The sequence below is a fragment of the Trachypithecus francoisi genome, unplaced genomic scaffold, assembly GCF_009764315.1.
Source record: "Trachypithecus francoisi isolate TF-2019V2 unplaced genomic scaffold, Tfra_2.0 Contig00506, whole genome shotgun sequence".
In the NCBI taxonomy this organism is placed as follows: domain Eukaryota; kingdom Metazoa; phylum Chordata; class Mammalia; order Primates; family Cercopithecidae; genus Trachypithecus; species Trachypithecus francoisi.
Window position 1 is genome coordinate 122 of NW_022680686.1, and position 70,893 is coordinate 71,014.

At 49.7% G+C, this 70,893-nt stretch overlaps 1 protein-coding gene, 1 long non-coding RNA gene and 1 pseudogene across 2 annotated transcripts; 2 read left to right on the top strand and 1 right to left on the bottom strand.

Moving 5' to 3' along the window:
- Window positions 1-2,889: 2,889 nt before the first annotated feature.
- Window positions 2,890-19,229, top strand: LOC117084773. The gene is made up of 2 exons (XR_004437664.1): window positions 2,890-3,181; window positions 19,031-19,229. It is a non-coding gene; the product is annotated as an uncharacterized LOC117084773 (long non-coding RNA).
- A 9,074-nt stretch (window positions 19,230-28,303) lies between these two features.
- LOC117084757 lies at window positions 28,304-33,795 on the bottom strand (annotated as a pseudogene).
- A 17,983-nt stretch (window positions 33,796-51,778) lies between these two features.
- LOC117084784 (putative uncharacterized protein FLJ35723) lies at window positions 51,779-54,924 on the top strand. Its single transcript, XM_033213293.1, has 3 exons — window positions 51,779-53,271; window positions 53,774-53,834; window positions 54,062-54,924. The coding sequence occupies exons 1-3, from the start codon at window positions 53,025-53,027 to the stop codon at window positions 54,780-54,782; spliced, it is 1,029 nt and encodes a 342-aa protein (XP_033069184.1). The 5' UTR covers window positions 51,779-53,024; the 3' UTR covers window positions 54,783-54,924.
- The last annotated feature ends 15,969 nt before the right edge of the window (window positions 54,925-70,893 follow it).

Sequence of the window (70,893 nt, forward strand, 5' to 3'; positions counted from 1 at the left end):
AGAAGAAGGGAGGCTGAGGCAGGAGAATGGCGTGAACCCAGGAGGCGGAGCTTGCAGTGAGCCGAGATCGCGCCACTGCACTCCAGCCTGGTGGACAGAGTGAGACTCTGTCTCAAAAAAAAAAAAAAAGAAGAAGAAGAAGAGATGGGGGGTCTCACTACGTTATGTTGCCCCGGCTGGTCTCAAACTCCTGGGCTCAAGTGATCCTCTCACCTTGGCCTTCTAAAGTACTGGGATTACAGGCATGAGCCACTGCACCTGGTCTACCTTGAACTTCAGATTTCTCACATCCCTCTCTCCCCAGCCTGCCCTTGTCAAGGATGCTGTTCCCTCCATGTGGTTAAGGCTTCTGCCTGGTTTTCTATCCTCATCGCAGTGCATCAGCAGCATCTCAGGAGTTGACCCCTCCTTGAAACCCTGGCTTCACTTGCTTTCTAGGGCACCATGCTCTTCTGATTTCCCTCACAGGTGTGCCTTCCCATTGGCTGGCCAGTTTCATTCACTCTCATTTCTTTGAGGTATCTGCACAATGTATCCTCCCTTCCACTTCATGTTTTCTTTTTCTTTTTTTTTTTTTTGAGATGGAGTCTAACTCTGTCGCCCAGGCTGGAGTGCAGTGGTGCAATCTCGGCTCACTGCAAGCCCCACCTACAGGTTCACGCCATTCTCCTGCCTCAGCCTCCTGAGTAGCTGGGACTACAGGCACCTGCCACCATGCCCGGCTAATTTTTTTTTGTATTTTTAGTAGAGACGGGTTTCGCCGTGTTAGCCAGGATGGTCTCCATCTCCTGATCTCATGATCCGCCCACCTCAGCCTCCCAAAGTGTTGGGATTACAGGCGTGAGCCACTGCGTCCAGCCCTTTTTTTTTTTTTTTTTTTTGAGACGCAGTCTCACTCTGTCGCCCAGGCTGGAATGCAGTGGCATGATCTCAGCCCACTGCAACCTCTGCCTTCTGGGTTGCAGCAATTCTCCTGCCACAGCCTCCCGAGTAGCTGTGATTACAGGTGCCTGCCACCATGCCCAGCTGATTTTTGTATTTTAGGTAGAGATGGAGTTTCACCATGTAGGCCAGGCTGATCTTGAACCCCTTATCTCAGGTGATCCACCCACCTTGACCTCCCAGAGTACTGGGATTACAGGCGTGAGCCACGGCTCCTGGCCCCCATTTCTGGTTTTCTAGCACCTATTAATACTTGACCTACTACATATATTATTTATTCTTAGTCTCCCCCAACTAAAACCTAAGCTCTATGGGGTTTGTTTTCTGTTCCTTCCTGTATCTCAGTGTGAAGTGCTCCCCACTTATTTGGCCCTCTCCAAATAGTTCTATTTTTATTTATTTATTTATTTTGAGATGGAGTCTTGCTTTGTCGTCCAGCCTGGAGTGTAGTGCTGCGATTTCAGCTCACTGCAACCTTTGCCTCCCAGGTTCAAGCTATTCTTTTGCCTCAGTCTCCTGAGTAGCTGGGACTACAGGCACACACTACCACGCTGGGCTAATTTTTGTATTTTTAGTAGAGACGGGGTTTCACCATATTGGTCAGGATGGTCTCGAACTTCTGACCTTGTAATCCGTCCGTCTCGGCCTCCCAAAGTGCTGGGATTATAGGCGTGAGCCACTGCGCCCAGCCTATTTTTTTTTGTTGAGTCGTAGTCTCACTCTGTCGCCCAAGCTGGAGTGCGGTGGCGCGATCTCAGCTCACTGCAACCTCTGCCTCTCGAGTTCAAGCAATTCTCCTACCTCAGCCTCCCAAGTAGCTGGGATTACAGGTCTGCATGACCACGGCTGGCTAACTTTTGTGTTTTTAGCAGAGATGGGGTTTTGCCATTTTGACCAGGCTGGTCTCAAACTCCTGACCTCAACTGATCTGCCCACCTTGGCCCCCAAAGTGCTGGGATTACAGGCACGAGGCACGATGCTCGGACCTCCCCAAATCCTTCTAGAATGAACAAAGCTCCACAAGAGATAGGCACCTGAATCCAGAGGAGCAGACACTACTTAGCCGTTGTCACAGATTTCTGCTCCCTTAGGAGCAGGAGAGGTGTCCAGGATGCTGTTGGGGCTTCTGGTCATATCTGGTCAGCCCTGCTCTGACTGAAGCTGCAGCTGGGGCTCATGGTTCTGTACCCTGGGTCACTCTTCCCAACCTCTCTCACCATGTTGTCCAGGCTGGTCTCAAACTCCTGACCTCAACTGATTCGCCCACCTTGGCCCCCAAAGTGCTGGGATTATAGGCATGGAATTACATGGATTACAGTTTCCTGGAATGTACCAAGTTAACTACGCCTAAGTTCCAGGTTCAAGCTCTGTTTTTGTGAGGATTCAAGCTAAGGCAGTGAGTACTGGAGGTAGCACTAGAAGACAGACCTAGGGATAGGAATCTAAAAGTGGGTCACTTACCATTCAGAAGGCAACAAAGAGACACACACACACACACACACACACACAGAGTTGGTGATAACCTCCCTGTGTCCCGAAGCATAAGGCTCTTACCTGTGCTTGATAGATAGGAGTTGAAGAGAAAGCTTGGTTTATGCAGTAGCTTTGGCACTTGAAAGACGTGGAAGCAGCTGCTGTTGCAAGGATTATGGAGGTGGCTAGCTTTTCTAAATCACCTTAGAAGCTTTGAAGCAAGAGAATGAAAGATGCAGTTCAGCCTGCTATCTACTCAGAGGATGCTGTGAAAGCCAGGAACTCTCCCAAGACAACGTGTAAAGAAAACGTGGCTTCCGTGGCCAGTAGGCAGAGCATGCTGAAAATGAGAACCAAGATTTCATCACAAGGGCGGCAGAGCTGCAAAAGACACTTGTACATCCTCAGCAGTTTTCCTGTACTAAAGTGGGGGCTTTTATTGTTTTTATTTTTGTAGAGACGGGGGATCTTGCTGTGTTCCTCAGGCTGGTTTCGAACTCCTGGCCTCAATTGATCCTCCTGCCATGGCCTCTCAAACTTCTGGGATTACGGGCGTGAGCCACAGTACTCGACCCTTTGGGGGCTTTTAAAGGGAAGAAATGGACCCTGAAGCCTGACATGGGATGTTTGAGTGGATGTACCAAAGAACCTTGAGTCCCCAGAGTCCCCTGAAGTATCCTGGCCAGCAGAAGCTGCCTTCTTCCCATTGATAGAGGAGGACAGCTTCAGCCACCCTGGAGACAGTGCCGAGATTTCCCCGTTATAGGTGAGTGCCCTGTAAGATAACACTAATCCTCCTCAAGATCCACCTCCTGTCTGCCTCCAGACCAATAAGCAGGATCACATCTCAGCATATCCCAAGCAGTGAAATATTTCCTACCCTAGGAGGAAATCACTCAGTTGCCCAAAAAGGTGCAGGACGGCCGGGCGCGGTGGCTCAAGCCTGTAATCCCAGCACTTTGGGAGGCCGAGACGGGCGGATCACGAGGTCAGAAGATCGAGACCATCCTGGCTAACATGGTGAAACCCCGTCTCTACTAAAAATACAAAAAAAAAAACTAGCCGGGCGACGTGGCGGGCGCCTGTAGTCCCAGCTACTCGGGAGGCTGAGGCAGGAGAATGGCGTGAACCCGGGAGGCGGAGCTTGCAGTGAGCTGAGATCCGGCCACTGCACTCCAGCCTGGGCGGCAGAGCGAGACTCCGTCTCAAAAAAAAAAAAAAGGTGCAGGACCTGAGAGAACACTTGTGGGAGCGGTTGTGAGGGTACCAGATCTAGAGGCGGTACCAGATCCAGGCCAGGGACGGGGGGAGCAATAGAAGACCGATAGGGCATTGATTGACAAGGGTGCATCCCCTAAGACTCAGGATTTAAAGTCCTGTCAAAGGACACCTGGAGCTTGTCTTCATGCCAGATGGCTCCCAGAAGCTTGGACACCATAGTGGCCTACTGTTAATGAGGTAGAGATGAAGGCTAGGCCGGGCGCAGTGGCTCTCACCTGTAATCCCAGCACTTTGGGAGGCCGAGGCGGGCAGATCACGAGGTCAGGAGATCGAGACCATCCTGGCTAACACGGTGAAACACCATCTCTACTAAAGAATACAAAAAATTAGCCGGGCGTGGTGACAGGCGCCTGTAGTCCCAGCTACCTGGGAGGCTGAGGCAGGAGAATGACCTGAACCCGGGAGGCGGAGGTTGCAGTAAGCCGAGATCGCGCCACTGCACTCCAGCCTGGGCAACAGAGCCAGACTCTGTCTCAAAAAAAAAAAAAAAGAGATGAAGGCTCAGGGAAGTGGGAATATTAGAATGGATTTATTACATGAGACCAGAAGGTGTTGCATGGAGCTGCCCTTCACTAAGGCAATGCAGAATGTGGACGTGAGGGGGCACTGGTGTCAGAAAGCTGGTGCTGGCTGTGCTTTGTGGCTAGGAGATGCTGCCATGGAACTTGGCTTCTTAGTGTCTTGGGGATGACACAATTCTGGAATGGCATTTAACCGTTCTGGATGGCAACATTTAACCCTCAGAAGCCAAGAGGGCATTCTTATCATACTGTGCAGCAAGACTGGAATGGCAACTGTGGGAGGGGGAGTGCTGCTCAGGGGTCTATGGCAATGACAATAACAGGTCATTGATGGGTAGCTAACCAAAGAAAGGGAGGCAGACGGTGACTGACAGAAAAGTTTGGAAACAAGGACGAGGGTCATGCTGGAGAGATCTGACAGTCTTCCTCTGACAGTGCCACACCCCTTTGGGAAAGACAGGAAAACCTTTATATTAACTGAAATTCAGTTTCTACCACTACAGTAGAGTGGCAGGTTTGACCTACAGATTGAATTATACAAAGATATTTTAGGCCAGGTGCAGTGGGTCACGCCTGTAATCCCAACCCTTTGGGAGGTTAAGGCAGGAAGATTGCTTGAAGCAAGAAGTTCAAGACCAGCTTGGGCAGTATAATGAGACCCCCATCTCTAAAAAAAGAAAATCAGAGAAAAAGACATTTGTTTTGTTTTGTTTTGTTTTGTTTTGTTTTGTTTTGTTTTTGAGAGAGTCTCGCTCTGTCGCCCAGGCTGGAGTGCAATGGTATGATCTCAGCTCACTGCAACCTCTGCCTCCCAGATTCAAGCGATTCTCCTGCCTCAGCCTCCCAAATAGCTGGGATTACAGGTGCCCGCCACCATGCCTGGCTAATTTTTTGTACTTTTAGTAGCATTTCACTGTGTTGGCCAGGATGATCTCGATCTCCTGATCTCATGATCCACCTGCCTCAGCCTCCCCAAGTGCTGGGATTACAGGCATCAGCCACCGCGTCCAGCTGAAAGAAAAACATTTTAAAACCATTTGAGAATGTGGAGTGAGAGCTGTGCCAGCCACATGGACTAAGGAGGAGGCCAGGCAGTAGGAGATGCTAAGGAATGGCCTGCGGGGAAGTAAATGTGATGTGTGCGTCGGAAGCAGGCTCAGCGAGCCCAGTGATGAGACCAGGACCTCAACCTGCAGCTAAGCACTCTGAAGCCCCTAATACAGGTGGCAGGTGGCATCTGGGACTATAACAAATGGCAGTAAAAACTGTCAGTGGCGGCTGGGGTGGCAGCTCAAGCCTGTAATCCCAGCACTTTGGGAGACGGAGGCGGACGGATCACTTGAGGTCAGGAGTTCAAGACCAGCCTGGGCAACTTGGTGAAGCCCCATCTCTACTAAAAATACAAAAAACTAGCCGAGCGTGGTGGCACACACCTGTAGTCCCAGCAACTCTTTTAGGCTGAGGCAGGAGAATCGCTTGAACCCGGGAGGCGGAGGTTGCAGTAAGACGAGATCACACCACTGCACCCCAGCCTGGGCAACAGAATGAGACTCGGTCTCCAAAAAAAAAAAATTGTCAGTGGCAATTGTACAGGGATGGTTGTCCAGAATGGAATATTAGCCAGAAAAGCACAAGAAGTACAACTCTTAAGAGGAAAAACTGACCTTGCAAAGCCCAGGACAGAAGTCCTTGAGGCTGGGTGCAGTGGCTCACGCGTGTAATCCCAGCACTTTGGGAGGCTGAGGCGGGCAGATCACCTGAGGTCAGGAGTTCAAGACCAGCCTGGCCAACATGATGAAACCCCGTCTCTACTAAAAATACAAAAGTTAGCCAGGTGTTGTGGCATCCAGCTGTAGTCCCAGCTACTTGGGAGGCTGAGGTAGGAGAATCGCTTGAACCTGGGAGGTGGAGGTTGCAGTAAGCCAAGACTGTGCCACTGCACTCCAGCCTGGGTGACAGTGTGAGACTCTACCTCAAAAAAAAAAAAAAAAAACAACAACAACAAAGAAAAACAGCCTGAGCAACATGGCCAGACTCCATCTTTAAAAAAAAATTTTTTTTTAATTAGCCAGATATAGTGGCATGCACCTGTGGTCCCAGCTACTCTGGAGGCTGAGGCTTGAACCTGGGAGGTTGAGGCTGCAGTGAGCTATGATCACACCACTGCACTCCAGCCTGGGCAAAAGAGCAGGACCCTGTCTCAAAAAAGTAAAAAGTAACTATAAAAGGTGCTTGAGAGAGCATGGGCAGGGTAAAAAGGATGAAAAACATATGCGACTGTGCCACAGCCACAGGTCCCATGGAGGACCCACGCATTGGCCTTGTGTTGGCCAGGATGGGGCTGTGCCCTCCTCCACAGGGGTCCCAGGGTGTCTGATTACAGCTAGCAGGGTGTTCTCCAGAAAACCACCTGCCTGCCCCGTGTCTGGCCAGGATCACAGTGTTCACAACCACAGTCCCCACTTCTCTTTTTTTTTTTGAGATGGAGTCTCCCTCTGTGGCCTAGGCTGGAGTACAGTGGCACAATCTCGGCTCACTGCAAGCTCCGCCTCCCGGGTTCACGCCATTCTCCTGCCTCAGCCTCCCAAGTAGCTGGGACTATAGGCACCCGCCACCATGCCCGGCTAATTTTTTGTATTTTTTTAGTAGAGACAGTGTTTCACTGTGTTAGCCAGGATGGTCTCGATCTCCTGACCTTGTGATCCGCCCGCCTTGGCCTCCCAAAGTGCTGGGATTACAGGCGTGAGCCACCGCGCCCGGCCCACAGTCCCCACTTGTCTATTTTTCCTGCCTGCGTCTTGCTCAGCTCTGAATGGCTTCCCACTGTGCACTTTAATCTTGCTCCTGCCAGACATGGTGGCACATAGCTGTGGTCCCAGCTACTTGGGAGCCTCAGATGGGAGGATGGTTTGAGCCCAGGAGTTTGAGGCTGCAGTGAGTCATGATTGTGCCCCTGCACTCCAGCCTGGGCAACTAAGGGAGACCCTATCTCTAATTAAAAAAAAAAAAAAAAAAAGACCTAGCAGTGTCCACACATCTACCCAGTTCATCTTGTGACTTGTGACTGCAGGGGTATTTCCCAGCAGGGGAGTGCCATGCTTTTCCTCTCTGCCTGGTGGATGGGGACAGTCAGGCTGGTCCCACTTTGGGGCCCTTCCATCACCCAGGCTCTGGTTCAAGGCATAGTGTAGCCCTGTCTCCTGGAGTTCCAGCTGGAGCAGCCACTGCTTCGCTGGGCAGGAGGATAAGGGACATGAGAAGGTGGCCCCACATCAGGGCTGACAATGGAGGTTGCTCTGGCAGGTCTCTGCTCTGGCCTGGGGGCCTCATGTCTGCTCCTCAGCCCAGGTGGTGGCTAGATGGGCAGCATCACCACAGGTCTGGGGCCTGGATCTCAGCCTGTCAGAAGTATGAAAGTCACACAAGGAACTCCTTGACCCTGCCACGGCTGTTGCCACAGTAATGCCTCCCTGGTCCCGTTTGCAGCTATACAGAGAGATGGGGACATCAGTACCCTGCAGACAGAGGGGAAATGGCCTATGCAAACCCAGTACAAAGCATATTTTAAAACCTATGGTAATAATTAACCCTAGCCCAGCGCAGTGGGGCCCACCTGTAGTCCTTGTAGTCCTAGTCACTCCGAAGGCTGAGTTGGGAGGACCACTTGAGCCCAGCAGTTCAAGGCTGCAGTAAGCTATGATTGCTATGGGCTACAAGCAAGACCCCATCTTAAAAACCCCAAAAAACCTTGCTCCTGCCTCAACCATCAATTCCGACACTTGCGTGTTGGTCTCAACTCTCCTATGACACTCCTGAGACATTCCCACCCTTAATGATGCCCCTGGCCTGGTCTGGAAGCACCCCTTCTCTGCATGGCCTTGCTTGCTGCCTATGCTCACACATGTCAAAAAGAGACTCCAGGCCAGGCACGGTGGCTCACGCCTGTAACCTGAACACTTTGGGAGGTTGAGGTGGGCGGATCACTTGAGGTCAGGAGTTTGAGACCAGCCTGGCCAACATGGTGAAAGCCCGTCTTTATTAAAAATACAAAAATTAGGCTGGGCGTGGTGGCTCATGCCTGTAATCCCAGCTACTCGGGAGGCTGAGGCAGGAGAATGGCGTGAACCCGGGAGGCGGAGGTTGGAGTGAGCCGAGATCGCACCACTGCACTCCAGCCTGGGTGACAGCGAGACTCCGTCTCAAAAAAAAAAAAAAAAAAAATTAGCTGGGCATGTTGGTGTGCACCTGTAATCCCAGCTTCTTGGAAGGCTGAGGCAGAGAATCACTTAAACCCAGGAGGCAGAGGTTGCAGTGAGCCAAGATCGTACCACCTGCACTCCAGCCTGTGTGACAGAGTGAGACTGTGTCTTAAAAAAAAAAAAAAGAAAGAAAAAGAAAAGAAGGTCTAGATAACTTAGAAGCCTGGCCGAGTTCTCTCCCATATGCACATGGGAAATAATGGCCACAGAAGCCTGGTGGCCACCAGAGTGGACTGTGCAGGGACCAAAGGCCCATGACAGCCTGCTGGGTCTCCAGGAACGGTGGAAAGAAGGAAGCCTATGCTGAGACGGGATTGGCGGCGAGTGGGGCCGGGGAGCATGAGTGGCCCAGGCTGGGCCTCCACAGGCTGCCCCTGGAGCCACAGAGCAAGGGCTTTGGCCCCTGCCACACTGGGAACCATGGTCAGTGGTGTGTCTGCTGCTTTCTGTTCCCTCCTAAGATACCGCACATATAAAAACCTAACAATACTGTAATATCAAACGCTTAGTTCGTTTTCTCCCAGTCCTGTGTATGTGCTGAGAAGGGAAAGGCAGGTGGCAGGGGCAGTGGGAGCTGGGACTCGCAAACCTCAAGCAGACCTGGCGGGGAGACAGAGAGATCAACCAGTCACAATGCGAGGTCTTCATTTGCCTCTTGATTCAAACAAACCTAACAAAACAGAACAACATATACCACCAACAACGGCAACACATAAGACAACTGGAGAAGAGTGAAAATGGACCAAATATTTTCTTTTTTTTTTTTTTGAGACAGACTCTCGTTCTGTCACCCAGGCTTGGGTGCAGTGGCGCAATCTCGGTTCACTGCAACTTCTGCCTCCTGGGCTCAAGCTATTCTCCTGCCTCAGCCTCCCAAGTAGCCAGGACTACAGGCACCGCCACCACGCCCGGCTAATTTTTGTATTTTTTAGTAGAGATAGGGTTTCACCATATTGGCCAGGCTGGTCTCCAACTCCTGATCTCATGATCAGCTCGCCTCAGCCTCCAAAAGTGCTGGGATTACAGGCATGAGCCACCGTACCTGGCCAGACCAAATATTTTCTATTGCAGTATTCTTAGATTCTATTGCAGTATTGTTAGATGCATGCGTGACATGTACAGATCAGGATTATGGGATTTTAAAAATTCTTATCTTTTGGAGATATTACTAGAGTATTTACAGATAAAGGGATATGACGTCTACCATTTGTTTCCAAGTAGTCTAGGATGTCAGTAGAGAAAGTGGGTGGGCCTATATATGAAAAAAGTTTGGTAATCAATTATTCTAGAAACTGGATGATGAGTGCCTGTAATTCCAGCACTTTGGGAGGCTGAGGTGGGCGGATCACAAGGTCAGGAGATGGAGACCATCCTGGCCAACATGGTGAATGAAGCCCCATCTCTACTAAAAATACAAAAAAATTAGCTGGGCATGGTGGCAGGTGCCTGTAGTCCCAGGTACTCGGGAGGTTGAGGCAGGAGAATCACTTGAATCCGGGAGGTGGAGGTTGCAGTGAGCCAAGATAGCACCACTACACTCTGGCAACAGAGGGAGACTCCATCTCAAAAAAAACCAAAAAGGAACTGGGTGATGAGTACATGAGGGTTTATAATACTGTTCTCACTAATTTTGTTTATGGTTGGGTATTTTCCATAATAACATTTTTTTCAGGCCGGGGGCAGTGGCTCATGCCTGTAATCCCAAAACCTTGGGAGGCCGAGGCAGGCAGATCACCTGAAGTCGGGAGTTTGAGACCAGCCTGACCAACATAGAGAAACGCTGTCTCTACTAAAACTACAAAATTAGCCAGGCATGGTGGCGCATACCTGTAATCCCAGCTACTTGGGAGGCTGAGGTAGGAGAATCACTTAAACCCGGGAGGTGGAGGTTGTGGTGAGCCGAGATCGTGCCATTGTACTCCAGCCTGGGCAACAAGAGCGAAACTCCATCTCAAAAAAAAAAAAAATTTTTTTTCATTGGCTGGGTGTGGTGGCTCATGCCTATAATCCAAGCACTTTGGGAGGCTGAGGCAGGCAGATCACCTGAGGTCAGGAGTTCAAGACTAGCCTGACCAACATGGTGAAACCCCATCTCTACTAAAAATACAAAAATTAACTGGGCACGGTGGTCCGTGCCTGTAGTCCCAGCTGCTCAGGAGGCTGAGGCAGGAGAATCACTTGAACCTGGGAGGCAGAGGTTGCAGTGAGCTGAGATTGTGCCATTGCACTCCAGTCTGGGTGACAGAGCAAGACTCTGTCTCAGAAAAAAAAAAAAAAAAAAGAAAGAAAATCACCCTCAGTTCCCTCAGAAAGATAGAAGCAATTTAATTCGAAGTCAGCAACCAGAAAGCCAAATGCAGAAAACTCTACAAATTATTAGCAAACCAAATTCAACAATGTATTGAAGTTGCAATTTGTCATGAGCAAGCTGAGTTTATCCTAGGAATACAAAGGTGACTAATGTTAGGGAAAAAATCTATAAATATAAATATAACATAAACAGATTAAAAGAGAAAAAGCAGGCTGGGTACAGAGGCTCACACCTGTAATTCCAGCATTTTGAGAGGCTGAGGTGGGCAGATCACTTGGGTCCAGGAGTTTGAGACCAGCCTGGGCAACATGGCAAAACCCCATCTCTACAAAAAAATACAAAAAATTAGCCTGGCATGGTGGCATGTGCCTGTAGCCCCATCTACCTGGGAGGCTGATGTGGAAGAATCAGTTGGGCACAGGAGGTTGAGGCTGCAGTGAGCTGTGATTTAACCACTGCACTTCAGCCTGGGAAACAAATCAAGACCCTGTCTCAAAACAAACAAACAAAAAAAAACAAAGGAAAGAAAATAAAAATGAGAAAAGTCATACGATCTCAACAGATACAGAAAAATCATTTGAGGCCAGGTGTGGTGGCTCATGCCTGTAATCCCAGCACTGTGGGCGGCCAAGGCGGCTGAATCACTTGAGGTCAGGAGTTTGAGACCAGCCAGGGCAACATAAGACCCTGATTCTACTAACAAAAAATCAGCCAGGCAGGGTGGCATATGACTGTACTCCCAGCTACTCGGGAGCTTGAGGTGGGAGGATCACTTGAGTCCAGAAGGTCAAGGCTGCAATGAGCTGTGATCCTGCCAGTACACTCCAACCTGGGTGACAGAGCGAGATCCTGTCTCAAAAAACAAACAACAACAACAAAAGGCTGGGCACAATGGTTCACGCCTGTAATCCCAGCACTTTGGGAGGCCAAGCCCGGTGGATCATGTGAGGCCAGGAGTTCGAGACCAGCCTGGGCAAGTTGGTGAAAACCCATCTCTAGTAAAAATACAAAAATAAGTCAGGTGTGATGGCACGCGTTACTTGGGAGGCTGGGGCACGAGTTGCTTGAACCCAGGAGGCGGAGGTTGCAGTGAGCCGAGATCGTGCCACTGCACTCCAGCTTGAGCAACAGAGGAAGCCTCTGTCTCAAATAAATAAATACTACAATTTGTTTATCCATTCACTTGTTGCTGGAAATTATTTATGTTGTTCCCAGGTTTGGCTATTATAAATAAAGCTGTCTCATGTCTATAATCGCAGCACTTTGAGAGCCTGAGGCAGCAGAATCATTTGAGCCCAGGAGTTTGAGACCAGCCTGGGCAACAAATTGAGACCCTCTCTAAAAAAATAAAAATTAGCCAGACGCATGGGCGCGGTGGTTCACACCTGTAATCCTAGCACTTTGGGAGGCTGATGTGGGCAGATTACTGAGGTTGGGAGTTCAAGACCAGCCTGGCCAACATTGTGAAACCCCGATTCCACTAAAAATGTAAAAAACCAGCCATGTGCAGTGGCGTGCACCTGTAATCCCAGCTACTCAGGAGGCTGAGGCAGAAGAATCACTTGAACCCAGGAAAGCGGAGGCTGCAGTGAGCCGAGATTGCACCACTGCACTCCAGCCTGGGCTACAGAGTGAGACGACTTCTCAAAAAGAAAAAAAAAATGGCTGGGCGCGGTGGCTCACGCCTGTAAGCCCAGCACTTTGGGAGACCAAGGAGGGCAGATCACAAGGTCAGGAGACCAAGACCATCCTGGCTAACACGGTGAAACTCTGTCTTTACTAAAAACACAAAAAATTAGCTGAGCGGGCATGGTGTCGTGTGCCTGTAGTTCCAGCTACTTGGGAGGTTGAGGCAGGTAAATGCCCGGAACCCAGGAGTCAGAGGTTGCAGTGAGCCGAGATTGCATCACTGAACTCCAGCCTGGGCAATAGAGCAAGATTCCGTCTCTAAATAAATAAATAAAATAGCCAGACACAGTGGTATATGCCTATAGTCCTAGCTACTGGGGAAGCTGAGGCAGGAGGATGGCTTGAGCCCAGGAGTTCCAGGCTGCAGTGAGCCATGATTGCACCATTGCACTCCAGTCTAGGTGACAGAGTGAGACACTGTCTCAAAAAAAAAAAAAAAAAAAAAAAGAACTGCTTTGAGTTCTTTTGGGTATATACACAGAAGCGGGATTACCAGATCGTATAATTCTATGTTAAATATTTTGAGGAACCTCCATACCATTTTCCACAGCAGCTGTATCTTTTTCCATTCCCACCAACAGTGCACAAGGGTTCCAACTTCTCCACATCCTTACAACACTTATTTTCCTTTTTTTTTAATTTCTTTTTTTGAGACGGAGTTTCACTCTTGTCACCCAGGCTGGAGTGGAATGGCACGATCTTAGCTCACTGCAACCTCCATCTCCCGGGTTTAAGTGATTCTCCTGCCTCAGCCTCCTGAGTAGCAGAGATTACAGGTGCCTGCCACCACGTCCAGCTAATTTCTGTATTTTCTTAGTAGAGATGGTGGGGGTTTCACCATGTTAGCCAGGCTGGTCTTGAACTCCTGACCTCAGGTGATCCACCCGTCTTGGCCATCCAAAGTGCTGAGATTACAGACATGAGCCACTGCGCCCAGCCAACACTTGTTATTTTCTGTTGTTTTAACACTAGCCATCCTGATGGGTGTGAGGTGGTACCCCACTGTGGTTTTGTGTTTCCTGTCTTTCATTCATACAATTAATACTGCAATGAGGTTGGGAGTGGTGGCTCACTTTGGGAGGCTGAGGCGGGCGAATCACCTGAAGTCAGATCACCTGAGGTCAGGAGTTCAAGACTAGCCTGACCAACATCAAGAAACCCCATCTCTACTAAAAATATAAAATTAGCCGGGCGTGGTAGCACATGCCTGCAATCCCAGCTACTCGGGAGCCTGAGGCATGAGAATCCCTTGAACCAGGGCGGTGGAGGTTGTGGTGAGCCGAGATCGCGCCATTGTACTCCAGCCTGGGCAACAAGAGGGAAACCCCGTCTAAAAAAAAAAATTAGCCAGACGCATGGGCGCGGTGGTTCACACCTGTAATCCTAGCACTTTGGGAGGCTGATGTGGGCAGATTACTGAGGTTGGGAGTTCAAGACCAGCCTGGCCAACATTGTGAAACCCCGATTCCACTAAAAATGTAAAAAACCAGCCATGTGCAGTGGCGTGCACCTGTAATCCCAGCTACTCAGGAGGCTGAGGCAGAAGAATCACTTGAACCCAGGAAAGCGGAGGCTGCAGTGAGCCGAGATTGCACCACTGCACTCCAGCCTGGGCTACAGAGTGAGACGACTTCTCAAAAAGAAAAAAAAAATGGCTGGGCGCGGTGGCTCACGCCTGTAAGCCCAGCACTTTGGGAGACCAAGGAGGGCAGATCACAAGGTCAGGAGACCAAGACCATCCTGGCTAACACGGTGAAACTCTGTCTTTACTAAAAACACAAAAAATTAGCTGAGCGGGCATGGTGTCGTGTGCCTGTAGTTCCAGCTACTTGGGAGGTTGAGGCAGGTAAATGCCCGGAACCCAGGAGTCAGAGGTTGCAGTGAGCCGAGATTGCATCACTGAACTCCAGCCTGGGCAATAGAGCAAGATTCCGTCTCTAAATAAATAAATAAAATAGCCAGACACAGTGGTATATGCCTATAGTCCTAGCTACTGGGGAAGCTGAGGCAGGAGGATGGCTTGAGCCCAGGAGTTCCAGGCTGCAGTGAGCCATGATTGCACCATTGCACTCCAGTCTAGGTGACAGAGTGAGACACTGTCTCAAAAAAAAAAAAAAAAAAAAAAGAACTGCTTTGAGTTCTTTTGGGTATATACACAGAAGCGGGATTACCAGATCGTATAATTCTATGTTAAATATTTTGAGGAACCTCCATACCATTTTCCACAGCAGCTGTATCTTTTTCCATTCCCACCAACAGTGCACAAGGGTTCCAACTTCTCCACATCCTTACAACACTTATTTTCCTTTTTTTTAATTTCTTTTTTTGAGACGGAGTTTCACTCTTGTCACCCAGGCTGGAGTGGAATGGCACGATCTTAGCTCACTGCAACCTCCATCTCCCGGTTTAAGTGATTCTCCTGCCTCAGCCTCCTGAGTAGCAGAGATTACAGGTGCCTGCCACCACGTCCAGCTAATTTCTGTATTTTCTTAGTAGAGATGGTGGGGGTTTCACCATGTTAGCCAGGCTGGTCTTGAACTCCTGACCTCAGGTGATCCACCCGTCTTGGCCATCCAAAGTGCTGAGATTACAGACATGAGCCACTGCGCCCAGCCAACACTTGTTATTTTCTGTTGTTTTAACACTAGCCATCCTGATGGGTGTGAGGTGGTACCCCACTGTGGTTTTGTGTTTCCTGTCTTTCATTCATACAATTAATACTGCAATGAGGTTGGGAGTGGTGGCTCACTTTGGGAGGCTGAGGCGGGCGAATCACCTGAAGTCAGATCACCTGAGGTCAGGAGTTCAAGACTAGCCTGACCAACATCAAGAAACCCCATCTCTACTAAAAATATAAAATTAGCCGGGCGTGGTAGCACATGCCTGCAATCCCAGCTACTCGGGAGCCTGAGGCATGAGAATCCCTTGAACCAGGGCGGTGGAGGTTGTGGTGAGCCGAGATCGCGCCATTGTACTCCAGCCTGGGCAACAAGAGGGAAACCCCGTCTAAAAAAAACAAAACACCACAAAACTGTAATGAAAAGTCTTGAGTATAAGGTAGGGTGCTCAGTCTTCCTCCTAATCACAGAAATGCAAAATAAAAATTAAAAATAAACTAAGAGCCATCCCGGCCAACATGGTGAAACCCCATCTCTACTAAATCTCTATTAAAAATACAAAAATTAGGGCCATGTACTGTGGCTCATGCCTGTAATCCCAGCACTTTGGGAGGCTGAGGCGGGTGGATCACGAGGTCAAGAGATTGAGACTATCCTGGCCAACATAGTGAAACCCTGTCTCTACTAAAAATACAAAAAATTAGCCAGGCATGGTGATGGACACCTGTAGTCCCAACTACTCGGGAGGCTGAGGCAGGAGAATCACTTGAACCCAGGAGGTGGAGGTTACAGTGAGCCGAGACTGAGCCACCGCACTCCTGCCTGGGCGACAGAGCAAGATCCTGTCTCAAAAACAAAGAGGCCGGGGGCGATGGCTCATGCCTGTAATCCCAGTACTTTGGGAGGCCGAGGTGGGTGGATCACCTGAGGTCAGGAGTTCGAGACCAGCCTGGCCAACATTGTGAAATCCCATCTCTACTAAAAATACAAAAATTGGCCAGGTGTGGCGCATGCCTGTAATCCCAGCTTCTCAGGAGGCTGAGACAGGAGAGTCGCTTGAACCCGGGAGGCAGAGGTTGCAGTGAGCCGACATGGAGCCACTGCACTTCAGCCTGGGAGAGGAGACTCCGCCTCAAAAAAATAAAAATAAAAAAAAATCTCTGCTCACCTGAGGGATTAGCAAAAACCCAAGAGTTTGCAACATCCACTGCCAGCAAGGCTGTGGGCAGGCACTCACATAAAACTGCTGAAGAGAATGTACAATGGAAAAATGCCTACATAAGGAGATTTGACAACGGGGAGCAAAACCGCGTGTGCCTTCACCCTCTGACCAGGCAATTCCACTTCACAGAATGGCTCTCAAACACGCATCCCCCGTCACAAATAGCCCTGAGATAAGGCGCCTGGTAGTCACTGTGTGTGCTTTCCTCTGGGCCCCTTCCCACAGGTGGCTACTGAGGTCATTTTATCAGACCCCCTGGGCTCACCTTTTACTCCATCCTGCACAGGGCAGTCTGGGCAGGCTCTGGCCGGCTTCGCACAGCTGCCACTGCACACACTCTCCCTTCAGAGCAGTGCTGGAGGACGGCTCAGGAGTCAGTGCACACATCCCTCCTGTCCTTGGGGCCGGACAGCCACCGCGCGGGGACACCCTTCGGTCAGGAGGAGCGCTGGTGTTGGCTCCACTCGCCGGGTCGCCCAGCGCCCTTCACTTCCCAATCAACTCCCCACAGCCGCCGCTTTCACGGGAAGCCAAGCCAAGCCAAGTCACCTACGGCACGTGCACTGGGTCAAAATAATACACGTTTGTACATGCGCCAGACGGTATGTTTCGTACTTAAAAGAGCAGGGTTGGAAATGGAAGCCTCACCCTGCTTCCCCGCGCCAGGGCCGCCTTCCCCGCGGTGCGCGGGAGCTCGGGGAGCGCGCGCCCCCTGCCGGCCGGCCGGAGAGCGGGGCGGGTTTCGCGCCCTCGGTGCCCTGCTAGAGCTTGGAATTGCTTTGGTTGTTCCCGCGGGAGGCTGCTTTGAGGTTCTAAGTGACTCCCCGTTCCCCGGGTGCCTCGCCGTCGAGGAGCCCAAAGCTTGTCCATCTCCAGCGCTGGATGAGGCTCCCCTAGTTTTCCTTCTGCCCAGATACCCTGTACTGTCACACAGGTTGTGCTGATGGCGTGGGACCGGGACTGCACTTGCACGTGGCCTGGAGCTCACTTCCGCGCTCCTCGCTGGACCTCTGACTGCGCAGGTCTCTGAGCTTGTTTCTTGGAGACTTGGGATAGCTGGGAGGCCCCATGAGAGCGAGACAGTGAAGCTACCAGCAGTGGGGTCTGGTTCTGATGTAGCCATTGACCCCAACTTGCACAGCTGAGCTTGCACATTCCTCCTCTCCTCCCCAGCCCCTGCCCCCAGCTGTGGCTGCCCCATGTCCTCTCCAGACCACCCCACACAGCTGTGGCTGCCCTCCCAGTCTCCCTCTTTCACCGCTCTGTGTGGTTTTGTCCTGTGCTTGTTCCTGACACAAGGGCTTCGCTTTACCTTTCGTTTTTATTTTTCTAATTTTAATTTTTTTTTTTTTTTTTTTTTGAGACAGTTTCTCTTTTGTTGCCTACGCTGGAATGCAATGGCGCACTTTCGGCTGACAGCAACTTCTGCCTCCCGGGTTCAAGCGATTGATTCTCCTGCCTCAGCCTTCTGAGTAGCTGAGACTATAGGCATGTACCACCATGCCCGGCTAATTTCGTAGTTTTAGTAGAGCAGCGTTTCTCCATGTTGATCAGGCTGGTCTCGAACTCCTGACCTCAGGGGATCCGCCTGCATCAGCCTCCCAAAGTGCTAGGATTACAGGCCTGAGCCACAGCGCCTGGCCTTTTATACTCGCCTAGGGCTAAAAGGAAGTCTTACATTAGTCAAACTCACCAGATTCAGTAAAAACTAAACTCTAAAATAATTATTTGAGACCGGTGTGGTGGCTCACGCCTGTAATCCCAACAGGGGCCGGGCACCGTGGCTCATGCCTGTAATCCCAGCACTTTGGGAGGCCCAGGCGGGCGGACCACAAGGTCAAGAGATCGAGACCATCCTGGCCAATAAAGGGGGAACCCCGTCTCTACTAAAAATACAAAAATTAGCTGGGCATGATGGCTTGCACCTGTAGTCCCAGCTACTCAAGAGGCTGAGGTAGAATTGCCTGAACCCGGGAGGCGGAGATTGCAGTGAGCCAAAATCATGCCACTGACTCCAGCCTGGTGACAGAGTGAGACTCCGTCTCAAAAAAAACAAAACAAACAAAACAAAACAAAACAAAACAAAAAAACCAGCCCAGGAAACAAAACGAGTCTTCGTCTCTATAAAAAATTTAAAATAATTACTTGGGTGTGGTGGCACCCACTTGTGGTCCCGGCCTGTTGGGAAGTTGAGATGGGAGGAGAGCTTGGGCCCAGGAGTTGGAGGCTCCAGTGAACTATGATTGTGCCACTGGACTCCAGCCTGGGTGACACAGCAAGATCCCATTTCTAAAAAATAATTAAAATAAAATAAAATAGTTATCTGTCAAATTTCAGGACCAAAAGTGTAGGTCTTGTCAGTCAATAGACACAGCGGTGAGTGGGGGAAACCCTGGAGGAAAGGTGTGGAAGGGGAGAAGGGCAAGGGCTTTGGTGTATTTGGGTGTCACTGAGGAGGCCCAGCTCTCTGGTACACTGCCATCACCTCCTGACTGATTGATTAGGTGAGGATGGACCAAGGTAAATGGTTCAAAGGCTAAATGAAATTTAGCTGTGCTACCAAGAAGGTGCTCTATTTTTAGTGCAAGAGGCATTTTGTCTTCAATGTGTATAAATATATATTTTTTCAATGTGTATATAACATAAACACAGACACACTGCCAAGGGTGGTCTTTCCTGTAGTTCACTGATATTTCTGATTCTTTTCCTTCTAGGCCTATGGGAAGGTTTTTCATTCCTGGCATCTTGAGGAAAGGTTTGGCCATGTGACTTATATGACTAATGAAATGTTGGCAGAAGGAATGTGTGTCACTTCTGGGCAAAAGCCTTTAAGAGCCATAGTGATGAATCCAGATGGCAGAGGCGTCATTCACCTCCTGTAGTATGAGCTGTGAGAAATAAACCTTGTCATGTGAAGCCACTGAGATTTGGAATTGTTATTGCAGCAAACCGGGCCTATCCTGACTAACACACCCTAAATCCCTTCAGAAACAAAACAGTACAAGCAAACTAGCAAACAGACAGGCAGACAGATTATTTCCCTGGAAACTCTGAGCCCTGAGAATCCAGACTTCCTTTCTTGGATGCTGGCTGGCAAGTGAAAGTATGCTCAAATCAAGGTTGGCACACCTCACGTTCACACTGAGCTGAAGGTGTGGGAGCTCCCACTCTGAGCTGGAGGGCCATGGTCACAGCTACTCAGTTAGGACCAGCCCTTGCTCTGTGTTGTGCTCATCTACATCATGGCCTTGTGAGGCTGCAGCTCGGAGTGGACTCTGGGGCTGTGGGCCATTCCACAGGGCTCTGACAACAACCTCCTCATTCCTCCTACAGTGCTCCTTGGCTTTAGCCCTGTAGGTCAAGCCTCTTTCTTATTTGTTTGGGTTCTTTTTGTAGTTGTTATATATTCATGAGTCAGTAGTCATGATGGATTACAGCTTTTAGTGAACATTGTCATCTGCACCATGTTAAATTAAAAGGCAGGAGGCCAGGCCAGGCGCAGTGGCTCACACCTGTAATCCCAGCACTTTGGGAGACTGAGGCAGGCGGATCACAAGATCAGGAGATGGAGACCATCCTGGCTAACACAGTGAACCCCGTCTCTACTAAAAATACCGGATGGAGACCGGCTCTCCCTGTGTCCTGGTGCCCTGCCCGACAGTGCAGTGGAACCAGAGACAGGGCTGCAGGACGATAGCAGCACTTCAGGAACTGCTGTAAGGAGAAAGGCCCAAGGCAGGAAAGCCCGTCCCATAGGGTCAAAGCGGAGCTTGATCACCTCCCAGGGACCGACCACTAATCCAACCCAGAGTGGCTGGGGGTGGCAGGAGTAGCCTGCCAATTTGGATGAACCTTATGTCCCCACTAATAAGGTGGAAGGAAGAAAACAGGCCAACAGAGTGGCAAGTGCAGCAAGAAAGAGCTTGCTGGCAGGGTGGCAAGAGTGGTTTGCCACCCCAAATGGGAGTGTGTGGGTGCATGTGAACTGGGAGTGTGTGGGTGTGTATGAAGCTACCAGGGACATGAGAGGAGCTCATTTCGTCCAATGAGGAGTCCTGGGGTAGCAGTGGTATATGTATGTGTGTGAATGTGGGAGCCTAACTAGGTTCACCTGGGACACAGGAGAGGCCAGTTTCATCTGATGAGGAGTCCTGGGGCAGAGGAGGTGTGTGAAAGAGATGGTATGGGAGAGGCCAATGCAGGGAGTGACGTGGGGAGGCACAGATCCCTTAGTGTGGGCTGTGTGCTCCGAGTTGAGTGCAGGGGAAATCAGACCTAGGGCATTGCATACGGCTGATAGGACCAGCTCCACGTCTGCAGCAGGCTGTGAGAGGGGAAGGCACATTCCTGGCTAAGCAGCATCCGAAACTCTCATAATAGGACCTGATCTGGTAGACCCGAGACTGAAAGTGTGCCACAAGGAAGGAAATGGGAGGAAAAGCATCAAAACCAACTCCTTTGGAGTGCATGTTAAAAAAAGGTTTTAAAAAGGATTTAGAGGTGATTGTGGGATGAAACTGGATGCTCAAAAGTTAAGGACATTCTGTGAATTAGAACCGCCCGCTTTTAGTGTTGGATGGCTGGCCGAAAGCAATATAGAGAACTTGGCCATGTGTTTTAAGGTGGTGACTAGGGTCGAAGGACAGCCAGGGCATTCAGACCTAGTCTTTATATTGATTCATGGCTAAATAAATGCAGCCCTGCCTAGCAGTTTATTGTAGAATGCTCGCAGCTCATGCCAAGATAAACCAGCTGCGCTGGCAGCTACAGAGTTAAAGGGAAAGTCACAGAGGCTTGTAACTCCAACAGTAAAAAGTGAAAAGTAAAAACCAAAAGTGGAAGTAAAAATCAGCTGCCCAGGCAGCTATGGAAACAAAAGAAAAGTCTCAGGAAAGAGAAAACCAGTTTTGCAAGAACCACAGGAGGGAATAGAGACCCCTCCTCCCTACATTCCAATCTTCCCCCCTTTACCAAGGCTAACTGCCCCTAAGGGGTTAAGAGATACAGGCTCCCAGTATCACCCAAGAAGCAGAAATCAGAGCTCCGGGAAGTTAAAGTGAAAGGCTGGAAAAGTCAGGCAGGCTGTCTCAGGTCTGGCCATGCCCAAATTATGCTTATGCCTCTTTTTTTTTTTTTTTTTTTTTTTTTTTTGAGACGGAGTCCTGCTCTGTCGCCCGGGCTGGAGTGCAGTGGCCTGATCTCAGCTCACTGCAAGCTCCGCCTCCCGGGTTCATGCCATTCTCCTGCCTCAGCCTTCGGAGTAGCTGGGACTACAGGCGCCCGCCACCTCACCCCGCTAGTTTTTTGTATTTTTAGTAGAGACGGGGTTTCACCGTGTTAGCCAGGATGGTCTCGATCTCCTGACCTCGTGATCCGCCCGTCTCAGCCTCCCAAAGTGGTGGGATTACAGGCTTGAGCCACCGCGCCCGGCTGCTTATGCCTCTTAAGAGGACAAAAGGACCCCCACTAGGACCCAGGTGATGCAGTCCAGCTTCAGCACCTACAAAAGTGCTGAGAAGCACTTCTGCAAAGTCTAAAGGATGGTAAAAGAAAAAGGCAACCAAAAAATAAAAAAAAATCTCAGAGGTGCTCTGGGGTGCAGACAAAAGCACCAATGAGTTTGAAGAAAGACTTTGTGAAGGTTCGTCAGCGCATGTGGATCAGCAATTGTAAGGCAGATCCTGATCTGATCCGCTTAGCAGGGGCCGAGAATTTAGAGGACTGAGACAGACTGGGCTCCCTCCTTTTAGGCCCTGGGGAGCCTATGGTCTCTACGGAAGTAGAGGGCCGATTAATGGGTTTTTTGGTCGATACTGGTGCTGATTTCTCTGTGGTAACTCACCCAGTTAGCCCCTCAACAAAGAACTGTGCTACTATTGTAGGGGTTGCTGGGGCCAAAGAAAAGAGACCTTTTTGCAAATCCAGGAGATGTGTTATTGGAGGACAAGAAGCGCAGCATGAGTTCCTATATATGCCAAACTGTCCAGTGCCCTTGTTTGGGAAGAGACTCACTCCAGAAACTGCAGGCACAAATTTCCTTTACATCTAAAGGGAATATGACACTGGAGTTTGAAAAGACTAAGGCAATGGTATTGACTCTAACTGTCTGGAGAACTGAGGAATGGCGGCTCTATGAACTGTGTGCCAGCAGGCTACCACAGCCGGACCTACACAATATGTGGGGAATGCTTTTCAAGGTACCAGGTGTATGGGCTGAGGACAATCCCCTGGACTTGCTGCAAACAGACCCCCGGTGGTAGTAGAGCTTAACCCTCATGCTGCCCCAGCATGAGTCCGTCAATACCCCCTACCCAGAGAGGCAACTGATGGCATAACAAAACATTTCAATCGGCCCTATAAACATGGGATTATAGTAAAATGCAAGTCCTCCTGCAATACTCCTCTGCTGCCTGTGTGCAAGCCAAATGGTGAATACAGGCCAGTTTACAAGGTGTCCAAGGACAAGGCAGAAGTCTGTTTTCAGGAGGTTGGATATCTAGGATTCATAGTATCCCAAGGCCAGTGCAGGCTTGGAAGTGCACACAAGGAGGCTGGGTGTGCGTTGCCCACCCCAGTTACAAGGCAGCAGGTCAGTGTGGTGGGATTCTGCCAAACCTGGATTCCAAACTTCTCCCTTATAGCAAGGCCCTTATATGGCGCTACCAAAGGAAAAGAAAGAGAGCGCCTTCTATGGGAAAAGGAACAAAAAAAGGCCGTCAAAGGTATAAAGGAAGCTCTCATTCAAGCCCCGGCGCTAAGGTTGCCAGATTTTTTAAAAGCCCTTCTTTTTGTATGTGGATAAACGAAAGTGATGGCAGTCGGAGTCTTAACTCAGTTGTTAGGCTCTTGGCACTGGCCAGTAACATACTTATACAAAAGACTAGACTTGGTGGCTTTAGGTTGGCCCCACTGCCTCAGGGTGTTGGCAGCTACTGCAGTCCTCATAGAAGATGCCAACAAGCTGGCCCTAGGTCAGAAGATAATAGTCCAGGTGCCACATGCTGTAGTCACCTTAATGGAGCAAGGAGGACATCGTTGGCTGTCCAACTGTAGAATGCTAAACTATCAAGGGCTTCTGTGTGAAAATCCCCAGGTAACACTGGAGACTGTAAATAGCTTGAACCCAGCTACCCTGCTGCCTGTGGAGGAACCCGATTGGAAGGACCATGGATTGCCTCAGTGCTGGTAGGAGCTTCCCCACTGTTGCATAAATATGGTGGACCAAGTGTTCTCGAGCCAGGAAGATCTCAGAGATACCCCCTTGGAAAGCCCAGATGTTAAATACTTCACTGATGGTAGTAGTTTCATAACAGATGGGGTGCGATATGCGGGGTGTGCAGTACTGATCCAACACTCGGTAGTTGAGGCTCAAGCCTTACCTTCTGGCACTTCTGCTCAGAAGGCTGAATTAATAGCATTAACCAGAGCACTGTTATTGGCCAAGGGGAAGAAAGTAAACATATATACTGATTCACGATATGCTTCTGCAACCCTGCAAGCCCATGAGGCAGTATGCAAAGAGAGAGGACTTTTGACTACTGAAGGAAAAGAAAGAAAAAAAAATAAAGAGGAAATTTTGCAATTATTAGAAGCCACATAAGCTCCAAAGAAGGTGGCTGTCATTCATTGCAAAGGACACCAAATCAGGAAAAGCTGTGAGGCACAAGGCAACAGAAAGGCAGATCAGGAGACTAGGCGGGCAGCAAGGAACAAGGCTTCACCTGAAGAAAGAACTCTAGCAATGCCTCTCCTTATAGAGCCCCCTTTACCGGAGGTACCCAATTACTCTCAAGTGAAAAAGCTTGGTTTGGTCAGGAAACAGGAAAATATATTAAAGGTGGATGGTGGCTGTTCTCTGATGGGAGGCTAGCCATCCCAGAAACAGTAGCCCCAAGGTTTGTGAAGAAGATCCATCAAGGAACACACGTTGGAAGGATGGCCCTAGAGACTTTAATAGGTCGGCATTTCTGTGTGCCACGGCCCTCTGCCATCACCGTGCTGTTTGTGAACAATGTCTATCCTGTGCCCAGAATAATCCAAAACAAGGACCTACTCGACCTCCAGGAATTCAGGAAGTGGGAGCTGTGCCCTGTGAGAACCTGCTTGTAGACTTTACTGAGTTGCCTCGAGCAGGGGGTTACCGGTATATGCTAGTGTTTGTTTGCACCTACTCGGGGTGGGTTGAGGCCTTCCCCACCAGAACTGAAAAGGCACGAGGGGTGACAAAGGTGCTACTGAAGGACATCATACCAAGGTTTGGATCGCCTCTAACCCTAGGATCAGACAATGGTCCTGCATTTGTGGCAGAAGTTGTACAACAGCTGACTCAATTTTAAAGATCAAATAGAAACTGCACACAGCCTACCGACCACAGAGTTAAGGGAAGGTGGAACGCATTGTTTGGACGAACGGAGGCAAGATGGTGCACTTCCGGGTTCTTCTTCACCAACTTTTCCCTTCTCGCACGCGCGAAAATGCAGCCAGTGCCCAGGGAGGGTGCAGGCCAACTGGGCATGTGCCAGGTGACGTCAATCCGAAGAGACCAAGATTTACCTGGTCGCACCTGCGGAACGCCCCCTGACACGCCCGTGCCCCGCCTATTGCCCTCCCACTCCTAGAAAAGCCGCTCCAGACGGATGCCACGTGCGGACTTCCCAGCCCCACTCCTGTTGGGATGTCGGGACTGCATCAGGAACTCCGCCTGAGAGCCCCACCGGGGGACTCTGTCGGCCTTCTTTGCTGGAGGCCGACAGACCTCTTCCCCACACCTTAGGTGACCAAAATAAACTTGCAGTTTTGCTCCTACACTTGCCTACTCGCTGGTTCTTTTGTGCCCGCTTTGGTGGTCTTAGAAAAACAAATCACGCATGAACCGGACATTCAAACAGCTACTGAAGAAATTGTGTCAAGAAACTCACCAGAGGTAGGATCAGGTCTTACCCACGGTCCTCCTCTGAGTCGGGTGCACCTCCACCAAACAAACTGGGTATTTGCCCTATGAGATTTTGTTTGGCCGGCCACCCCCACCCCCGTCGTAAGTCAGATTAAGGGTAATTTCTATAAACGAGAACAACTAACTTTAAGAAAGCAAATGCAGACTTTAAGTATGGCCATGTAAAAATGCATGGCTAGGTATAGAAAAATGACTGTAAGTCTAACAGACCCAGTACACCCTTTCAAACCTAAGGATTTTGTTTAAGCTAAAAAAAAAAAATGGAATCCAACCACTCTAGGACCCATATAGGATAGGCCTCATATTGTAATCATGTCTACTTCCACTGCTGTGAAAGTTGCAGGTATCACACCTTGGATTCATCCCAGCCGGCTGAAACCAGCGGCAGCAGTGACTCCCGATCATGACCAGTGGATTAACCAATAAGACCCAGATCTCCCCACCCGAATAGTCCTACGCCCAGCGGTAAGAAGGACAACTGCCCTGCTCTGACCACACCGGAGGCTGGTCAGTCTATGCATGGCTGAAGCTTGAGGATCCTGTAAGATCTGCTCTAGTCACATCCCGGAAGCTGACTAGTCTATGCACAGCTGAAGCTAAGAGGACCATCTCCGGATAAGTAAATGTGGATACAATTTATAAGCCTAGTTATAATTCTGTCAATACTGATTGTTCTGTTGTTATGTTATTACTGCAAATGCTGCAAATGTCTATGCCCAGAAGAAGGTTTGCTACGCCCATGTGTAGTGTTAGCATGTTTCTATTACATACACTGATGTTGTTACCATTTCCGCCTGTACTAGAAAAGGAGAAACCTTTAGAAGGATGCCCACACTGTGTACACACTAACTGGGTAAAAACATAGGATAGTTAAAACTCTAGTGTACCATACGTACTATAAGTGTACAAGAACCAAGTTAGGAACCTACACATACAACCAGAAACAGTCTGCAATGGTTTAACACAAGAGAGGCTTAGCAGAAGCAGCCCTAAGTATCTGTACAGAGAACCACAAATCGGATGCCCAGACCGTAACATTCAGTGGTCTATGCTAACACAGCTCCAACACATATTCAGGAAGGACTGCTCTAAGTAGTATGTCAACCAAACCAAATTGTAAGACAAGAACATGCAATCCTTTAAAATTTACTATCTTAAAGCCAGAGCTACCTTTTTGGTCTACAGGACAGACAGCACTATTAGGAGTTAATAGACAAGAAGCAGGCCTTGAAGTTCCACTACTAATTGTCAAATAGACTAAAAAGACTCAAATGTGTCCAACCCCACAATTTTTGGGTCCATAAGTCATTCAATAAGCATTTTGATCAGTCAGTGCCTGAGCTTTCCCATCAACCAAAAACGTACTCAACTAGCTGAAAACATAGCTGGCAGCTTAGGAATTTCCTTATGCTTCGTATGTGGAGGAACTGATATGGGGAACCAGTGGCCGGGAGAGGCAAAGAAATTAATGCTACAAGATAACTTCGCTTCGCCTAACCCTGCCAGTGAACCTACCGCCTCAGTAAGTGTTTGGTTGTTAAAAACCTCCATAATTGGAAAATACTGTATCTCCCATTAAGGAAAGACTTTCACAGAGGCAGTAGGAGAAACCACCTGCCTAGGGCAGCGTATTACAATGAGCCAAAAACAAAACTCAACGGAGAAACACCCAGAACCACTCCTACTTACCAGATCCAAATCCTTTCTCTCGATTCTCTACTCTAAGCCACTCTTGGCATCAGCTAGAGGCTCCAGATGCTTGGAAAGCACCCTCTGGCCTATATTGGATATGTGGAACACGGGCATATCGGCAACTGCCGGCTAAATGGACAAGGACATGTGTGTTAGAAACAATCAAGCCATCCTTCTTTTTACTTCCTCTAAACCAAGGGGAACTCTCAGGGTATCCAATTTATGATAAAAATAAAAAAACTAGAAGCAGCATAATCACAGCTAGAATACGCAAGTCGGCCCAAGTTCCAGTTTAGACTTGGTCCGGATGGTCCCCGGATTCCTTGTTTGGAGGATGGTTCTCAACCTTTGGAGGATTCAAACCCTCATTGGTAGGTTTTTTCTTATTCTTGGCACCTGCCTCATCCTCCCTTGCCTTTTACCCCTGTGTATTAGGAGTATTCAGTCAACTATAGAGGCAGCCGTAACCCAACACACTACCACACCATGGATGGCATTAACCAAATATCAGCCACTGCCAGTAAAAGCAGCAGCTCAGCTCCACGAAGAGGTGGCAAATAGTGGTGCTTTCTATTAACACCTTTGTTATAAAAAGCACCAAAGGGGGGAAATGAAACAGGAAAGAATAGAAATTAAAGAACGTGTAAACAAAAACTCCGTTGTGTGTAAGAAAACCCAATTCCCCCTGAGGAAGAGAAAGAAGTGGAGCCCTCTAAAAATTAACTGCCTGTTTTTCTGTCTGTGGCTACTGAGCCTTCTCTCTCCCTATCCCAGGCATTGTGAAGACCCTGTTTCTCCAGCTGTGCAGCTGCAAGGGCCCTAGACAGATAAGTCATAAAACATGTTGTTCCTTGAAAAGTAAAAAATTATGTAATGCATGTCTCAATTGAATAACTGTCTTTGTTTCTCGCTTCTGTAACGTGCTTCCCCCTGCATAGATCTCCCCCTGCCCCACGAAATGCTTAAGAAGCAGAGCTCCCTGCCGCCCCACGAAATGCTTAAAAGGTAACTCGACTCTTTGTTCAGGGCTCAGTCCTTTGGATGTTAATCCGACTGGGTGGCTGCACCTGAATAATTAAATAATTCCTCCTCAACCCCTCGTTCTCTCTGATTCCTTAATTATCCCACTGCCATTTCAAAGCATAATTTGCGAGTTTCTTGGGCTAAGAATATGGCTCTAAAGGACTGATGACATCAATTATTCGGGAGTACAGAATATTACCATTCTCGATTCGGTTATCCCCTTCACACTGTAATTTCCACATGGATATTAATAGCACTATTTGAAGTAGAGGAAAAATGAATTTAGTGAGTAGCATTCCTTCAGAATTCTGTGGCAAGCCTAAAAAAAATCACATTTACAAAAACAGAGTTAACCGTTACCCTCTTAATTTATGTTAATACCTTCCTGTAATGGTCTGAATTCACATGCTTTGCAAAGTGGTCAATTTACCAAAACAATTATGATTTTCCTGGCCGGGTGCAGTGACTCACACCTATAATCGCAGCACTTTGGGAGGCCGAGGCGGGCGGATCACAAGGTCAGGAGATTGAGACCATCCTGGCTAACACAGTGAAACCCTGTCTCTACTAAAAACACACACAAAAAATTAGCCGGGCGTGGTGGCAGGCGCCTGTAGACCCAGCTACTCAGGAGACTGAGGCAGGAGAATGGTGTGAACCTGGGAGGCGGAGTTTGCAGTGAGTCAAGATCGCACCACTGCACTCTGGCCTGGGCGACAGAGCAAGACTGTCTCAAAAAAAAAAAAAAAAAAAAAAAAATACCATCCTGGCTAACACGGTGAAACCCCGTCTCTACTAAAAAATACAAAAAAAAATCTAGCTGGGCGAGGTGGCGGGCACCTGTAGTCCCAGCTACTCGGGAGGCTGAGGCAGGAGAATGGCGTAAACCCGGGAGGCGGAGCTTGCAGTGAGCTGAGATCCGGCCACTGCACTCCAGCCCGGGCGACAGAGCGAGACTCTGTCTCAAAAAAAAAAAAAAAATTATGATTTTCCTGCATTCATATGAAATAATTTATTTTAACACACTGTTTTATATGTGTGTGTGCGCACATATGTGCATATATGTATACACACACACTAAGCAACAAACCAGAATTTTTTTTTTTTTGAGACAGAGTTTCGCTCTGTCACCTAGGTTAGAGTGCAGTTGCATGATCCCTGCTCACTGCAAACTCTGCCTCCTGGCTTCAAGTGGTTCTCCTGCCTCAGCCTCTTGAGTACCTGGGATTACAGGCATGTGCCCCCACACCTGGCTAATTTTTTTTGTTTGTTTGTTTGTTTTCTGTTGAGACAGAGTATCACTTTTGTTGTCCAGGCTGGAGTGCAATGGCGCAATCTGCGCTCACTTCAACCTCCACTTTCTTTCAAACGATTTTCTGCTTTCAAATGATTTTCCTGCCTCAGCCTCCCAAGTAGCTTGGATTACAGGTTCCCACCACCACGCCCAGCTAATTTTTTTTGTATTTTTAGTAGAGAGAGGGTTTTACCATGCTGGCCAGGCTGGTCTCAAACTCCTGACCTCAGGTGATCTGCCTGCCTTGGCCCCCCAAAGTGTTGGGATTACAGGCATGAGCCACTGCGCCTGGACATTTTTTTGTATTTTTTAGTAGAGATGGGGTTTCACCATGTTGGTCAGACTGGTCTCAAACTCCTGACCTCGTGATCTGCCCGTTTCAGCCTTCCAAAGTGCTGGGATTACAGGCGTGAGCCATCACGCCCGGCCGAGCCGCTCCCACCTTTTATCTATTGTGAATAACACCGCTATCAACAGGGATGGGCGAGTGTCTCTTTTATTTCCTTGCTTTCAATTTTGGGGGATATATGCCCAGAAGTGGAATTGCTAGAGCGGTAAAATTTCTCGAGGAACTGCCATACTGTTTCCTAGAGGGGCGGCACTATTTTACATTCCACCAGCAGTGCACAACTGTTCCAGTTTCTCCACATCTTCACCAATATTCGTTATTTTCCGGGTTTTCTTTGATACTAGTCAATGTAGTAGGAGTGAAATGGTATCTTGTTGTCATTTCCATCTCCCTAATGATTAGTGATGCTAAGAAATGTCTATTCAAGTCCTTTGCTCATTTTTTTTTTTTAAGACAGATCTCGGCTCACGCAACCTCAACCTCCCGGGTTGAAGTGATTCTCCTGCCTCAGCCTCCCAAGTAGCTGAGACTACAGGCATGCGCCACCACGCCCAGCTGCTTTTTGGTATTTTTAGTAGAGATGGAGTTTCACCATGTTGGCCAGGCTGGTCTTGAACTCCTGACCTCAGGTGATCTGCCTGCCTCAGCCTCCCAAAATGCTGGGATTACACGTGTGAGCGACTGCGCCTCGCCTTGCTAATTTCTTAATTTGATTGTTAGGTTTTTGTTGTTGGCTATTTTTTTTAATTGAAGCATAATATTCATACAGAGAAGCCACCAATCCCCAGTGGGCAGCTTGGTAGATTATCGTAGAGTGAATACATCTGGACACCAGCCCTCAGATCAAGAAACAGAATATTACCAGAGCCACCCTCCCCCAGAGCACTAAGATAATTGCTATCCTGACTTCTCACCAGATGTTTCTTTTGCTTGTTTTAGAGCTTCACAGAAACAGAATCGTGCAGTACGCATTCATTTGTGTCTGGCTTCTTCTGCTCAGCATTATGTTGCTGAGATTCACCAACTGTGCATGGCAGCTGTTAATCCATTTTCAGTGCTGTAAGAATTTTACTCTATAAATACACTGAGAGGTACTTATCCATTCTCCTGTTGGAAGTTGGGGCTATTGTGAATTGTGCTGATACAAACATTCTAGTGCACATCATTTGGTGAACACACGTACAGTGCACAGTTCTTTTGGGTCTATGCATAGGAGTGGAATGTGGGGATCACAGGTGTGGTCTCCTTTAGTAGGTATTACCCAAGGGTTTTCCAAAGTGGTTGTGCTATTTTACATTCCCAAAAGTAGTATATGAAGTTTCAGTTACTCCACATTCTTGCCCAAACTTGGTATCAAGTGTTTTTAATTTTAGCCATTCTGGTAGGTGTAACATTGGTTTCTCACTGTGGTTTGAATTTGATGGCTTACGAGGTTGAGCATGTTTTATATGCTTTTTGGCCACTGGGATGTTCATTTGTTCTTTCCTTTCTCTTCCTCCCTCCTCATTCCCTTTTTTGTTCCTCTTCATTTCTTTCACCTATTGGTCTGCCAGCTTTTTTCTTAATTTTTAAAAAAATTTTATTTTACTTTAAGTTCTGGAATACATGTACAGAACGTGCAGGTTTGTTGCATAGGTAAACATGTGCCATGGTGGTTTGCTGCACTTGCCAACCCATCACCTAGGTATTAAGCCCAGCATGCATTTTTCTTATTAATGTACAGGAATTCTCTTTATACTCTACCTGTGATTCACCCTCCTCCATTTCCGCCTCTTTTTTTTAAGAGACAAGAGTCTCACCCTGTCACTCAAGCTGGAGTGCAGTGGCACATTCATGGCTCACTGCAGCCTCAACCTCCCAGGCTCAAGTGATCCTCCTGCCTCGGCCTCCCAGGTATCTGGGACCACAGGTGTGCACTACCACGCCCAGCTAATTTTTCGTTTTTGCTAGATACAAGGTCTTGCTAAGTTGCTCAGGCTGTTCTCTAACTCCTGACCTCAAGAGATCCTCCCACCTTGGCCTCCCAAAGTGCTGGGATTACAGCATGAGTCACCACACCCAGTCCCATCTTTTCACTCTCTTATTGACGAAAAATTCTTAATTTTACTATCACCCAATGTATCAATCATTTTCTTTGGGGATAGTGTTTTGTCTTATTGAAGAAATTTTTACCTGCCTCCTAAGGAACCTTAAAAATCTCCATATGCCTACAAAGTCCCACTGTTCTAATGCCTATTTTGTGCTAGAAAACAAACGAGGCACTGTCCCAAAGGCTACACCTATCTTGTGGGAAAACTATCTTCATCATCATTTGCCAAGCCAGATGATCGGGATGAGGACAATTTCCATGGCTCCCGGCATCTGGAACCCTTCCAGAGTAGCTGGGATTACAGGCACCCACCACAACGCCTGGCTAATTTTTTGTATTTTTAGTGGAAATGGGGTTTCACCATGTTGGTCAGGCGGGTCTCGAACTCCCGACCTCAGGTGATCCACCCACCTCAGCCTCCTAAAGTGCTGGGATTACAGGCGTGAGCCACCACACCCAGCCTTGTTCTCTTGTATGTCAGTTACTCCTCCGTGAGGCTGCTAAACATCCTCCCAGCACACACCCACAGACACACACCTGCACGCCCTCACACAGTTTGCAAGGCAGTGGTTCAAGTTACACTTTAATCCCTCAACCGTGCTCATCTCACTCTCCAAACCTGCCCTCTTGCAGGGTCCGTGGTTCTTCTAAGTATCCTGGTCACAAGGCAGCTGGATCAACACTCAGAGGTACAGAGCAGGGCAGAGTGTGGTCCCTGCATCTGTCTCACCCCCATGTTCTTTACAGACAGAGACCTTCCCAGGAGCTGTGACTTGAACTTCACAATCTGCAGGGCCCACCCAGGAGCCGTGTCCTCCTCACAGGCAATGGGATCCCCTCCTCTCCACCTTTGTGGGAAGATTGGAAACAAAACAGAGAGAACGTGGGAGGAAAAACACTGAGGAGATGGATGGACCACAGCTGAGGGTCCCCAGGACAGAGGGAAACACTGAGAGGGTGGATGGGCCACACCTGAGCGTACCAAAGTTGGAGGGAACCACTAGGGGGATGGATGAACCACACCTGAGAGTTCCCAGGACAGAGGGACACACTGAGGGGGTGGATGAACCACACCTGAGAGTTCCCAGGACAGAGGGACACACTGAGGGGGTGGATGGACCACACCTGAGGGTCCCCAGACAGAGTGAAGGACGGCTGTTGTTGGGATGATAATTCCATGTCTTTAGAGAACAAGAATTCCAGGGAGTTCTCTTCTCTCCAAACAGTGTGGTTATGAACTAGCTCTCACTCCAGGAGGCTTTAAGGCTCCATATAATATCTGTGGTAATAAAGGAAAACAGGCTGGGTGCCACGGCTCACACCTGTAGTCCCAGCACTTTGGGAGGCCAAGGTGGGAGGACCACTAAGGCCAGGAGTCTGAGACCAGCCTGGGCAACATAGCAAAAGCCCATCTCTAAAAATAATTTCAAAAATGTAAAAAAAAAAAAAATAGCGGTAACTGTCACAACTAACATATTGTTACAAACAAAAATTTACACGAAGGTGAAAAAAATCAACTTTTTTTTTTTTTAACCAGAACAATGCCTCAGTCTAGAGAGAGGTGTTTCCTCTCCGGAAGCAGCTGAAGCCCTGAGCTGCTGTCCACAGGCGGACGGACTCTCCAGGAGCCCCCAGTGGGCCTCGGCTCCTCCACGTCAGCTCCTCTCTTGTCCCTCTGCTGGTCCACGGGCGCCGCTGCAGCTGGCCAGGTCTCTGGGAGTCAGAGAGGGCCATGGGTTCCACCCCAGAGCCCACCTCATCAGCACTGTGCTCTCATCATCTGAGCACCAGCCCGGAGGAAAAGGAGAAAGAAAGGGTGAGGCTGATCCCCCAAGCAAAATGGAAACGCCTCCGCCTCCCACCCTCAAAAGCAGCCAACAATGGACCCTGGGCACCGGGGGCCTCATAGGGAGTTGTTTGCATCACAGTAAAATCTACAAAGTTCCCACGGCGCGTGAGTGGATGCTTCCTCAACACGGGAATGTCCGGCTGCCCCAAGGAATCTCCGGTAATGTCGAGATCTTTGAATAGGAGCAAGGGATCAAGGCCGACAGCATCTCTGAGGGCCTCAGTTTCCATCCATGAGGGCAAGCTCCCCTTTGGGAATCTGGGTTATGGTTCCCGAGATGGGGACAAGAGGCCTCCACTGACGGCTGCATTTACAAAAATCCATCAAGTAAACACGCCTGTGAAAGTCAAAGCAGCACAGCAGCTCACCGGAAAGGTGAAGGTTTCTCTCATCACACCCATAGAGCTAAGGGGGCGGGGTGGGGGCAATCCCATCACACGCGTGTGCTCTGTGCACTCACAGCCGCCCCTCCTCTGCTCTCTGCCTCCTGATTTGCGTAGTGAGAGGCAGACACCAGGCTTGAATCAGGAGGGCCAGCGCCTTGTCCCAGTAAGTTTGGGTCTTGAGACAGTGAGTAGCCAGGGTGTAGAGAGGAAGGGATTTATCGACAAAGTTATCTGACTTTGATTCTTGAGCTCAATAGGGAGAGTTTGAATAACAAGGGCCACCGATACTAACACGTGTTAAACAGAGAAACTGCTTCTCATATTTGATAGGCAATAAATGTTGCATTTATTTTATACTTCTAAGCGAAGTCTCATTCTCACTTGCTCATTTTCCGAGAGTGAGAAAGCCCAAGATCTCATGGCCCTTCCCCTTCCTCGGGTTATGGACACCAGGGCCCTGGGGACTGCAGAGCTGGGGAGGTCTCCTGGGAGTCACAGGGGGCCATGGAGGAGAGCAGAGGAGAGGGTGCTGTTCTTGGCTGTGATCAGGTGGCTGTCAGATCCCTGCTCCTACATTCAGTGGGGAGTGACCTTCGGAAAATTATGTAACTCTCTATGTCTCAGTTTCCTCATCTGAAAAATGGAGCTGATGGTAATAATCCTCATCCAGGAGAATAGTATGTGTTGGTCATCCTCGTGGCATTCTTTTAAAGAGCTGCACAGCACTCCATTGTATGGGCATTAAATCATTGATTTATTGTATGCAATCTCAGCTCACTGCAACCTCCACCTCCCGGGTTCAAGCGACTCTCCTGCCTCAGCCCCTCGAGTAGCTGGGATTACAGACGTGTGCCACCACGCGCCCGGCTAATTTTTGTATTTTTATTTTATTTATTTATTTTTTTTTTGAGACGGAGTCTTGCTCTGCCACCCAGGCTGGAGTGCAGTGGCCGGCTCTCAGCTCACTGCAAGCTCTGCCTCCCGGTTGACGCCATTCTCCTGTCTCAGCCTCCCGAGTAGCTGGGACTACAGGCGCCCGCCTCGTCGCCCGGCTGGTTTTTTGCATTTTTTAGTAGAGAGGGGGTTTCACCGTATTAGCCAGGATGGTCTCGATCTCCTGACCTCGTGATCCGCCCGTCTCGGCATCCCAAAGTGCTGGGATTACAGGCTTGAGCCACCGCGCCCGGCCTAATTTTTGTATTTTTAGTCGAGATGGGGTTTCACCATGTTGGCCAGGCTGGTCTCGAACTCCTGACCTCAGGTGATCCACCCACCTCAGTCTCCCAAAGTGCTGGGATTACAGGCCTGAGCCACCACTCCGGGCTCATAGACCTAAATGTAAAACACATTTGTTGAACGCCACGCAACCAGCAGCTTTGCTGTCACCACCAGAGGGACTCACATGATTTGGAGAATTTTCAAACAGGGATATTGATACAAACAAACAGGAAGGACCAGTAGCTCTGCTCGTCTCCCCAGAGACCAGAACCTGCCCAAACCACCCAGCATCCCTGACTGATGACGGTGCCTGAGTATGCTCGTCTCTCCAGAGACCAGAACCCCCCAGCATCCCTGACTGATGACGGTGCCTGCGTGCATGTGAAGAGAAGACACGGCGAGGGGAGATGCCTGTGGAAAGCAGATGGCCTGAGCTCTGTGTGCATGTCCTAGTCCACAGGTAGATCCATTAGCAACAATGGAAGCCTCACCGACTCAAGGTGTTAGTGTACAAATTCAGACAACTGTTGGCAGAATACCGTGCATGCAGATACAGGAGTGGTTCCTAGGAAGCCATGCGTAAGAACATAAACAAAAAATGAGCAGAGATGGTTGTGGCTACACACTGCTGACAGAATTTACAAATTTAGTACTGGGGGTTACAAACAAATGAACAAAACAGTAACAACAATTCTCAGGAGAAAAGAATCAGAATCCAGCATAGAACAGTCTATAACCTAAAGCATCCAGTGTTCAATGATAAGTTACAAGACAAAAAGAATCAGGAAAGTGTGGGGGGAACCAGTCTATAGAAACCGTCTTTGTGTCCCTAGATGTCACCCTTAGCAAACAAAGACTTCAAAGCAGTTACTGTATGTTAAAAGAACTAAAAAAATGGCCAGGCATGGTGGCTCATGCCTGTAATCCCAGCACTTTGGGAGGCCAAGGCGGGCGGATCACTTGTGGTCAGGAGTTCGAGACCAGCCTGACCAACATCGAGAAACCCCGTCTCTACTAAAAATACAAAATTAGCCAGATGTGGTGGTGCATGCCTGTAATCCCAGGTACTCAGGAGGCTGAGGCAGAAGAATTGCTGGAACCTGGGAGGCAGAGGTTGCAGTGAGCCGAGATCATGCCATTGCGCTCCAGCCTGGGCAACAAGAGCGAAACTCCATCTCAAAAAAAAAGAAAAAGAAAAAGAAAAATGACTTATGAAACATCAAGCACAACGTTTGTAGAATGAGAGCCTCGGAAAGAAAGAAAAGGGGAAAGAAAGAATTATTTATAGAAATAACGACTGAAAACTTACAAAATTTGATATAAAACATTAAATCGATGGAATCAATGTTTACTTCTAGTAAAATAAAAACCCAGATATCCACTCCTACACACCTTGTGTCAACCTATGAAAAGACAAAGAGTAAACATTGAAAACAATAAGACAAAAACTTCTCTTGATGCACAAGAGCACCACGATAAAATTAGCCACTTATTTCTGATCAGAAACAACAGTGAGACCAGGCACCGTGGCTCACACTTGTAATCCCAGCACTTTGAGAAGCCAAGGTGGGTGGATTACCTGAGGTCAGGAATTCAAGACCAGCCTGGCCAATATGGTGAAACCCCGTCTCTACGAAAAACACAAAAATCAGCTGGGCATTTTGGTGTGTGCCTGTAATCCCAGCTACTCGGAGGCTAACGCAGGAGAATCGCTTGAACTTGGAAAGCACAGGTTACATTGGACTGAGATCACGCCACTGGGCAACAAACAGAGGGAGACTCCATCAAAAAGAAAGAAAGAAGGAAGGAGAGAAGGGAGGGAGGGAGGAAGAGAGAGACAAGGAGAGAGAGAGAGAGAGAGAAAACAAGAGAGAAAGATGGGAAAACAATGGGATGACATAGCCAAAGAATGAAAGAAAAAAAAATTGTCAACTAAAAATGCCATGTCCAACAAATCTATCCATTAAAAATAAAAATATTCCCAGATAAAGACAGAAAATTTGCTGCCAGCCATCCTAACTTATAAGAAATACTAAAATAGCCGGGCGCGGTGGCTCAAGCCTGTAATCCCAGCACTTTGGGAGGCTGAGGCGGGCGGATCACAAGGTCAGGAGATCGAGACCATCCTGGCTAACACGGTGAAACCCCGTCTCTACTAAAAAGTACAAAAAACTAGTCGGGCGAGGGGGCGGGCGCCTGTAGTCCCAGCTACTCGGGAGGCTGAGGCAGGAGAATGGCGTGAACCCGGGAGGCGGAGGTTGCAGTGAGCTGAGATCCGGCCACTGCACTCCAGCTTGGGCGACAGAGCGAGACTCCATCTCAAAAAAAAAAAAAAAAAAAAAAGAAATACTAAAATAAAGCTTTTTAAACTGAAAGAAAGGCTTGGTTCGTCTATTTGAAAATACTGAATTGATTTGTCAGTTCAGAGTATGTGTGTGTGTGTGTGTGCCGAATATTCCAAACTGTCTCATACACTTTAACTTTTATTGATTTTAGAAGCAAAAATATTGCAAATACATAAAAATATCCTTGGAAGGCTTAATTAGTTCAATTTTTATACTTTTTTAGTCCTATGAATTTTAATAATAAAATTGATTTATTATTAAAGAATTGATTTAATCTTTGATTAATAAATGATTTAATCTTTGATTAAGTCTAGCTGAAGATGTAAAGATTAACTGAAAGAAAAATTATAAAAATTTTATTCAGGCCGGGTACGGTGGCTCACGCCTGTAATCCCAGCACTTTGGGAGACTGAGGTGGGCGGATCACAAGGTCAGGGGATCAAGACCATCCTGGTTAACACGATGAAACACTGTCTCTATTTAAAAAAAAATACAAAAAATTAGCCGGGCCTGTTGGCGGGCACCTGTATTCCCAGCTACTCGGGAGGCTGAGGCTGGACAATGGCGTGAACCTGGGAGGCAGAGCTTGCAGTGAGCCGAGATTGCACCACTGCAGTCCAGCCCGGGACACAACAAGAGTCTGTCTCAAAAAAAAAAAAAAAAAAAATTATTCAAAACTCACAATGATAGTGTTTATACAAAGAAGTATACAAAGTAAGCTCTAGCCGGGCACGGCGGCTCACACCTGTAATCCCAGCACTTTAGAAGGCCAAGGAGGTCGAGACCATCCTAGCTAACACGGTGAAACCCCATCTCTACTAAAATCCCAAAAAATTAGCCAGCTGTGGTGGCGGGCGCCTGTAGTCCCAGCTATTCGGGAGGCTGAGGCAGGAGAATGGGCGGAGCTTGCAGTGAGCTGAGATCACGCCACTGCTCTCCAGCCTGGGTGACACAGCGAGACTCTATCTCACAAAAAAAAAAAAAAAAAAGGAAGCTCTATGTCTGAGTTGATGCAAGGCAAGGACATATTGTGTGGCAAAGTTAGAATTGCTGGCAAAGGAGACCCTAGAACAATAATCCCCGGAAATAACAGAAATTTCAGGGACAAATCCAGATCTTTGAAAACTGTGAAATTTAGGGAGCCTGAGCAGAGATCTCCAAGGAGCCAGGTACCATCTGTGTGCCAGGGTGAGAGGACGGAAAACGGACCAGGTCTGTCTCTGACAGGTTGAGCAGGTGGAGTGGGAAGGAGGGATCTAGAAGGCCAGGAGGGTGAAGGGAACTGTAGGGTGGGTGGTGGTAGGCAGGGCTGGGATTTAGCCTCCTCCTCCCACAGCCACCCCACCCTTAGCTGCCCTTTGGAGGGGGAGGTCCCAGCTCTGTGATGCGGGCCTGGGCCCTAATAACTAGTCCCAGAGGGGATGCCCAGGGCTCAGTAGCCTGAGGACAGCAGTACAGTTCACATGGATATTCTCTTTCCTCTGGACAGTCTTACTGACACAGAGCTGTGCCCCAGCCCCATTCCCCAGATCATCCATCTCATCCTCTTTGTTGGGTTTAGCCTGGTGTTCCTCATCATCTTAAGCCCCTACTTTCCCAGGGAGCCATCCTCAGTGCCTCCCAGAGAGGAGAACAGCGAGAACGTAAGGAGCCCTCAGCCCACACCCAGCACAGAATGATTGTATTTTTCCTGCTCTCTTTTCCACTTTTCCAAATCAAGCAGAGGCGCTCCTGTGATGGGAAGTCTCATCATCCCTCTAAGGACAGCAGGGCAGGCAGGGGTTGGAGTGGGCACAGGATTTCCATCCCAAGCTCCCAGACCATCTGTGGGGTGCATGGGAGGCGTCAGAGCAAAAACAAACCCCGGGACTCAGCGGCGAGGATCCCGTCATGAGAGGGGTGAGGTCTCTGTGGGAGGACAGGCCCTGAGCCCGGGCTCATCAGCCGCCTTCCCGGGCAGGTGCCTCGGGGCCCAGCCTCTGTGTGGGGTGCTCTGGCGGCTGTGCTGAGCCCCTGAGAGCCTCCCACCTGAGCCTGGAGTCGCCTCTGGCCTCCTCGGAGGCAGAATCCTCCCCGCCAGCTCAGAGGCTCCTACAGACGCAAGTGTGTGTGTTTCCCAAGCAGCGGAACAGGGACCCAGGATGCCCAGGGCGGGCCTCACATAGAAAACCCTTCTGTGCTTTTCAAAGGAGGAAACCAGAACAGGTTACTACACACTTCAGAAACGAGTGAAAGGAAAGAGAAGCACACAGGGCTCCGTGAGCTGGTAGGAGAAAGTGTGACATTAGTGAGCACTGTGGGTCTGCAGCCGTGGGGACAGAGGACTGAGACCCGGCCTGCGGCCTCACTTTGCCCTGTCAGGATCGAGCTGAAGTGGGGGAATGGCTCAGGATCGGAAATAAATACATCACCTTGACAGGTAAGGCTCTGAGAGTCCCAGAAGCCCCCGAGATGACAGCTTCACCTGTTCCTAGGAACAAGCACCAAGTCTCCTAGGGAGTCATTTGCAGAGGCCTGATGGGGAAGTTCCTGGTAGGGCAATTGGAACACGGGATCCATCACTGATTTCCTGCTGGGATGAAGCCTTGGGGTCCAGGGAGCGGGTGTTGCCCAGGAGGGGACTGTGTGGGGGAGGAGACTAGAGACCGCCTAGACGTGCAGGAGGGGATGCAGGTCCTTGTGGGCAGCTGTTTAACATGGCTGAGTCCTCTTCGAGACTGCCCCTGTCCTCTCCCCCCAGGAGGTGGCATGTCGGGAAGCACTTTGTAAATGACAAAGTGCTGGCCCCCGGGCACCTGGCTCTCACTCTTGGGGCCATGTGGCCTTGGACAGGGATGCTGGGGCTCCAGGGCCACATGGCCCCAAGAGCTGGGGCTCCCTGATCCCAGGGTCTCCCCTAAGGGCACATGCACTCAGCCTCCTGTAAGTCCCAGTTCCCTCCCTCGCCACCATAACCCATCTCCTGCTTTCCAGCTTGGAGAAGTCTCCTGAAAAAACTGGAAAACGTTAAGGACCACACTCTCCTGCTAGAAAAGTGAGGTTCTTTCTCCTTCTCTCCCGTGTGCTTCCTACCTGGACCTAGGATGCCACCTCAGGGCCTGATCTGGGAGAGGAGATCAAAGCCGTGATATCACTAAAGCTCTGGGGCAGGGGTAGGCAGAGCTCTGTGAGGTCAGCGTGGGGGGCCCTGGAGGGGCGTGGGCCGCAGGTGCCCAGTGCTCCTGGCTGCAGCCTGTGCCTCCTGTGTCCTGCAGACTCCTGAGGAAGCTCCCCGGTGAGGTCAGCTTCCATTGCCTTCTAAGCCGAGACTGCTTGAGGAAGTTGTTCGAACGAGGCCCTTGGAGAGTTCACTGGCCAGGTGGGGGGCCGTGTGGGAAACCTCTCCCACCAGGTTGTCCCGGGCTCCCCTGTCTCATCTGGCCTCCACGCCATTATTAGTCCCAAAGACCTCCATAGGCTCCTGTGGGTCTCTGTCATCCCTGTGTTCCTCCAACCTACCAGCGTCTTTATGTCCTCTTGAGGGGTGACAACGTACTAGCAACCCTCGCTGGTTCTCGGCGCCTCCTCAGTCTTGGTGTCCGCTCTGGCCGCACTCGAGGAGCCCTTCAGCCCGCCTGTGAGCTGCGGGGGCCCTTCTCCAGGGCTGGCCGAGGCCGGAGTCCGCTCCCTCTGCTGGCCCGGAGGTGTGGAGGGGGAGGCGTGGGTGGGAGCTGGGGCGCTGGTGGGCAGGAGTGGGTTCCGGGTGAGCGTGGGCTCGGCGTGCCCTCCTCAGTGCAGCCGGAGAGGTGCCTACTAAGACTCCATCAGGGGACCAGCTCTCTGGCTGTGGGAGCGCCCTGGCTAGACGCCGCAAAAGTCCCACGCACCGGCACCAGTGAGCGGTGAAGCCCGGTGGACCTCTGAAAGGGGTGGTTACTTGGAGAACTTTTCTGTCCAGCTAAAGGATGGTAAACGCGCCAATCAGCACTCTGTCTAGCTAAAGGTTTGTAAATGCACCAATCAGCACTCTGTCAAAACAGACCAATCAGCACTCTGTCAAAACGGACCAATCAGCACTCTGTCAAAACTGACCAATCAGCTCTCTGTAAAATGGACCATCAGCTCTCTGTAAAATGGACCAATCAGCTATCTGTAAACGGACCAATCAGCAGGATGTGTGTGTGGGGGGGGTGGTGCCAGATAAGGGAATAAAAGCAGCCTGGCCAAGGCCGTGTGCGGTGGTTGAAGCCTGTAATCCCAGCATTTTGGGTAGCCGAGATGGGCGGATCACGACGTCAGGAGATCGAGACCATCCTGGCAGACAAGGTGAAACCCCGTGTCTACTAAAAAATGCAAAAAAACTAGCGGGGCGAGGTGGCGGGTGCCTGTGGTCCTAGCTACTCGGGAGGCTGAGGCAGTAGAATGGCGTGAACCCTGGAGGCGGAGCTTGCAGTGAGCCGAGATCGCGCCACTGCACCCCAGCCTGGTGGACAGAGCGAGACTCCGTTCTCAAAAAAAAAAAAAAAAAAAAAAAAGAGCAACTAGCCTGAGCTATCCGATGCAATCCGTTTGGGTCCTTTTCCAGCTTGTGGAAGATTTGTTCTTTAGTTTTTCACAGTAAATGTTGTTGTTGTGCACTGTTTGGGTCGGTGTTGCCTTTATGACATTTAACAGTCATCCGAAAGGTCTGCAGTTTCATTTCTAAAGCCAGCCAGACAAGGACCAACTCCGGATGCGCTCGGATTAAGAGCTGTAACACTCATTGGGAAGATCTGTGGCTTGAGCCCACCAGAAGGAAGAAACTAGACACGCCATCTTTAAGAACTGTAGCACTCACCAGAAGGGTCCGTGGCTTCCTTCTTGAAGTCACCGAGGCCAAGAACCCACCAATTCCAGACACGCTGTGATGCACTCTTTATATGAGCCGTATGCAAGCACTGTATCAGCAAACCTGGGCACCTCTATCCTTGGGGTCGGTGTCATCCCTCAGCTCCTCCCAGTGACCAGAGACTTTGCATTTCCTGGAGCTTCTTTCACACAAGCCACGTGGGCGTTCTCCCCACAACGGAATTCCTGGCTGGGTGTTCTGGTCTGACTGCACCCGCGCTGATTCCGAAACTGATGCCCCAATATGCCCAATGCGTGACGCCCCTGAGCTGTGTAGCTAGTGGGTGCCTTCTAGCTCTCGAGTGATCCAAGGCGTTGGTCACCACAGTTTTCCCAACGTGGGCCTGTCCTGGAGGCAGGAGGCTGCTGAAGCCTGGTGCCTCTGCACCTCCTCATCCATTCGAGCACCCTAATCTTCCCACCTACCTACCAAAAGCTTCCTTTTAGGAAGACCCCACAAGCAGGCAGGTGGAGGTAGGGAGCCCCACTTCCCTCGGCCTGGATGTGACAAAGCTGCTGGTTGCACAAGACAGGAAAATCTCAGACACTCCCACGTACACCGCACATCCCACAACTGGGAATATCCTGAGGGCAACTTGGAGGTGCATCCCCTCCCTGATCTGGGTACCCCGCAGATGGCGGAAATGTGTGTTCTAATGGGTTAGGAGAGGAACCTGTGGAGATGCTGGCTGTGTCTAGGCCAAGAGCAGGCCTGTCCAGGTACACACGATAAAGGGTTCAAGGCAGTTTATTGAAGTAAAAGAAAATACGACCTCTGTGTTAGTTTCCTGTGGCTGCTATAACAAGCTCCCACAGGCCTGGGGGTTCACAGCAACAGAAACTTATCTCCCCGCAGTCCTGGAGGCCAGAAGACAGAAATCAAGGCGTGGAGAAGGCAGGGCCATGCTCCCTCCTGAGGCTCTCGGGAAGGAGCCTTCCTGGCCTCTTCCGGCCTCCAGCGGCTGCCGTGGCATTCCTGCACTGTGGCTGTGTCTCCAAGATCTACTCCATCTTTCACAGGGCCTTGTTGCCTGTGCGGGTCTGGGTGGAAGCTCCCTTTGCTTCTCTGTTATAAGGCGTTTAGGACTGGCCTGGAAGACTCAGGATATGCTCCTCTTCTCAGGGTGTCTCCCCTAATCACGTCTGTCACCACACAAGGTGATGCTCACGGGCTCCAGGGCTTAGACATGGGTGTATCTGCGGGAGCCATGATATGCCTACCATAATCTCCAAGTCATTTGAAAGAGGAAGGGGAATACAGAAAACAGTCTCTCTACTAGAAGTTAGGAAAGGAGAGAGAAAATAGAAGTTTAGAAAAGCCAGAACAAAAAATTAAGTGGAGGAAATAATTCTCATAGATCAATAAAAATAAGATCCATAAATATATGGAACAGAGCGTGTCCGATTGGACACAAAACAAGTCTAGCCCAGACGTTGCTTACAAAGAGGTCACAGCAAAGTGTAGAAAGATAGAAGGCAAGAGGGTGTGGAATATTACGCAGTCTGAGCACGGATGGGAAGAAAGCCGGGGTGACAGGGTCAACACCCAACCTAGACTTAAATACACAGGGTCTCTGGAATGGAGACTTTCAGGTACAGAGCCTATAAGGGTGAGTGAGTCAGAGCAGGTGACCAGCTTTGTAGAGGAAAAGGCATTTCCCTGAAGGCTGTGGGGCCCATTCCAGCCTGGCTGTGGGAGGACAGCTCTGACCCATTCTCCCATGGGTGGGGTGACCCTGGTTCAGACTAGGGACCGTGCAGTGACAGCCAGAGGGACCTGTTGTGATCATGAAGTTGGGAACTGCCTAAACCGTCTTCATGTAGCCTGTGTGTCCAGAGGGGAAATTCAGGCACATGGAATGTGATGCGAAGGCCATGGTTGCTGAGGACAAGGCTGGGTCAGCACTAGGCTGGTTTCCAGGAGATGGCAGCAAAGCCACAGAGAAGCCTGGGGAGGGCAGAAATGCACAAGGAGGAGTGGAGACTGGAGCCTGGCTGGTCCTTGGTGTTGGGGGCTTGAGAGGACCCTGCTTCTTTCTCTAGGAGCCCTGTGGCCCCAACTGGAGGACAGGGGATGGATGTGCTGGTCCCTGAGGCCCGGGCAGCATTAACTGCGTGTGGAGCCAGGTTTCGTCTGAGCCCTCACAGGCCTGGCCTTTCCCTGCCAGGGACGTGCTGTTTTTACCCCCTAGCAGCCTCCATCCCTCCATCCTGAGCCCTCAGGGACCCTGTCGAGGAAGCAGAAATCAAAGACCCACCCTCCAGGACCATGCAGGCTGTCCTTTGCACTTGGAGAGCTTCTCGAGGCCAGTCTCCTTTTTTTTTTTTTTTTTTTTGAGGCGGAGTCTCGCTCTGTCGCCCGGACTGGAGTGCAGTGGCCGGATCTCAGCTCACTGCAAGCTCCGCGTCCCGGGTTCACACCATTCTCCTGCCTCAGCCTCCCGAGTAGCTGGGACTACAGGCGCCTGCCACCTCGCCCAGCTAGATTTTGTATTTTTAGTAGAGACGGGGTTTCACCGTGTTAGCCAGGATGGTCTCGATCTCCTGACCTCGTGATCCGCCTGTCTCGGCCTCCCAAAATGCTGGGATTACAGGCTTGAGCCACCGCGCCCGGCCTAGGCCAGTCTCCTTTTTAAGACTAGAGCCTCGGCCGGGCGCGGTGGCTCAAGCCTGTAATCCCAGCACTTTGGGAGGCCGAGGCGGGCGGATCACGAGGTCAGGAGATCGAGACCATCCTGGCTAACACGGTGAAACCCCGTCTCTACTAAAAAAATACAAAAAACTAGCCGGGCGAGGTGGCGGGCGCCTGTAGTCCCAGCTACTCGGGAGGCTGAGGCAGGAGAATGGCGTAAAACCCGGGAGGCGGAGCTTGCAGTGAGCTGAGATCCGGCCACTGCACTCCAGCCCGGGCGACAGAGCGAGACTCCGTCTCAAAAAAAAAAAAAAAAAAAAAAAAAAAAAAAAAAAGACTAGAGCCTCTCCAAGCTCACCAGCATTCTCACCACCCCCCCCCCCCACACACGAGCATGCATGCACACATGCACGCATTCCAGGATTTTAAACACTTTCCAACAAATCTCAGCACTCACTAGAACTATTTCAGAATTTTAAGAGCCCGTATCAACTGTACGTGAAGGCCATTCTGTCTGGGATCTTACACTAAGTCTCGGGTCTCCGTGTGGGGATTTCTCTCACCCGAGTGTGGGGAGCCTTCCTCTTTTGAGGCCATTCAGCTCCCTCCAACTTCATGCCTTGGGCATCGCCCAACTGAGGTCAGCCCGGCTTGGGTCCCAGCAAAGGACGAGGTCCTCTCCTGACGGCAGAGGGTCATCCTCCCCACCCTGAGGCCCCCACTCTGCCTCAGCTTCCTGCTACAAAGCCTGGACTGGCCCCAGGACCTGGGCTGGTGGGCTCCTCCACCACCTTCAGAAGCAGCCATGAGCCAGCGAGAGTGGGGGAAGCCATAACACCCCCATGAGGGGCTGGCAGAGGGGCGGTCTAGGGGTGGGAATGTGGCCTCTGTAGCCAGACTGCCTGGGCTCAGATCCCAGCATGCCTCTGACCGGCCATGGAACCCCAAGCAGTCAGCTGAGCCCTTCCAGCCCCAGTGCCCTCATCTGGTAGCAGCCAACAGGGTCACGCCCAGGCGGGGTCTTGGTGTCACATCTATCACTGGGGGAGGTTGTCAAAGCACACCATATGGGTCATCAGTTACGGGCAGCACAACAGTACAGCCCACTTACAGAGGAGGAGGGAGGCTCAGGTGTGAAGGACGTGACCAGGGGACATGCTGCTGAGTGGCTCCATCCCCATCCAGGCCACAGCTTCAGCCTCCCAGCCACAGCCTGTCACCGGGGACCCCCGGACCACATCAGCAGAAGCTGGAGGACATGGGCGTCTTGGGCCTGGAGTCTCACAGCCTGTGTTGGTTAATTTCATGGGTCTGCTTGACTGGTCCACAGAGTGGAGACATCTGGCCAAACATTATTCTGGGTGTGTGTGAGGGAGTTCTAGATGAGATTAACACTTGAACCAGTGGAAGGCAAAGCAGACGGCCCTCCCCAGTGTGGGTGGCCCCTACAATCCATCAAATACCTGAGCAGAACACAAAAGTCAGATAGGAGAGGAATCATTCTGGGTTTGGTGATAGGGTGCTCGCAGGTGGCTGGTGTGAAAGGTGCTTCGGGGGACACAAAGGTTCTGGTGGCTTGGAGGAGCTCAGCGATGACAGAGACCCCAAGGATTCTACGGAGGTCTTCGGGACTGATGACGGCATGGAGGCCAGAGGAGCCGGGGGAGCCCGTGGGGACACATGGAAGGTGGTGGGAGAAGCTTTCCCATGCCCCCCACGTGGCCGGTGGTTCCTCGCAGGTGCTCGTTTGTCCACTGCCCCCGGGCGGTCTTGGCATGGAAGGTGATGGGAGCTGCCCTCAACAAGGAGCTTCCTCAGGCACCTGCAAGAGACGGGAGGCACAGGCTGCAGCCGGGAGCACTGGGCCCCTGCGGCCCACGCCCGTCCAGGGCCCCCCATGCTGACTTCACAAAGCTCTGCCTACCCCTGCCCCAGGGCTTTCTTTAGTGACATCACGGCTGTGATCTCCCCTCCCAGATCAGCCCCAGGCCCTGGGGTGGCATCCTAGGTCCTGGTAGGAAGGAGAACATGGGAAAGAAGGGAAAGAGCCTCACTTTTCTAGCAGGAGAGTGAGGTCCTTAGCGTTCTCCAATTCTTTCAAGAGACTTCTCCAAGCTAGAAAGCAGGAGATGGGTTATGGTGGTAACGGAGGGATTAACATTTGAATCAGTGGACTGCAAAGCAAAGGCGCTCAGTCTGGCCAGGAGGGGGTGACTACCTCCCACAGGCCCCCGAGTGGTGGGTGCATCCCAGGCTAACATCCCCTGGCCGGGCAGTCCCTGGTGAAATGAGGTGGGAGCACTGGCCAGCAGATGAGGGCAGAATCCCACTATCCTGGCTCCACAAAAGGACGGAGTCCTGTGCAGCAAAGACTTCAGGAGGTGGCCAGATGCGGTGGCTCATGCCTGTAATCCCAGCACTTTGGAGGCCAGGGCAGGCGGATCACCTGAGGTCGGGAGTTCAAGGGCAGCCTGGCCAACATGGTGAAACCTCATCTCTACCAAAAATACAAAAAATTAGCCGGACGTGGTGGCAAGCGCTTATAATCCCCGCTACTCCAGAGGTTGATGCTGGAGAATGGCTTGAACCAGGGAGGTGGAGGTTGCAGTGAGCTGAGATTGCGCCACTGCACTCCAGCCTGGACAACAGAGCAAGACTCCATCTCAAAAAAAACAAAAAACAAACAAAAAAAAAACTCCAGGAGGCGTCATCCCTGGGAGCTTTTCTCCAGCCTCATAGCCCACCTAGCATCCAAGTGACAGCATGTAGCTTTCCTTTTGTGAGGGGATCCCGTGGGATTCACTCCCTTTTCCTATTTCCTCCAGGGTGAAGCCTCATGTGTTGGGACAATGTGGGGTCAGGGACTGTCTGGGTGGCCCTGGCGAGCCTTTCCTTATGGAGTTCTAAGGGCCATCAGGGCAAGGGGAGCATGCCCAGGGCAGCCGCCCCCAGGGGTGTTTGGATACAGGCCAGGAGCAGGCTGCTTTGTGATGGTGGCGGGAGGCAATGAGAGTCCTCTGAGAGGCTCCCTTGGGCACTGGGAAGATGGGAGATGGGGAACCACCTCCTGCCTGGACCAGTTGATGCCTGGAGCCACTCCCTTGGGTCCTCACCCCTCCTTCCAGGCAGTGGGGATGTGGGTTTCCGGGGGAAGCCAGGCCTTTAGGGAGAGTGGGAATCTGACTTTGATCTTGCAGCTCCGCATTTTTCCTGCATGTTTGCTGTCAGGGGCCTCAGGGCCAGTTCTAAGTCCCAGATGTTGTAACTGAGGGAGTTATAGAGATAACATCACACTCTGGAACTAATTCAGGAGTCTTATTGCTGGCCACCGAGAGACGGCTACAGCTCCAAATTCTCTTGGCCCCGAAGAAGGGGCTAGATTTCTTTTTATACCTTGGTCTAAATAGGGGAAGGGGAGTCAGCTGGAGCAATTTTTTTTTTTTTTTACAGAAGCAGAACAGGCAAAAAGTTGAAAGATAAATGGTTACAGAAACAGTTACAGGAAAATAAACAGTTCCAGGTGCAGGGGCTTCAATTATCACAAAGTGATAAACACAGAGCCTTTGGGTACCACCACCGAGCGCGTTCCCAGGAGCCGCTGGCACAGCTTGCCGCAGTATCTTATCAGTAAGTGCACTCCTGGGTGTGCTTGGAGTCAGCTTGCATCAGTTATGTCCTTAAAGGAGGGGGACAAGGGGCTGCAAGCGAAGAAACCAAAATGGGGCTGTCTGGCTCTCTCAGCTAAGAGAGAGTTAATCAGGTTAAAACAAGGTAGGGGCATCACACAGGATATTAGGGTAAGAAAGATGATTCCTCAGATTTCCTGTAGGCATTCGAGCATGGTGGAAGGATCAGTGGAGCCTCCAGTGAAACTTGGCAGATTGAGCACTTCATTTATTTTCACTCTCACAGGATCCTTCCAAAAGATTATCACAAATTAATAGAGAATTCTGAAACCTACAAAGAAAATTACAGCAAAAGAGCAATGAGTCAGTTTCAAAGCCTAGGCGGAGAGGCCGTAGGATGACTGACAGCAACCCCCCGTGGGACTGGAGAGCAGACAGTTCGGTGGAATTAGCGCCCAGTCCCACAGAGGGAACTTGAGGAGAAGCAAAGGGACTGAGCCAGCAGAGCCGGCCCCAGACCCCACCCCAGCCTGGGGGAGCTGCAGGTGTGTTCTGCGAACATACTGTTCTGTCTTTTCTATTTTTCTCATCATATAAACTCTGGTTCTAGAAACAACTCACCTGCAGCCAGCTGGCTGGAGCAGCATGTGGTAATGGGCTGGGCTATTTACAGGCCCATTGTGACTACTTACAGCCCTACTTACAGGCTGTACCGTGGCCACCTCCCACCACGGTGCTCAGCTATGACGTCAAAATAAGGCAGAGCCGGTCGGGTGAGGTGGGGCAGGGGGACAGGAGCCATCCACACAAGTGCTAGGGGCTCAGGGACTCAATACTGTCCGGGGCCAGGGCTGTAAACATGACTGGGGTGGCCCCTGTGCCATGGGGAGGAAGCCCACAGGGAAAATGTCATTCTCATCACATCACACCAAGGGTATCTGCTATTAACATGGCTCATCACTTTTTAAAAATTGTTAGATTCAGTGGGTACATGTGCAGGCTTGTTACGTGGATAAACTGTGTGGTTCTGAGGTTTGGGCTTCTAGTGAACCTGTCACTCAAATAGTGAACACAGTACCCAACAGGTGGTTTTCCAGCCCTTCCCCTGCTTCTGCTCTCCACACTTTTTGAGTCCTCAGTCCCTTTTTTTTTTTTGAGACAGAGTCTCTGTTGCCCAGGCTGGAGTGTAGTGGCATGATCTCGGTGCCCTGCAACCTCGGCCTCCCAGGTTCAAGTGATTCTCCTGCCTCAGCCTCCTGAGTAGCTGGGACTATAGGTGCATGCCACCACACTCAGCTAATTTTTGTATCTTCAGAAGAGACGGGGTTTCACCATGTTGGCCGGGCTGGTCTTGAACTCCTGACTTCAAGTGATCTGCCCACCTTGGCCTCCCACAGTGCTGGGATTCCAGGTGTGAGCCGCGGCGCCTGGCCCTTGGTCCATGGTTTTAAATACACCAATGACACCTATAAATTGATGATTCCTACATTACATCTCTAGCCAAAACTGTTGGCCGATTTCTAGATTGTTCCCGTGCTTCCACAGCTTCTAATGCCACTGGTATGTCTGATGCCATCTGACATTTAAGGTCAAAAGGTTTCTGAAGCCACCACACAACTCACACCCAGATCCTCCCCCCGTGTTTTCCATCTCAGTCAAAGTAATATCCTTCCCGCCCTTCCCCACCCACCCCGCAATTTACCTGTTTCCCTGGCCCCAGTTTTTCTCAGTGTTCACATGAGCAAGACCAGCTGGTTTCATCTTCAAAATATATCCCGAACCTGTCTACAGTATTACCACCCTAGTCCAAGCAACCTGCAACCATTCCTATCTGGATTCTTCTAACTTTCTAACTGCTTCCTACCTGGCATCTCTGCTTCCACTCTTGCCCCTGCTCCCCCCATAACCTTTTTTTTTTTTTTTTTTTTTTTTTTTTTTTTTTTTTTTTTGAGACGGAGTCTCGGTCTGTCGCCCAGGCTGGAGTGCAGTGGCCGGATCTCAGCTCACTGCAAGCTCCGCCTCCCGGGTTTATGCCATTCTCTCGCCTCAGCCTCCCGCGTAGCTGGGACTACAGGCGCCCGCCACCTCGCCCGGCTAGTTTTTTGTATTTTTTTAGTAGAGACGGGGTTTCACCGTGTTAGCCAGGATGGTCTCGATCTCCTGACCTCGTGATCCGCCCGTCTCGGCCTCCCAAAGTGCTGGGATTACAGGCTTGAGCCACCGCGCCCGGCCTTTTTTTTTTTTTTTGAGACGGAGTCTTGCTTTGTCTCCCAGGCTGGAGTGCAGTGGCGCAATCTCTGCTCACTGCAAGCTCCGCCTCCCGGGTTCACGCCATTCTCCTGCCTCAGCCTCCTGAGAAGCTGGGACTACAGGCGCCCGCCACCATGCCCGGCTAATTTTTTTGTATTTTTAGTAGAGAAGGGGTTTCACCGTGTTCGCCAAGATGGTTTTCGATCTCCTGACCTCATGATCCACCTGCCTTGGCCTCCCAAAGTGCTGGGATTACAGGCTTGAGCCACCGCGCCCGGCCCCTGACTTCCTTTTCTAATGGTGGAGGCAGTTAGAGGTGAGCACCCTGTGGAGACTTGGGCCTTCTCTTATGTGGAGGGGAGGGGAGGAAAAGAGGGAGGGAGAGAGGGAAGAAAGGGAGAAAACACCAACAACTCAAAGAAGAATCACCATAGAAACAACCTGTGCCTGTCAGGAACATGCATCTTGCCTGCTATTATCTAACAGTTGAGATGTGAAGTGGACCCTCAAATTTGTGGGTTCTTGTTATGGAGAACTGACCTAGGTTGATCCTCATTCCTAGGTTGATATTAATTCCCTAGGTTGATACTCATTCTGCCGGATCCACTGGAATTTGTAGTTTCTGAAAAGACTTGTGTTATTTGGGCATCACTTACGTTCATGTACTTAGCCAAAGCCCTAGAAAAACTTTTTTAAGGCCGGGCGCGGTGGCTCATGCCTGTAATCCTGGCACTTTGGGAGGCCAAGGCAGGCAGATCACAACGTCAGAGGATGGAGACCATCTTGGCTAACACGGTGAAACCCCGTCTCTACTAAAAATACAAAAAAATTAGCCGGGCGTGGTGGCGGGCGCCTGTAGTCCCAGCAACTCTGGAGGCTGAGGCAGGAGAATGGCGTGAACCCGGGAGGCGGAGCTTGCAGTGAGCTGAGACTGCGCCACTGCACTCCAGCCTGGGAGACAGAGCGAGACTCCATCTCAAAAAAACCCCTGGGAGTCGGAGGTTGCAGTGAGCAGTCAGAGGAGACCCTAGAACAATAATTCCTGGAAATAACGGAAATTTCAGGGACAAATCCAGATCCTCAAAAACTGTGAAATTGAGGGAGCCTGAGCAGAGATCTCCAAGGAGCCAGTTGCCATCCGTGTGCCAGAGTGAGAGGACAGAAAACGGACCAGGTCTGTCTCTGACAGGTTGAGCAGGTGGAGTGGGAAGGAGGGATCTAGAAGGCCAGGAGGGTGAAGGGAACTGCAGGGGTGGGTGGTGGTGGGCAGGGCTGGGCTTTAGCCTCCTCCTCCCACTGCCCACCCACCCTTAGGAGCCCTTTGTGAGGGGGAGGCCCCAGCTCTGTGATGTGGGCCTGGGCCCCAATAAATACTTCCAGAGGGGATGCCCAGGGCTCAGTAGCCTGAGGACAGCAGTGCAGCTGACATGGATATTCTCTTTCCTCTGAGTGTTATTGATACAGAGCTGTGCCCCAGCCCCGTTCCCCAGATCATCCATCTCATCCTCTTCGTTGGGTTTAGCCTGGTGTTCCTCATCATCTTAAGCCCCTACTTTCCCAGGGAGCCATCCTCAGTGCCTCCCAGAGAGGAGAACAGCGAGAACGTAAGGAGCCCTCAGCCCACACCCAGCACAGAATGATTGTATTTTTCCTGCTCTCTTTTCCACTTTTCCAAATCAAGCAGAGGCGCTCATGTGATGGGAAGTCTCATCATCCCTCTAAGGACAGCAGGGCAGGCAGGGGTTGGAGTGGGCACAGGATTTCCATCCCAAGCTCCCAGACCATCTGTGGGGGTGCACGGGAGGCATCACAGCAAAAAGAAACCCCGGGACTCAGCGGCGAGGACCCGGTCATGAGGGGGGTGAGGTCGTTGTGGGAGGACAGGCCCTGAGCCCGGGCTCATCAGCCGCCTTCCCGGGCAGGTGCCTCGGGTTCCAGCCTCTGTGTGCGGTGCTCTGGGGCTGTGCTGAGCCCCTGAGAGCCCCCACCTGAGACTGGAGTTGCCTCTGGCCTCCTCGGAAGCAGAATCCTCCCTGCCAGCTCAGAGGCACCTGCAGACCCAAGTGTGTGTGTTTTACAAGCAGCGAAACAGGGACTAAGGATGCCCAGGACAGGCCTCACATAGAAAACCCCTCCATGCTTTTCAAAGAAGGAAACCAGAAAAGGTTATTATGCAGTTTAGAAACGAGTGAAAGGAAAGAGAAGCACGCAGGGCTCCGTGAGCTGAGTGGAGAAAGTGTGTCATTCACGAGCACTGTGGGTCTGCAGCTGTGGGGACAGGAGACTGAGACCTGGCCTGTGCCCTCACTCTTTCTTGTCTCTCAGGACCACGCTGAAGTGGGGGAATGGATAAGGATCAGAAATAGGTATATCACTTCGAAAGGTAAGGCTCTGAGGGTCCCCGAAGCCCCAGAGATCACAGCTTCACCTGTTCCTAGGGACAAGCACCAAATCTCCTAGGAAGTCATTTGCAGAGGCCTGATGGGGAAGCTCCTGCTAGGGCAATTGGAACCCAGGATCCATCTCTGATTCCCTGCTAGGATGAAGTCATAGGGTCCAGGGAGTGGGTATTGGCCAGGAGGGGACTATGTTGGGGAGGGGACCAGTGACTGCGTGGACCTGCAGGAGGGACCCCAGGTCCATGTGGGCAACTGTTTAACATGGCTGAGTCCTCTTTGAGACTCAGGAAGTACTTTGTAAATGACAAAGTGCTGCCTCCCGGGCACCTGGCTGTCACTCTTGGGGCCATGTGGCCTTGGACAGGGATGCTGGGGCTCCAGAGTCTAATCCCCGATCCTGGGGTCTCTCCTAAGGGTACATGGACTCAGCCTCCTATAAATCCCAGTTCCCTCCCTCACCACCATAACCCATCTCCTGCTTTCCAGATTACAGAATTCTCTTGAAAGAAGTGGAGAACCTTGAGATCTATGCTTTCCTGCTGAAAAAGTGAGGCTCTTTCCCCTTCTCTCCCATGTGCTTCTTCTACCAGGGCCTAGGATGCTGCCCCAGGGCCTGGGGCTAATCTGGGAGGGGAGATCACAGCTATGATGTCACTAAAGCCCCGTGGCAGGGGTAGGCAGAGTTTTGTGAAATCAGCATGGGGGACCCTGGAGGGGCCTGGACCACAGGTGTCCAGTGCTCCCAGCTGCAGTTTGTGCTCCTGTCTCCTGCAGGTGCCTGAAGGAGCTCCCTAGGGAGGGCAGCTCCCATCACCTGCCATGCCAAGACCACCTGGGGCCAGTGCACAAACAAGCAGCTGCTAGGAACCACCGTCCACGTGGGGGGCGTGGGAAAGCTTCTCCCACCAGCTTCCATGTGTCCCCACGGGCTCCCCCGGCTCCTCTGGCCTCCATGCCATCATCAGTCCCGAAGACCTCCGTAGGATGCTTTGAGTCTCTGTCATCCCTGAGCTCCTCCAAGCCACCAGAGCCTTTGCGTCCCCTGAAGCACCCTTCACACCGGCCATCTGCCAGCACCCTGTCACCAAACCCGACCACCTCCGTAGAATCCTTGGGGTCTCTGTCATCCCTGAGCTCCTCCCAGCGACCACAGCCCTTGCGTCCCCTGGAGCGTCCTTCATACAATCCATGTGGGCATTCCCCTCCCCGACGACAGAATCCTGGCTGGGTGTCCAGGACTGACTCCTCGCAGGCTGATTCCAAAACTGATGTGACAATATGCCCAATGTGCAACGCCCCTGAGTGCTCCTGTCTACACAGTTGGTGGGTGCCTTCTAGCCCTCGAGTGATCCAAGGCGTTGGTCGCTGCAGTGATCCTGACCTGGGCCTCTCCAGGAGGCAGGAGGTTGCTAGAGCCTGGTGCCTCTGCACCTCCACACAGTACCCATTCGGGCACCCTAATCTTCCCACCCACCCACTAAATGCTTCCTTCTAGGGATACCCCACATGCAGGCAGCTGGAGGCAGGGGTCCCACTTTCCTCAGCTTGGACGTGGCAATGCTGCTGGACGCACAAGACACCAAAATCCATGGACACAGCACATCCAACATCCACGAACAATTGGGAATCTCTTGAGGACAACTTGGAGGCACATTCCCTCATCCGGGCACCCCACAGATGCTGGAAACGCGTGTTCTAATGGATTGGGAGAGGCGGAGATGGAGCCCGTAAATCTCCTTGGGAGGCTTGGCCCCCACAGAGACCTTTTCCCACGAACAATTGGGAATCTCTTGAGGACAACTTGGAGGCACATTCCCTCATCCGGGCACCCCACAGATGCTGGAAACGCGTGTTCTAATGGATTGGGAGAGGCGGAGATGGAGCCCGTAAATCTCCTTGGGAGGCTTGGCCCCCACAGAGACCTTTTCCACAGTGCTGCACAGAGACCTCCCACTGCAAAGATCTCCCACCGACACCTCATGTCCATTCTTCCTAGAGGATCTGAACTCACTTAGAAAACTGCCAGCACAGGCCGGGCGCGGTGGCTCAAGCCTGTAATCCCAGCACTTTGGGAGGCCGAGACGGGCGGATCACGAGGTCAGGAGATCGAGACCATCCTGGCTAATACTGTGAAACCCCGTTTCTACTAAAAATACAAAAAAACTAGCCGGGCGACGTGGCGGGCGCCTATAGTCCCAGCCACTCGGAGGCTGAGGCAGGAGAATGTCGTGAACCCGGAAGGCGGAGCTTGCAGTGAGCTGAGATCCGGCCACTGCACTCCAGCCCGGGCGACAGAGCGAGACTCCGTCTCAAAACAAAAAACAAAAAACAAAAAACAAAAAAAACAAATGCCCTAAATACACAGTGCTAATCATTACAACACTAAATTTTTCATTTTTTCTTTTATTTTTTTGAGACAGGGTCTCACTCTGTCACACAGGCTCGAGTACAGTGGCAGAATCTTGGCTCACTGCAGCCTCAACCTCCCAAAAAGAAAAAAAAAAAAAAAAAAAGAAAACTGCCAGCACAGGAGGGATAACATCAGCTGTGCCCCCTACCGGACAACCCAGAAACTTTGGGTCATTGTCAACGTTGCAGGAAGATGCTCAGGATTGTTGCTCTTTTGCACTGCCATTCTCTCCTAACAGAACTGCAGATTCCATGTGTAGACCTGCAAACTTCTGTTCTCTACAGTTCCCTGATCCACAGTTTAGAGAATCATAATTTTTTTTTTTTTTTTTTTGAGACGGAGTCTCGCTCTGTCGCCGGGCTGGAGTGCAGTGGCCGGATCTCAGCTCACTGCAAGCTCCGCCTCCCGGGTTCACGCCATTCTCCTGCCTCAGCCTCCCGAGTAGCTGGGACTACAGGCCCCGCCACCTCGCCCGGCTAGTTTTTTGTATTTTTTAGTAGAGATGAGGTTTCACCATGTTAGCCAGGATGGTCTCGATCTTCTGACCTCGTGATCCGCCCGTCTCGGCCTCCCAAAGTGCTGGGATTACAGGCTTGAGCCACCGCGCCCAGCCAATTTTTTTTTTTTTTTTAATGGAATCTCACTCTTGCTCAGGCTGGACCGCAGTGGCACCATCTCGGCTCACTTCCGCCTCCCAGATTCAAGTCATTCTCCTGCCTCAGCTTCCCAAGTAGCTGTGATACACGCACGTGCCACCACACCCAGCTAATTTTTATAATTTTAGTTGAGAGAGGGTTTCACCATGTTGGCCAGGCTTGTCTTGGACTCCTGACCTTAAGATATCCGCCTGCCTCAGCCTCTCAAAAGTGCCGGGATTATAGGCCTGAGCCACCGCACCCAGCTGAATCATAAATTTTAAACCTGAATAAAATGCTGCCAACCTCCAATGAGAGTAAAATATCTCCTTTGTCCAATTTTAGTTATCGTCTAGTCAAATGCTATCAATGTCGTATTTTAAAATTTCATTGGCAACAAGGCCTGAACTAGAGATGGGTGACTTCCTTATTTTGGAAACATGATAAAGACCCATGGCAAATGGACTCTAGAAATAAACCACCAGAGGCATGTGGGCTCACACTGGCCTCCAGGAGCTGTGTAACTGGCACATTATTTTGCACATAACTTGTGTCAGATTTGTGAGGTCTGATTTTTAAAATGAAGCAACAATCTGAAAATATGTTTTTCAGTCATACAAATGAGTCAAATGTATGGCAGTATTTCTATATTATCCTATGGCAAAATAATCCTAATTTTAATATTATTTTGTTCCTTAAAATGTAATACCTTCGGCCGGGCGCGGTGGCTCAAGCCTGTAATCCCAGCACTTTGGGAGGCCGAGACGGGTGGATCACGAGGTCAGGAGATCGAGACCATCCTGGCTAACACGGTGAAAACCCGTCTCTACTAAAAATACAAAAAAACTAGCCGGGCGAGGTGGCGGGCGCCTGTAGTCCCAGCTACTCTGGAGGCTGAGGCAGGAGAATGGCGTAAACCCAGGAGGCGGAGCTTGCAGTGAGCTGAGATTCAGCCACTGCACTCCAGCCTGGGCGACAGAGCAAGACTCTGTCTCAAAAAAAAAAAAAAAAGTAATACCTTCAAATGATATTATCCATGTTTCCAAGATTTGACAAAGTCTTCATGTTCAGCCAACATGGCTTAAGCTGATGAACTACCTAGAAGGATTCTTTTTTTTTTTTTTGGAGACAGAGTCTCGCTCTGTCACCCAAACTGGAGTGCAGTGGCATGATCTTGGCTCACTGCAAACTCCACCTCCCGGGTTCAAGCAATTCTCCTGCCTCAGTCTCCCAAGTACCTGGGATTACTGACCTTGTGATCCGCCTGCCTCGGCCTCCCAAAGTGCCGGGATTACAGGCGTGAGCCACCATGCCGGCCAAAGGATTCATTTTTTAAATAATCCTAAGAAATGCACATTTTCCAAGACTCTTGGAGGTCAGGCTTCATTTTATATTCAGTAAAGGGTTAAAGGATGTGATACTTCAGATATTTGGAATCTTAGTAAATTTCTCACTGAATGTATGCTTGACATAGATACACAGCCCATTCAAGTACTGGGACGAAGCGTCTTAATATCTGAATTGAAGAAAGTGTCCATTTAGTCAACATGTATATTAGAATAACGAAAGTCCTCAGTACTTATATGCCCAGCACTTTCTGAAGGGTGCACTTTGGTGAGACTGTATATTTCTTGCTGCTCATAAGTAACACATTGTCGTTGGCTTGTTAAAGTCTGCTTTAATATCATCTGTTAAGCATGTGTCACTGGTGAAGTCTCTCAGACTATCCCTCAGGGTGAAAGCATCACACTCCTTTCTTCAAAAGGAGCAGAGTCAACACGAGGGCCTTGAAGCCCATTTGTTCCAAGAAGAATTTCCCTCCTATTCCTTATAATTACACGCTTATACCTATTATATTTTCTACTTTACTCCCTTTAATGTCATTGCATCATAAAATGATGAAATAGTGAGTATCCTCTAGTACACTATTGGCTTGTATTCTTTTTACGGTGCAACAGATGTTTAATCATCGAACAATGGACCAACTAGGAAAGATTTCCATACAGAAAATGCATTACAGAGTAGTGTACCCTTTTAAACTGACTTTTAAAACAGGGTTAAACTAAATGATCATATATTTTGACTTAAAGTTGTTTGGGGTAGCCACAATGTCTGAAAACAGACAACTGTCTATAACAGTTTATTGTTATGACATGTTTAATGTGCTGTCCCTCACTAGGTTGTGCAAAACTGCAATGCACAGTGTGCATTAAAGCAACGTTCCCATCATCTGCTGCACCTGCGTCCACCCCTATATTGCTGCAGATAATTTATGTGTCCAACTTCCAGGGTGTAAATTTATGCCTTTACCCCAGAAGAACTAAACAAGTGGGTTCAATCTATTACAAAAATACTGTCAATGTTTCCAGACTTCTTTTTTTTGGAGACAGGGCCTCACACCCAGGCTGGAGTGCAGTGGTGCGTCACAGCTCATTGTAGCCTTGACCTCTTGGGCTCAAACGATCCTCCTGCCTCAGTCTCCCAAGGAGCTGGGACAGACAGGTCTGTGCCACCAGGCCTGGCTAATTGCTCCCCCTCCTTTTTTTTTTTTTTTTTTTTTTGGTGAAGACTGTATTGCCAAGGTTGGTCTTGAACTCCCGGCCTCAAGTGATCCTCCCACCTCAGCCTCCCAGAGTGTGGGATTACAGGCATGAGCCACCATGTCTGGCCTTGGTTTTGAACTAGATTTTTATTTAAAATAGGTTTCACACCGGCCAGGTGCAGTGGCTCATGCCTATAATCCCAGCACTTTGAGAGGCCGAGGCGGGAGGATCACAAGGTCAGGAGATCGAGACCATCCTGGCTAACACGGTGAAACCCCTTCTCTACTAAAAATACAAAAAATTAGTCGGGCATGGTGGCGAGCACCTGTAGTCCCAGCTACTCAGGAGGCTGAGGCAGGAGAATGGCGTGAACTCGGGAGGCGGAGATTGCAGTGAGCTGAGATGGCGGCACTGCACTCCAGCCTGGGCAACAGAGCGACACTTCATCTGAAAAAAAAAAAAAAGGTTTCACACTGATTTCAATAAATCAGGCATTCCAGAACACAATGTTTAGGGTGGCAATTATATGTTGACTTCTTAATACTCACAAGAGATAAAGATCTTTTCCAAATAAGCAAAAAAAATAGTCATTGCGCAATATTAGCCTCTAAGAGCAATTTCCCTTTATAGACTACAATATTACTGACAGTTTCACGCATTCTTGCTTTATAAAGAACTCCACAGGAAGAAATCTCCCCCGTCTTTCCCAGTAGACACAGCTACGTTTTCTGTCACCTGCAAACCATTGTCGCAGTACAGCGTGTCCAGAGCCTGAGAACGAAGGGGTTTCACCATTGCTTCCCCATGTGTGCCATGAGCTTGGTCAGATTTGAAATCATTCCCGTGACAGGATCAAGCTTTATAATTGTGGCCCTGCCAGATGGATGGTTTGCATTTCCCAAACAGGAGAGAGTGTCCTGGGTTACTCAGAGATGTGCCATGGCGCCCTCCCTTGGCCGTTTTATAATAACCAGAACAGTCCATCTGCCCATGGACACACATTCCAAGCTCTCCACAGCCCGGTACCATCATTATGCAAAGGATATGGATGGAACTTACATTCAGAAAGCTAGAAAATAAGGCTGTGCCTGGCACAGCAGATGAGCAATGAGAAGATGCTAATGTCTTTTCTAGAAGCATGAGTGATCCAGCTCTTTGGTTCTGATCATTTCTGCGCTTTAGCGTTTCTCTCCCTCATTCACAGTAAAGACATCGGCAGTTCTTCCCTCCTCCTGAGATCAGAAACTGGAACGGCCACCACCTGCTCCCTGATGTTTTCATGATCTCTGCCGTTTGTTACAATGACCACTTAGCCAGACATCTCAGTGCACGGATCCCCCTTAACTGCAGAAACAAGACCAGCCCACCACCCTTTCTTTATATTCCTGCCATAATTTGATGCTAGTAACACTTTGCCTACCTACTTCCAATGGTAACAAATATTTTGTAGAATGTGCAAGTTTATTCTGTAGATTGTGGTCCCTGAAGTGAGAGAAACTCTCCACCTACCAGATCTGTGACTTAGGTGAGTCACTCAGTGTCTCCAAACTTAATTTCCTTGATGTGGAAAATGGGGATGGAAGTTAATAACATTGCAGGAAAGGGGACATGAGTTATAATATAAACTCTTTGCATGGTTCCTATTGGATCATTTTGCTATTATTATGGCTTGGATTTTTGTCACATTATAGCCAACTTAGTTTTACTTGTTAAAGTACACACAATGGGGTTTTCTTAAAGAATTAATCAATTTAGGCCGGGCGCGGTGGCTCAAGCCTGTAATCCCAGCACTTTGGGAGGCCGAGACGGGTGGATCACGAGGTCAGGAGATCGAGACCATCCTGGCTAACACTGTGAAACCCCGTCTCTACTAAAATATACAAAAAACTAGCCAGGTGAGGTGGCGGGCGCCTGGAGGCTGAGGCAGGAGAATGGCGTAAACCCGGGAGGCGGAGCTTGCAGTGAGATGAGATCCGGCCACTGCACTCCAGCCTCCGCGACAGAGCGAGACTCCGTCTCAAAAAAAAAAAAAAAAAAAAATAATTAATCAATTTAATTATTAGCACAAAAGCTAGTGTTAAAAATTGAGTCCAGGCGGGGCACGGTGGCTCACGCCTGTAATTGCAGCCCTTCGGGAGGCCGAGGCGGGCAGATCACTTGAGATCAGGAGTTTGAGACCAGCCTGGCCAACATGGTGAAACCGTTTCTACTTAAAATACAAAAAATAGCCGGGTGTGGTGGCTCGTGCCTGTAGTCCCAGCTACTCAGGAGGCTGAGACAGGAAAATTGCTTGAACTGGGAGGCAGGGTTGCAGTGAGCCAAGATGGCGCCACTGCATTCCAGCCTGGGCAACAGAGTGAGACTCTGTCTAAAAAAAAAAAAAAAAAAAAGGGTCCCATCTGAGAAAATAAACTGAATATTTAAGTAAATTTCAAATCTTTTTTGCCACGTGATATTTAGGGGTTTCTACTAACTGACTTGGATGTTAAAGGGCTGTTTTTGTGATCCCAAAGCCATTGCCACTTACTTTGAACAAGCTGGACTTCTGGGGTACTTCAGAGCCAACTGTTTTCTCCATGCAGCCTGCTCCTTGCTGCTGGTTCCAAGTCCCTGAATGAAATCTGGGATCTTCATGGCTTACCTACTTAACGTTCAGGAAAAAAAAGAAAAAAGAAAAAAAAAATCCTCCAGTCATCTCCAACAACAAGAGGTCTGATTTCAGTCATTAAACTGTGCAGTGTGATATCATAGCCAAATGGCCACACTGCATTGGAGAGCCAAGCTTCCTCTTCCAGAACAGCCTGCCTGGCCGTGGGCCACCATGCCCAGCTAATTTTTGTATTTGTAGTAGAGACGGGATTTCACCATGCTGGCCAGGCTGGTCTCAAACTCCTGACCTCATGATCCGCCTGCCTCGGCCTCCCAAAGTGCTGGGATTACAGGCATGAGCCATCCTGCCGGGCTGCTTTTCTTTTTCAAAAAAGGTTTTCTTTATTTTTGCAGTATCATTACTTGCGCTATTGACAAGTACCAAATGCACACTGTATAACTACATCAAATCCATCCACCTAACAGCCCAATTCAACGTATTCGACTGTTCAGAGCCCTGAATGACATCTTGATAAAGCACCAAAAGTTGTTTCCATAAAGATCTTCAAGGTGTTTGACTCTGAGCACATCTTGTCAGACGCCCATAAAGGAAGCTGACTCTCACCGGGTTCCAGGAATTACGTGGTTACATCCAGAACAGCCCATCTGACAAGTGGCAAACACCTGTGGAAAACCAATTAACCATGCTCCTCAGTTTACCCTGGAGGATGGTGGGGGATGACGCAATAAGTTTGCTTGGAGCCTGCTTCAAATTCCAACTTCCTTGGAGTTAGTCCTATTTACAATTTAAAACACGCAAAAATCCACGCTTGTGCATGAAATATGTGTTTCTTCGGACAATGAGGCTAAGATAACATGCATATGATGGGATGATGGGCTGTTCGCAGAGAAATCCCCGTCCAGGGCACACTCAGGCCTGGCGCCCGGCCTGCGCCTCACCTGACAGGAGGAAGGTTTCTCTGGGTGGTCCCAGGCGGCACAGGTGACCCACGGCGAGGAGCCTCTGGGGGGCTCAGCGAACCCAGCGTCCACTCAAGCTCGTCCTGCGCCTGCAATCCACGCGGTGCCGGGTGGGTGCGCGGGAGCCACATCACAGTACCCCCACCCCGCCAAGTCCCTGGGGCTCCCCGCTGCTTTCGAGGTCTACAGAGTGGGTTTCTTGCAAATCACATCCTTCAGCTGGAGGACCCCAGAAAGGCAGAGCTCCCTCCCGTCCGGAGTGTGCTGGTCCCGGACGCAGACCTGCTCCCAAATGCCCTGGGGTCGGGGCTTAAGGCCTGGGGATCGCAGGAGCCTGGTTTCCTCACCGCGGTGCTCACAGCCGCTGCCTCTTCCCCGTGCGCCCAGTCTGAGGCCGCCGGGTCTGTGGACGCGGATCCGAGGCGGAGCTTCCCGTGGGTGGTCTCCGCTCCAAAGTCACTCCTGAGGAGTCTTCTGCATCCTGCCCTTTGTCAGCGCCGGTCCTCATTCCACCGGCCCAGGGCCTTCAGGAGGGGCGGCACTCCCCGGCTGCGGGCGGCCCGGCGCTCGCCCCCCTTGGCCCCAAGTCCCCACTCGCCCCACTCGCCCCGCCTCGTCCCGCCTCGCCCCCATCGCGGTCCTCGGCCCCCTCGCAGTCCTCCGGCTTCCCGCCCCTCCCCGGGGCTCTGCGCTTGCGTCCGAGGCGCCCTCTCCGGGGACAACGGGCGGGTGCTCCGCAGGCCGCAGTCAGGGCTGACTTCACCGGGCGAGGACGGGCGAGCCGCTGGGCCGAGAGGTATGTTTGAAACGATTCGCGTATGTGAATCTACTTTTTGAATTGTAAATTGTATGAAACCTAAATACAAATTACGTATTTCTTATGAAAATTTCGTGTCTGAATTAGGAAGTGCTATCAATATAAAATATCAGATTTCAAAAACGTAGTGCAAAAATAGAAGGTGAAATATTTCATTAATGTTTATGTTGATAACATGACACTACTTTGGACATACTGAATTAAATATATTAAAATTCATTTCATTTATTTATTTATTTTGAGACGGAGTCTCGCTCTGTCGCCCAGGCTGGAGTGCAGTGGCCGGATCTCAGCTCACTGCAAGCTCCGCCTCCCGGGTTCCCGCCATTCTCCTGCCTCAGCCTCCCAGTAGCTGGGACTACAGGCGCCCGCCACAACGCCCGGCTCATTTTTTGTGTTTTTAGTAGAGACGGGGTTTCACCGTGTTAGCCAGGATGGTCTCGATCTCCTGACCTCGTGACCCGCCCGTCTCGGCCTCCCAAAGTGCTGGTTCACATATTTATTTTTACTTTTTTAAGTGGCTACTACAAACATTAAGTCATATGTGTTCTTGCATTATATTTCTACTGGACAGTGTGCTCTACAAGAAAATAGAAAAAGTATAAAAATTATCCAGTTCAGGCCGGGCAGGGTGGCTCATGCCTGTAATCCCAGCACTTTGGGAGGCCAAGGCAGGTGGATGAGCTGGTCAGGAGATGGAGACTATCCTGGCTAATAGCGTGAAACTCCATCTCTACCAAAAATACAAAAAATTAACCGGGCATGGTGGCGGGCGCCTGTAGTCCCAGCTACTCAGGAGGCTGAGGCAGGGGAATGGCATGAACCCGGGAGAGTGGGAGCTTGCAGTGAGCCGAAATTGTTGCCACTGTACTCCAGCCTGGACAACAGAGCAAAACTCCGTCTCAAAAAAAAAAAAAAAAAATTATCCAGTTCATTTTATTAAAGTAGAATTTTTAATTCTCAAATCGGATAAGGTTAACATAAAAATAAAATTATAAAACCATTTTTTACTTATGATCACTGATATAAAACAAAATATAGCTAACAGAATCAAATAGTATATACATTAATTTATCATACTGTATTTAAGATTTTATTTCTCTAACATTCTTGGTCCTATCAAAGGACTTCAGTATACAAAATCAGAGAAAAACCATCATAATCTGTTTGCCAGTCATCACAATCGACATGATATAATTTTAAAAAATAAACTATCTTGCCCTGTAGATGTATATATACAGCAGTCCGTCTGTATCCACAGGGAATTAGTTCCAGGACTCTCCCCCCCAAAATCCACAATGCTCAAGTCCCTTATATAAAATACAATTGTACAGTCAGTCCCCAATTTATGATGGCTTCCACTGGAATTTTTTGACTTGCCAATGGTGTGAAAGCAATGGGCATTCAGAACGCTTCTCATCTTACAACGGGGTCACATCTGGATAAACCCATTGTAAATTCAACTTGCCGTATCGTCAATCTGTATGATGGATGCATTTGGTTATAACCCCATCGTAAGTCAAGGAGCATCTGTATTTGGGTATAACCTATGTACATCCTCTGTATAATTTAAATCACCTCTAAATTATTTACACTACTACTTAATACAGTGTAAATGCTATGTAAATAGTTGCTGGGGCCGAGCACAGTGGCTTACTCCTGTAATCCCAACACTTTGGGAGGCTGAGGCTGGAGGATCACTGGAGCCCAGGAGTTCGAGACCAGCCTGTGGTCCCAGCTACTCAGGAGGCTGAAGTGGGAGACTCACTTGAGCTTGGGAGGTCGTGGCTGCACTGAACTATGATGGTGCCGCTGCACTCAGGCCTAGGCAACAAAGCAAGACTGTCTCAAAAAAAGTTGTTGTGGCCGGGCGCGGTGGCTCATGCCTGTAATCCCAGCACTTTGGGAGGCCGAGGTGGGCGGATCACAAGGTCAGGAGATCGAGACCACAGTGAAACCCCGTCTCTACTAAAAATACAAAAAATTAGCCGGGCGCGGTGGCAGGCGCCTGTAGTCCCAGCTACTCAGGAGGCTGAGGCAGGAGAATGGCGTGAACCAGGAGGCGGAGCTTGCAGTGAGCCGAGATCGCGCCACTGCACTCCAGCCAGGGGGACAGAGCGAGACTCCGTCTCAAAAAAAAAAAAAAAAAAAAAGTTGTTGTATTGATTTTTTATTTGTGTAATTTTTTCTTGTCATCTTTTACTGCTTTTGTTTTTCAAATATTTTTGATCCGCGGTTGGTTGAAACCACAGATGTAAAACCCCAGGATACAAGGGGCCAACTGTATATAAAATCAAGTAAAACTTAGCTTAGGAATGTAAGAATTTTTCTTTTATATTATATGTGTATATATACATGTATATGTGTGTCTATATTGGTATATATGTGTGTATATATGTATATACACACATATATTTTCTTTTATTTTAATAGGGATGAGATCTCACTATGTTGCCCAGGCTGGTCTCCAACTCCTGAACTCAAGCGATCCTCCTGCTTCAGACTCTCAAAGTCCTGGGAAGAATTTTTCAACATCAAAAAAATCTATTAACGTGAGCTACCACATTAAAAAGAAAAAAATCATATAATTATCTCAGTCTATTCAGAAATAAATTGGATAGGATTCAAAGCCTACTTATGATTTTTTCCCTCTTAGCCAATTAAGCCTGGAAGAAACTTTCACAACTAGTAAATTTCATATACCAAAACCTTACATCAAAATTTTACTTGATAAAGAAAATTGCAGGCCGGGCGCGGTGGCTCAAGCCTGTAATCCCAGCACTTTGGGAGGCCGAGACGGGCGGATCACGAGGTCAGGAGATCGAGACCATCCTGGCTAACACGGTGAAACCCTGTCTCTACTAAAAATACAAAAAATTAGCTGGGCAAGGTGGCGGGCGCCTGTGGTCCCAGCTACTCAGGAGGCTGAGGCGGGAGAATGGTGAGAACCCGGGAGGCAGAGGTTGCAGTGAGCTGAGATCCGGCCACTGCACTCCAGCCTGGGTGACAGAGCAAGACTCCGTCTCAAAAAAAAAAAAAAAAAAGAAAATTGCAAAGATCCTTAATTAATTAATCTTTTAAGGTCATTATTAATTAGCACAAAAATACTCAGTAATCTCCTATGGTTTAACACAGAACTACATTGTCCTAGTCAATGCCCTAGGAAAGAAAGAGAAAGAAAAGATGTAAAGATTGGAAGGTGAGAATAAATTGCCATAATTTGAAGATGATATCACCATCTACCTAGAAAGAAACCGCTGGCTGGGCACGGTGGCTCATGCCTCTAATCCCAGCACTTTGGGAGGCAGAGGTGGAGGTCAGAAGTTTGAGATCAGCCTGGCCAACATAGTGAAACCCAGTCTCTTGCTACTAAAAATACAAAAATTAGCTGGGTGTGGTGCCGCATGCCTATAATCTCAGCTATTCAAGAGATGAGGCAGGAGAATCACTTGAACCTGGGAGGCAGAGGTTGCAGTGAGCTGAGATCATGCCACTGCACTCCAATCTGGGGGACAGAGTGAGACTCTCTCTCAAAAAAAAAAAAGAGAAAGAAAGAAAGAAAAAAAGAAATGCCTGTAACCCCAGCACTTTGGGAGGCCGAGGTGGGCAGATCACTTGATGTCAGAAGTTCAAAACCAGCCTGGCCAACATGGTGAAATTCCGTCTCTACTAAAAATATTGTGAAAACTAGCTGGGCATGGCGGCAGGTGCCTGTAATCCCAGCTACTCGGACGCTGAGGCAGGAGAATCGCTTGAACCGGGGAGGCGGAGGTTGCAGTGAGCCGAGATCAAGCCATTGCCCTCCAGCCTGGGCGACGAAGCGAGATTCTGTCTAAAAAAATTAATTAATTAATTAATTAAAACAAAATAGTCAAACTCACAGAAGCAGAAAGTACAATGTTGGTTTCCAGGGCTGAGGGGAGGAGGAGGTGGGGAGTTGCTGTTCAGTGGGTTGAAAGTTTCAGCTATGTGGCCGGGCGCGGTGGCTCAAGCCTGTAATCCCAGCACTTTGGGAGGCCGAGATGGGCGGATCACGAGGTCAGGAGATGGAGACCATAATGGCTAACCGGGTGAAACCCCGTCTCTACTGAAAAATACAAAAAAAAAAACTAGCCGGGAGAGGTGGCGAGCGCTTGTAGTCCCAGCTACTCGGGAGGCTGAGGCAGGAGAATGGCGTAACCCCGGGAGGCGGAGCTTGCAGTGAGCTGAGGTGCGGCCACTGCACTCCAGCTTGGGCGACAAAGCGAGACCCCGTCTCAACAAAAAAAAAAAAAAAAAAAAGAGAAAGTGTCAGCTATGCAGGATGAACGTATTCTAGAGATCTGCTGCACAACGTTGTGCCTGGAGTTCATAATACTGCATTGCATGCTTAATTTGTGAAGAGGGTAGATCCCATGTTAAATGTCCTTAGCACAAACTAAAAACAAAAAGAATCAGCCAATTAGAAATCCTTAATTTCAGTAATTTTTTATTTGAGATAAGTTATCTTCTGAGGTTTTAAAGTAAAGAAATAGGCCAGGTCCAGTGGCTCACACCTGTAATCCCAGCACTGTGGGAGGCCTGGGTGGGCAGACAGCTTGAGCTCAGGAGTTCAAGACCAGCCTGGGCCACATGGCAAAACCCCATCTCTACAAAAAATAAAAAAATTAGCCAAGCGTGGTGGTGTGCACCTGTGGTCCTAGCTACTTAGAAGGCTGAGGCGGGAGGATCTCTTGAGCCCAGGAGGCAGGGGTTACAGTGAGCCAAGATCATGTGTGCCAGTGCACTCCATCCTGGGAGACAGAGCAAGACCCTATCTCTAACAACAACAACAACAACAACAACAACAACAAAACAAAAAAACCCTTACACAATGTTGACTCCAGATTGGTGCAACTCACTGCATGCTAAAGTGAAAGCATGAAAGGATGGATGGAGGAAAGGAAGCGTGGGTAAATGAGGAGGGGCATGATAATGCAGTATAGCAAAGTGTTTACTCTAAAGCCTAGGTGGTTATAAGGGTGTTCATTCTGTAATTCTTTCAACTTTTCTGTATATTTTTCTGGACAAAATGTTAGAGGAAACACCAAAAACAAAACTATTTGTCATATAAGTCTGTGTCTGTAAGTAAATGCGAAGGAAACTGTCTATACGGATACCCAGAAAGGGAAGGGAAGGAATTGGGCAGGTGGGGGTGGGGCAGGTAAGGAGGTTTGGAGAACAGAAACTTGGACTTTTCCTTTTCCGTGTTTTGATTTTTTGCAATGAGAATATACTCATGTAGTTGCCAGGCATGGTGGTTCACACTTGTGATCCCAGCACTTTGGGAGGCCAAGGCAGGCGAATCAGGAGGTCAGGAGATGGAGAGAGACCATCCTGGCTAACATGGTGAAACCCCATCTCTACTAAAAATACAAAACAGTTAGCCGGGCGTGGTGGCGGGCGCCTGTGATCCCAGCTACTCGGGAAGCTGAGGCAGGAGAATGGCCTGAAGCCGGGAGGCGGAGCTTGCAGTGAGGGGAGATTGTGCCACAGCACTGGAGCCTGGGCGGCAGAGCAATACTCCAACTCAAAAAATTTAAAAAACATTAAAAAAAAAAAAAAAACTAAAAAAAAAGAGAATATACTCATGCAGTCATGTGCTATTTTTTTAGGTAAAAAGCTCAGCATGTGAGAGTCCCCACAAGCTCACAAGGCAGCATCACTCTTGTGCAGGAGAGGAATCCTAGAGCCAGACAGTCACAGGGGTCCACCAAGGTTACCCAGAGTCAGGAGCGACAGGGAGGACAGGAACGAGAGCCCAGCCTGTGCTCCTCTGGGGAAAGTGCCCTTCTCCAGCATCTGTGGTCTTCGACTACTTTGTGAAATCCCTGCTGCTTCTGCCTCCGTTCAGTCCTCATCTCTCACCCAGATGACTGTGGATAGTTTCCCAACCGTCTACAGGCCCTTGATTTCACCTGCCCTCGATCACCCCATCTGCCTCCAGATTCTCATTTCTGAAGCACAATTCTGAGCACATCCCTCCCCTACTTTGCAAGCTACACTGTCCCTGTTACTTATGAAGAATCAAGTCCACATGGGACACTCTAAGACCTGCACCCAGACCACTTTTCCAGATTCACCACCACCTACTGCGTCACTCAAAGCCATACACACCCCTTCCCCACAAGCACAGGTCCTGGCGCAGCTGCAGGGCTCCATGCCTTTTCTCTGGCTGGCTCCTCTGCCCAGTGCCCGCCCCCGCCCCAGCTCCACCATACAGGTGAGCAGCCGCTGCTCTTTCCAGGCTCAAGCCGTGTTAGCTTCTCTGTGAATCCTTTCCTACACCACCCACCACCACTGGAGAACTGACCCTGGCTCCTTCATGCATCAGGAGGGTCTATACTCAGCTGCCCCTTCCAACAAAGCCCCTCAGGGCACTCATTGCGTGTGGCTGCCTCACCAAGGTGGAAGTCATGAGCCTTGGTCACCTCTGGGTCTGGTTCCTCTTCTAGGTACATGGTGGGACTGCAGTTCCCCACACCTTTGAAGTTAGGTACGGCCATGTGTCCACTCTGACAACTGAAACATGAGCAAAAAGTAGCCCAGGTCACTTTGTGCCTTTTGGGACACGTCACTATCCCCTGTTCCCTTCCCCCTGCAGGGGGCATGAAGGAAGTTCCAGAGTGGGGAGGCTTGGCCAGCCAGGTCTCTAAATGAGAGAGATGTGGGGCAACAATGCTAAGCCACGGCGGCTGTGCAGGGTGAACATGTGATATGGTTTGGCTGTGTCCCCACCCAATTCTCACCTTGAGCTCCCACCTGTTGTGGGAGGGACCCAGTGGGAGGTAATTGAATAATGGGGGCAGGTCTTTCCTGTGCTATTCTCTTCATAGTTGATAAATCCCACTATCAAGATCTGATGGTTTTAAAAAGGGGAGTTTCCCTGCAAAAACACTCCTCTCTGGTCTGCCACCATGTGAGACTTGCCTTTAACCTTCTGCCATGATTGTGAGGCCTCCCCAGCCACGTGGAACTGTAAGTCCAAGAGACCTCCTTCTTTTGTAAATTGCCCAGTCTCAGGTATGTCTTTATCAGCAGCATAAAAACAGGCTAATACAACATGAAATGAATTTTTTTTGTTTAAAGTCACTAACATTAAGGGCAGTTTGTTATGAGCACTGGGATCCAGCTGTGAGCAACCCAGACAAGCTTTCTAGAGGAAATGTAGTTTTCTAGCTACATTCTGGGAGGGGAGGCAGACAATACCAAATAAAACTCCAACAGGAAAATACTGGGAAGTGATAAGAACGGCAAACAAATGAAAACTGTGCAAAATGGCACAGGGACTTGAGGTTGGGAGGGATGCCTATTTTAGAATGGCTAGAAAAAGTGTGTCTGAAAAGTTTAATTGAGCTTGGATATGAATGATGATGATAAAAAGCCAGACATGCCAAGACTAGGACAAAATCAGTCCAGAAAAAACAGTCCAGTTCTTTGCACATGCAAAGAACAGAGTTGGTGCGTTTAAGGAACAGAAAGAAATCATGGGAGGCTTAAATCCACAGATAATGATACAAAACGGGATCAGAAAGACTGGCAGGGGCCAGATCACTTAAGGCATGTAGGCCAGAACGGATGGATAGATGGGAGAATGGATATGGATGATGGAT

Bases quoted from the DNA above. Each gene is read 5' to 3' on its own strand.
- LOC117084784 (XM_033213293.1), top strand. From the start codon at position 53,025: ATGCTTTTCAAAGAAGGAAACCAGAAAAGGTTATTATGCAGTTTAGAA. The intron at 53,272-53,773 runs GTAAGGCTCTGA...CCTGCTTTCCAG, and splicing joins TAGGTATATCACTTCGAAAG to ATTACAGAATTCTCTTGAAA. The intron at 53,835-54,061 runs GTGAGGCTCTTT...TGTCTCCTGCAG, and splicing joins TATGCTTTCCTGCTGAAAAA to GTGCCTGAAGGAGCTCCCTA.